Genomic DNA, 72,089 nt, shown 5'->3' with positions numbered 1-72,089 from the left:
GGTCTCTTCCCATATCCGTCAGCAGACAAAGGACTGAGATCGCTCATAGGCACAAAAAACAAAACAATGTGGTGATACACAATTGAGGGTAGATTCACCAGGGCCTGCTGCTCCTTTAAGGCAGACTTTCAAAGTGCTGACGTAGGCACTGCTTAGAGTTTCTGAGGTGGAGCCATGTTTTCAGCAGCCTAGCGGTTAGCTGGTTGCCAGGAGAGATTGTGCTGTATCGGTGTTGTTTTGTGTGGCGAGTAAACGAATTGACTCGACTTGATCTCTCCGTCTCCTCATTCCTGCACTCCCACAACAAAAATGCTTTGATATGCTCCGCCTCCGCATTCAGAGAGCGTGACGAGTGGCTTTCTCTCGTCGCACTTTTTTTTTCTTCCTCTGTCGCCGGTGTGGTTCAGGCCGTCGGAGTTTTTGGAATGAAAACAGAATCACAGTTAAAAGTTCATAAGCTGAGGAACCTTGAACCACAAGAGTTGGCCGAGGAGCTGCTACTTCGGACTTTGAACATTTGCTATTCCGGTGAGTTAACGGTTGTAGATGTTAGCTTAGCATGTTAACCACATTAGCAATGAATGCACACAGATAAAAAACAGTTTTAGACTGTACTTCTATAAAAAAACAAAAAACAGTCGGGATAATTGAAAATGATAACATTTGTTCATGAATATGTGATAATTGTGTTTTTTGTGTGCCTATGAGCCGTATGCAGCTGCTAATCAAGTAAAGTTCTGTGTGTGATCTCAGTCCCTTGTCTGCTGATGGAAATGGGTCAAGACCACATAACACGACTACCCTCCACGTTGAAAGTTGATGCTAAAGGGGTACCCAGAGCGTTGCAAAGTGACGAAGAGGGGTCCTGACCAAGCGTCCATATGTGACGAGTTCGGAGTGAGACTGTGTTGGAACGTCACTGGGTCTAGAACAAAAGTGAGTGAGACTGTGCAGCGTATTGGGGATCGCCTGAATCTACCTGATTCAGAGAAGGAAGAGGCAGCCAGACTTAAGCGGGAAGAGGAGAATAGGAAGGTGGAAATGGAGAGAATTGTGCTGGAAAGAGAAGCTCCAGGTTAAATTAAAAGAGGAGGAGCAAAGGACTGAGCAAGCCTGCCTGACACTAGAAAGAGACAAAGTGCTGTCTCAGGACCCAGCTTTGCGGCAGATCCCAGAAAGCCGCTTTGATCCCACTAGCTGTCTGACCCAAGTTCAGTGCAACCGAAGTGGGTGTTTTATTTGAAGTCTTTGAGGGGATTGCTGAAGAGATGAAATTGCCATGGGACAAGTGAACATTGCTGATTCAGGGGAGTTTGGAAGGGAGAGCTCAGGAAGCATATGCTGCTTTAGATGCCACGCAAAGTAAGGATTATGGTGTGGTAAAGAAAAATGTGCCGTATGAGTCAGTTCCAGAAGTGTATCGCCAGCAGTTCCAGTCCCTAAAAAGGAAAAGTGATTAATCTTTTCTGGAGTTAGCTAAGAAACTGGAGTTGGTGTTTGGCAGGTGGGTGGCCTCTACTGGGACCTCCACTTCTGAAGGCGTCTGTGCACTTGTGCTAATGGAACAGTTTAAAAAGTGTGTGCCCCAGCCCATAGAACTATGTATCTTAATGAGCGGGATGAGAAAGATCTCAGAAAAGCAGCCACATTATGAGCTAGCTCACCGTAGCATGTCTGATAGAGGAATATCTTTCAGACAAGATAGGGAAACTGAACGAGATCCTGGTACGGCAGAGACAAATGCTTCTGGCTTTAAGAAGTTTTCTGACTGACCCCAACGGGTCCAGGTTAAGTCTGAACATATCTCTCCTCCTCCTGAGGCAAGAAGAGTTGAGCGACCTCCTCGAACAGAGGTTTATTGTTTTTATTGTAAAAAAAAACCCGGTCACATGAAGTCTGTTTGCCAGAGGTTGCAGCACAAGGCAGCTAGTAAGTCCGTAGGCTGTGTAGGTGTTTTGCCTCAAGTACTAGAAACTAGTGAGTTTGTGGATCCCTCTGAGGAGGAAGTACTAAAAGATTACACGGGTTTTGTATCTAAAGGTACAGTTGCAGTGTCTGGGGATGGTCCGTAGGTCTCAGTTAAGGTGTTTAGAGGTTCTGGAGCAGCTCATTCACTACTTCTGAAAGGAGTGTTGGATTTACCACCATCCACCGCCACTAGGCTGTTGGTTGTGGTCAAGGAGGTTGGTGACTGTTACATTTCCGCTCCTAAGCATAGAATTTTTGTAAAAACTGAGCTGGTGACTAAGGTAGTGGCTGTGGGAGTTATAGACACTCTCCCAGTGAAAGGTATTACCTTCCTTTTAGGTTATGACCTGACAGGCACTCGGGTGCGCTCAAGTGACCCTGAAGACGCTCCGGCAGAGGTAGTTCAGAGTGAAAGTCTTACCCCTATTGTGCAAGGACAGCCATGTGAAGCACCACAAACTGTAGCCTTAGAGAAAGAGCACCCTGAAGTCGTGTCGTGACCAGGTCTGGGTCACGGTCCCAGGAGCTGTGGGAGGCTCAGGTAGAGGAACCTACTGTCTGACACATTTTTGGCTCAGTTGGCAGGAATGGAGAAAGGAAGTCAGTTTACTCGAGAACCGCTGGTTAAAGCTCACTGTAAGGAGCACTCTATAGTAGCCCTCAGCAAGACAGCTATGTCATTAAAAGAAAGCTAAGAGGTAGCCACAGGGTACTGTTTACATCATGAACACTGGACAGTACTCTCACAGGTGGTGTTACCCAGTAGCTTCAGGAGAGAGGCGATGCGCTTGGCTCATGAGAGCGCTTGGGCCGGCCATCTTGGCATTTGGAAAATGCAAGATAGGGTTATGCACCATTTTTATTGGCCAGCTGTGCATAAGGATGTGATGAATTACTGTAGATCCTGCCACACGTGTCTGCTAGTGGGCAAGCCCAACCAAACTATTCCAGTTGCACCATTGAGTCCTCCTCCGGTCATGGAGGAGCCGTTTTCCAGGGTAATGATTGATTGTGTAGGCCCCCTCCCCAGAACTAAGAAGGGGAATGAGTACCTACTCACAATCATGGATGTGGGTACCCAATTTCCAGAGGCAGTGCCGTTACGCAGCATCAGAACCGGACCTGTAGTGAAGCCCTGTTACAGTTTTTCTCTCGGGTAGGGCTGCCGAAGGAAATCTAGCATGATAGAGGCACCAATTTTTGTTTGACGAGAATGGCTGATTGATAATTGGTCACCGTCAGCGAGCACAAAAAGTTAGGACACTGTATGGCACACACCCAGTGGAAGGAACAGCGTTTTCTACACACCTCTGTCTCTCCACTAAAAACAAGACTTGCAAACACTATCCACACGAACAGGACTGGCCACTCACAGGAGCTGGGATTGCATTCTTCGGACCACTGAGAGTAGATGTCCTTGCGGGGGGTCCCGAACTGGCTCACGGCTGCAGTGATGGTAAGCACAGCTGTCAGTTTACTCACCTCTGTTTTCATATCAGCTCTATGTTCGGTTTTCTCTCTATTTCACATTGTGTTACTGTAGTGGCAAGCTCCGGTTGTGTGCTTGTCGTGGCTGTAGCATAACACAAGTCTCATTTATATAATTCAAAGCATGGTCTCTGCCTTCTGATATGAGCCTCTGAGCCTTTAAGTTGATGTTGCAGTGATGAATACTAACATTTATTGTGACCTAGCTGATGATTTACAGCAACAATAATAAATAGAGAGTGTTGCCAGTTGCTAATGCATTTTTCTACACGTTCCTACACAAGTGTACATACATTTGAATCAGCTGATCTTATCTGCCTTGACTTGGGTCACAGGTCTGGAATAGAGGGACCTGCTTGAGAAATGCAAGATGAAGTATCACTGGTTTCCCAGATGAGTGAATTCTGTCATCCACTGATGTTATCTAAAATTAGTCCGAGAATTGGTTTTGAGTCAGTGTTTTGTTGTTGTCCATTTGTTTATTAATCATTTCTTTATAGTTACCTCATCAACCTCATGCTCTGTGCATAGAAAAGTGATTATATAATTAGCTAAGAAAGACAGAAGGGTTGGAAACATGGACAAGCAATGAGTACCATTTTATAAAGCAGTCCGTGCCAGATTTTCATGGCTGCTCAGACAGGGACCACACACCTACAATGTGAAATTTATGAAGGGAATACAATGTCTAGGAAGTCTTGACTTCTGTGCTTCCTGTGCAGGTCAAGATTTCAGCATGTTTAATTTTCAGTGTGCAATAACCCCCCGCCAAAACAAACCAAAAAAGGAAATGAAAAATGAATTCAGACTCCACCATGTTGCCAGACATCCATGACTCGAGGCCTTTTTGTTACATCTAGGGGCCAAGTGAAACAATAATTCAGGCCGGAAATTTGACTCCATCCCAGGCCGCCCTGTTCACGCAAACCACCAGACTGCTAATTGTGTAGGCTAACCCTATTTGTTGATGTAGCCAGTACCAGTTAAAAATGGGGCCACTATGTTCATTTGGAAGGAAAGTTATCCAGATTAAAAAATACAACATTTTTGGACGCACCAACAAATAGTCCTCTCTGCTTTTCTTCTGGCTGTTCATTTCATCAGGCAACTTGTATGAAATGTTATCGGTAGAGAAGCAGGAAGATGGTTGCTATGTGTGTCGCCAAGATATATGATAATTTGGCATGTGCACCCTCACACCGGGGACACTGCGGCAAGAGTGAGAGTCGCGCCTGATGCCTGGATTCTGAGCAGTCTGTCAATCATTCCTGTTTGCTATATTATCACTGATCAAGTTGACTGTTTATGGTAGGCCAGAACGACCCTCAGGCCACCAGGAAATTTCCCGGTGCTCCCAATGCGCTGTCTGCATGTGGCTACATCTATACATATGCAGTGAATCTCTTAAAAGATTTGTGTTTTGTTTTGTTTTTCCAACAAATGTGTCCATCAGGGAATATCTTGGTTGATTTGAATAATACTCCAGCTGCACGGAGACCCATCCTCTCACTCTTGTGTGTCTGCTTCTTACAACAGGAAGTTGAGCCACCTGAAATCATTAACATGTGCCAAGAGGAGGTGCCAGTCAGATAAGACTGTCAATGAAGAGCAGGAGAGACTAAGAGTGATGGATGGCGGTCCTGTCTAGTCAGAGAACTTGTATGTGGCCCATACTCGGTTAACCTGTGGACACCCCCACATTTAAACTGTTCACATTTACATTCACATTTACAGTTGATAAGCCTGGCAATGTACAGATTCATTTTATTTATTTATTTATCCATTAGTTTATTTGACGGATGATGCACCTTAACATTTATGTATATTTAGCCAAAAGGCTAGTTGCTGGGTTTTTTTTCCACTGACCTCCTTATTTTACATTATTTCATTTTATCAACTCTGTGTGTGTGTGTTATTTACTTATTATGGGTGACGCAGTGGTTAGCGCTGTCGACTCACAGCAAGAAGGTCCTGGGTTCGAACCCCGGGGTTGTCCAACCTTGGGGGTCATTCCAGGTCATCCTCTGTGTACAGTTTGCTTGTTCTCCCCGTGTCTGTGGTGGGTTTTCTTCGGCTGCTCCAGTTTCCTCCACCATCAAAAAAGACATGCATGTTAGGGTTAATACTCCTGTCTGCACCCTTGACTGAGGCATGGCAAGACGAACTGCAGTTGGTCCCCGGGTGCTGCACGGCAGCTGCCCACTGCTCCTAGCTACACAGCTAGGATGGGTTAAGTGCAGAGCTCAATTTCCCTATGGGGATTAATTAAGTATATCAAAAATAAAAAAAATTACTTATTCGGTTCTCTGTGCATCCCCCCCCCCATTTCTTTGAGAGTTTGGGGGATAGGGAGTTGGAACAAGGTGTTGTTTTAGTTTTCTGTTCTAACACACCAAAATAAATGGAAAAAATGCTGTGAAATGCTGATCTGTTCTGCGTCTAATATATGTATATATATGTATATGTATATATATATATATATATATATACACTGCTCAAAAAAATAAAGGGAACACATAAGCAATGCAATGTAGCTCCAAGTCAATCACACTTTTGAGATATCAACCTGTCCAGTTAGGAAGCAACACTGATTTGTGAATCAATTTCACCTGTTGGTAAATTGTCTAATTTCCACCAGGTGGAAATTAGACAATTTGCAAGACAACCCCTATAAAAGGAATGGATTTGCAGGTGGTGGCCACAGACCATTTGCCTGTCCTCATCTTTTCTGGCTGATCTTTGGTTAGTTTTTCATTTTGCTAGTGCCCTCACCACTAGAGGTGGCATGAGGCGGTATCTGCAACCTACAGAAGTTGCTCAGGTAGTGCAGCTCATCCAGGATGGCACATCAATGCGTGCTGTGGCAAGAAGATTTGATGTGTCTCCAAGCACAGTGTCCAGAGCATGGAGGAGGTACCAGGAGACAGGCCAGTACACCAGGAGACGTGGAGGGGGCCGCAGGAGGACAACAACCCCACAGCAGGACTGCTATCTGGTCCTTTGTGCAAGGAGGAACAGGAGGAGCACTGCCGGAGCCCTACAAAACGACCTTCAACAGGCCACTAATGTGCAGGTTTCTGCTCAAACAGTGAGAAACAGAATGCATGAGGATGGTATGAGGGCCCGACGTCCACAATTGGGGCCTGTGCTCACAGCCCAACACCGTGCAGCCCGATTGACCTTTGCCAGAGAACATCTTGGTTGGCAGGTTCGCCATTGGCGCCCTGTGCTCTTCACAGATGAGAGCAGGTTCACACTGAACACATGTGACAGATGTGAGAGAGTCTGGAGACGCTGTGGAGAACGTTCTGCTGCCTGCAACATCCTCCAGCATGACCGGTTTGGCAGTGGGTCAGTGATGGTCTGGGGAGGCATATCCTTGGAGGGCCGCACAGACCTCTACGTGCTAGCCAGAGGTACCATGACTGCCATTAGGTACCGGGATGAGATCCTCAGACCCATTGTCAGACCATATGCTGGTGCAGTGGGCCCTGGGTTCCTGCTCATGCATGACAATGCTCGTCCTCATGTGGTCAGAGTGTGTCAGCAGTTCCTGTATGTCGAGGGCATTGATGCTATGGACTGGCCTGCACGTTCCCCAGACCTGAATCCAATCGAGCACCTCTGGGACATCATGTCTTGTACCATCCGCCAACACGATGTCGCACCACAGACTGTCCAGGAGTTGACCGATGCCCTGGTCCAGGTCTGGGAGGAGATCCCTCAGGAGACCATCCGTCGTCTCATCAGGAGCATGCCCAGACGTTGTAGGGAGTGCATACAGGCACGTGGAGGCCACACACTACTGAGCCTCATTTTGAATCGTCTTGAAGAATTTCCACAGAAGTTGGATCAGCCTATGTTCTCATTTTCCACTTTGATTTTGAGTATGATTCTGAATCCAGACCTTAATGGGCTAATGATTTTGATTTCCATTGATCATTCTTAGGTTATTTTGCTCTAAACACATTCCTCTGTCTAATAAATAAAGATTTTCAGCTGAAATATTTCATTCATCGAGGTCTATATTGTGTTTTTAGGTGTTCCCTTTATTTTTTTGAGCAGTATACATATATACACTACCGTTCAAAAGTTTGGGATCACCCAAACAATTTTGTGTTTTCCATGAAAAGTCACACTTATTCACCACCATATGTTGTGAAATGAATAGAAAATAGAGTCAAGACATTGACAAGGTTAGAAATAATGATTTGTATTTGAAATAAGATTTTTTTTACATCAAACTTTGCTTTCGTCAAAGAATCCTCCATTTGCAGCAATTACAGCATTGCAGACCTTTGGCATTCTAGCTGTTAATTTGTTGAGGTAATCTGGAGAAATTGCACCCCACGCTTCCAGAAGCAGCTCCCACAAGTTGGATTGGTTGGATGGGCACTTCTTTGAGCAGATTGAGTTTCTGGAGCATCACATTTGTGGGGTCAATTAAACGCTCAAAATGGCCAGAAAAAGAGAACTTTCATCTGAAACTCGACAGTCTATTCTTGTTCTTAGAAATGAAGGCTATTCCATGCGAGAAATTGCTAAGAAATTGAAGATTTCCTACACCGGTGTGTACTACTCCCTTCAGAGGACAGCACAAACAGGCTCTAACCAGAGTAGAAAAAGAAGTGGGAGGCCGCGTTGCACAACTGAGCAAGAAGATAAGTACATTAGAGTCTCTAGTTTGAGAAACAGACGCCTCACAGGTCCCCAACTGGCATCTTCATTAAATAGTACCTGTTAGAGCCTGTTTGTGCTGTCCTCTGAAGGGAGTAGTACACACAGGTGTAGGAAATCTTCAATTTCTTAGCAATTTCTCGCATGGAATAGCCTTCATTTCTAAGAACAAGAATAGACTGTCGAGTTTCAGATGAAAGTTCTCTTTTTCTGGCCATTTTGAGCGTTTAATTGACCCCACAAATGTGATGCTCCAGAAACTCAATCTGCTCAAAGAAGTGCCCATCCAACCAATCCAACTTGTGGGAGCTGCTTCTGGAAGCGTGGGGTGCAATTTCTCCAGATTACCTCAACAAATTAACAGCTAGAATGCCAAAGGTCTGCAATGCTGTAATTGCTGCAAATGGAGGATTCTTTGACGAAAGCAAAGTTTGATGTAAAAAAAATCTTATTTCAAATACAAATCATTATTTCTAACCTTGTCAATGTCTTGACTCTATTTTCTATTCATTTCACAACATATGGTGGTGAATAAGTGTGACTTTTCATGGAAAACACGAAATTGTTTGGGTGATCCCAAACTTTTGAACGGTGGTGTATATATATAGCGTTTTTTCCGAAACCGTCAATGGTGTTGTGAGTGCTCAACTAATGAGGAGCGGAATATTGTGTTGAGATATATATATATATGTATATATATATATATATATATATATATATATATATATATATATATATATATATATATATATATGTATATATAGGTGTCTAGAAAAGTGCTATTATATATATACGTGTATATATATAATCCTAGATATGTTTGGCCCTTTGTGATGGCCTGGCGGCCTTTCCAGGGGTCTCCCCGCCTGCCGCCCAAGGACTGGGATAGGCTCCAGCATCCCCACGACCCTGCGAGCAGGATAAGAGGGTCGGATAATGGATGGATGGTGTGATATATATATATGTGTGTGTGTGTGTGTGTGTGTGTGTGTGTGTGTGTGTATGTGTGTGTGTGTGTGTGTGTATATATATATATATATGTATGTGTATATATATATATATATCAATACAGATACAGGAAAAAAAAGTTTTAATAAATTGCACTACAGGCCTGTTTCGTGCGTCGCGCACTCCTCAGCTGCTAATGGGTCACAAAACGCTACCTGGTGCAGCCAGGCTAATGGTAATGTAGTGTATCAGCTTTCTGATATGGGAACTAGGCGACCGCTAGGGGTGGGCTACCACTAGGGGTAATCTGGGTAAACATAATTGGTGAATGAGGTATGTCGTTTCATATCAACCAAATGTTTATCTTCCTCCGTAATAACCATACTTCCTCCATAATGACCATAATAATACTTGTTCTGTAAGTAAAAATGAAACCAATGACGTTGGTTTCGTCCGTACTGCCCCCCTTGAGCCGTGTCCACCACATAAGATCTAGGGGAGGAGCTGGCTTCATGGACAGACCTTTTCAGATTAGCAGCTGATGAGTGCGTGACGCACGAAACAGGCCTGTACTGCAATGTATTAAAACGTTTTTTTCCTGTATCTGTATTGATATTCCGCTCCTCATTAGTTGAGCACTTAGAAAAACACCATTGATGGTTACGGGAAGAAAAAAAACGTGTACGTATATATTATACACACACACACACACACATAGAGAGAGAGAGAGAGAGAGAGATACAGTGCATCCAGAAAGTATTCACAGATCTGGGGAAGGGTACAAAAAAATGTCTACAGCTTTGAAGGTCCCGAAGAGCACAGTGGTCTCTATCATTCATAAACGGAAGAAGTTTGGATCCACCAGGACTCTTCCTAGAGCTGGCCACCCAGCCAAACTGAGCAATCGGGGGAGAAGGGCCTTGGTCAGGGAGGTGACCAAGAACCCGATGGTCACTCTGACAGAGCTCCAGTGTTCCTCTGTGGAGATGGGAAAACCTTCCAGAAGGACAACTATCTCTGCAGCACTCCACCAATCAGGCCTTTATGGTAGAGTGGCCAGACAGAAGCCTCTGCTCAGTAAAAGGCACATGACAGCCCGCTTGGAGTTTGCCAGAAAGCACCTAAAGGACTCTCAGACCATGAGAAACAAGATTCTCTGGTCTGATTGAACTCTTTGGTGTGAAAGCCAAACGTCACGTCTGGAGGAAACCAGGCACCTCTCATCACCTTGCTAATACCATCCCTACAGTGAAGCGTGGTGGTGGCAGCATCATGCTGTGGGAATGTTCTTCAGCGGCAGGAACTGGGAGACTAGTCAGGATCAAGGGAAAGATGAATGGAGCAAAGTACAGAGAGATCCTTGATAAAAACCTGCTCCAGAGAGCACAGTACCTCAGACTGGGGCGAAGGTTTACCTTTCAACACGACAACAACTCTAAGCACAAAGCCAAGACAATGAAGGAGTGGCTTCGGGACAAGTCTGTTAATGTCCTTGAGTGGCCCAGCCAGAGCCCATACTTGAACCCCATTGAACATCTCTGGAAAGGCCTGAAAATAGCTGTGCAGCGACACTCCCCATCTACCCTTACAGAGCTTGAGAGGATCTGCAGAGAAGAATGGGAGAAATACCCCAAATATAGGTGCGCCAAGCTTGTAGCTTCATACCCAAGAAGATTTGAGGCTGTAATCGCTGCCAAGGGTGCCTCAACCAAGTACTGAGTAAAGGGTGTGAATACTTATGTACATGCAATATTTCAGTTTTTTATTTTTAATAAATTTGCAAAAATTTCTACAAAACCTTTTTCACTTTGTCATTATGGGGTATTGTATGTAGATTGATGAGAAAAAAAAGGAATTTAATCCATTTTGGAATAAGGCTGTAACATAACAAAATGTGGGGAAAGTGAAGGGGTGCGAATACTTTCCGGATGCACTGAGATAGATAGATAGATAGATAGATAGATAGATAGATAGATAGATAGATAGATAGATAGATAGATAGATAATACTGGTTTCCAATAAAAAGATAATAAAAAACAGGAAGAAAAAAAAAGAAAAAGGCTAGTTTTCATCTGTACTCCCTGGGCAGGAGGTTAAAAACAGGCATGGACTATGAAAACATCAGTGACATGGGATTCACAAACACACAGTACCAGCACTACTAAATAAAAAATGAAGACAAGACACAAACCATCTACACAAATACACAGAAAGACGGGTAAAGTCAGACTGGCAGTATTTAGTGGTTGCATGATTGGTTGTCAATGAGTCGTGATTTCAGCTGAGTGGAGAATAAGTTTCTGAAGTTCTCTGGTGTATTTTTCCATTCACTGACTGATAATGCTGATCTACTGAACATGAATGGCATGAGACAGACTCTTTAAGTGGCATCCCAACCTGTTTACTTGAGAGGGCTACGGAGAGAAGATTAAATGATGATGTGCCACTATCTTGTTTTTTTTCTTTGGGGAAAAAAATCTGGATATCAACATATCCATTCAACAGCTGAATTTTAGTTTTAAGAAGCAGGACTTGAAATTATAGTTAATGAGCAGCACACCCACGCAAGTTCTGGGGCTCTCTGCGTGTGCTGACTTTAAAATCTATTTTGACATATGGACATCTAGAAAGTAACATGTAGAGACTACCATGAGGACTGATAGATTGTGAAAACAAAAAAGTTCACTTTTGAGTCAATCTGAAGTGAGACAAAATCAATGCAGAAACTGCAGGCGCTTTCCTTTTTTTCTATCCCAAATGAACAATTGACCTTTCGCAAAGTACCGCCCCAGAACGGTGCTTGTCCAATCCTACCTTAGCAACGGTTTCTATGTGAGCGAGGTCCGTCAAGCTTGCAAACGCACAACAAAATGCTGAAACGGTGTGCCTATGGGATCTGCAAATCGGATACTAGATATCTGAAAAGTTTGGAGGGGGTTTAATTTTCTTTCCCTTCCCGAAACCCAGAACGCAAGAAGTGCAATGTCGGCAATGGATTTCGCAATATAGCAGACCCCATGGCCAGCTTAATCCATCCAAAATCAACAAAAAGACCTGTCTGCTCAAAGCTAAGTTTGCAACTAGCTATTATTGATAGCTAATATAGCTAACGTATTATTACTGTTACTTTTACCCACAGATTATTACCATTATAAACATACTATTAACGTATTACTGACTAAGAAAATAACATACCTGATGAACGTAACCAGCTTAGTCTGTGGCCAGAGATACCTAATTTAATGATGGCTAGCCCACTAACATAACTCTGTTATGCTAGTCACAGGTTAACCAGGTTCCACCTTTAATTTCAGAGCATAAAGACCCGCGGGGGAGGGTCAGCTGGGATGGTCTCTGGCCAGTCTGACCTCCCCATATCCGGCCTATTTTAAATGTCTCTCCCCCTCTGTGAGCTCCAGGTGGGACCCGCAGTTCGGAAAAGTCATCCTGCCCGCAAGGGCATCTCGTTTGACTTATTTTGTTGAAAATACCGGTTCTGGTCCGAAGGTTTTAAAAAAAAAATCATGGGGCGGTTCCCCCGGCCCCGGGGCATGTCCCTGACCGCCCTGCGACCCCCAGGAGCCCATACAGAACCCCCGAAAAAGCCTGGATAAAAGAATGCCATGGGGAACCTTGGCCAAAATCAACACTATAATACAGTGATGTTGACAATGGATTATTAAAAATATACCAATAATAGCTGAAATATTTAACTTACCCAACAGTGCAAGAGCACAGTTGGTCCACAATGTGTTTCAGAATTAGTTGATGGGGTTTTTCATTCTTTGATTGTGACTGGTGAGCTTTACCCTCAATTACAGTTGCACCCGGCAGCCCGGAGTCCACGTAAGTCAATTCTACTAGTAAGGGAAACATATGAAAATCTGGGAACTAAATCCTTACCAAGAAATTTCTTCACCAATTTGTTTGTAAAGGTGTGTAATAGCATGGGAAACCTTGTAAAAAACTGTTCAAAGTTGGGGTACCCATAACCGATTTTCAAAAAATCAAAAATGTTTAATTTGGCCTTAAGTAACTTGTGAGGGGTCAAATTAGGGGTTTTTCATGATTCTGAGTTGATTGCAAGCATTAGGTTTTCACCCAAACCACTCCTTGGTGGAAAAACGGCCACGCCCACTTTTACATTTAAATTTTAAGTAGCTTTATTAGTTTATTTCAATATCTTGCATAATACTTAGAGCAAATACTGATCCACTATGTCAAATGCTTCAGGAGTCAATGTCTGAGTCTTCACCAGACTCAACACCATCATGAATACAATTCTTGCATGTAATGCCTTTACAAACTCCACATGCTGAGATGCATTTGACACCATTCTTCTTGCGGCTGCACTGCCGGTTGCTGCAATCTCCATTACAATTACAGCTTGTGAACTGGAGTACCTCCTCAGGAGCCATGGGGTCTAGTGTTGGAACTGGCTCATAACCATGAACACCTAATGTCCATCCATAGTCATTGGGGTCCAAAGACATGCTCTGTAGAAGGATCCAGTCCTGGGTTTGTAGATAGGCAAGGAGAGAATGCTGTGCAGCTGCACCCTCTGTTGGAGATAGAGTCTCTGGTTTGATCAGCCCAGCCGCCGCTTTCTGTGAGAACATGTTGTATCGAATTGCACCCAAAGTAGTACCTGGTGCATGGTAAATGTACTGGAAGATCGCAGTACCAGCCTGAATCACTGCATCCTTAGTAGCTTGTATGTCAAGGAAGATGTCCATGTGTTCATCAATGTCCCCTGCACAAAACCTGCAAAAAATGCACTTTTAGATTTGTTTCAAATGTAGAGTGTAATAGAAATAAAATTCATTATTATTATTATTATTACCTGTCAAATAGAGTTGTTTTCCCATGGCCAGCGATTGCAGAAACCATATCACAACCAGTGAAGGCATGACAAAAGAGCAGGTAGCGTCTCTGTCTTTCAGAGAGAGCTTCTTGGATCCTTCTGACATCATAAGAGCCCTTAGATGTGGTTAAGAAGAGTGGATGGTTGGTGCTTGAGCTATGGTGCACCAGCATTACCAGCACATCTGCGTCTTCTGCCCGCACCTGAAAATAGAACAAGATATTCAAAGCGTGTTGAACTATGCAAAAACAGATAACAATTGTCAAGTTATTCAACAATGTGAATACTCTTCTTTTTAAAGTAATCATAGCTGATGAAAGTAAAATACCTACACAAATGTTACTGACCTCAACAGAGTCATCTGTAGCAGCAGACAATGCCTCTCTCACAATTGAAGCGTCAGCATCATTGTCACATTGCTCCACGGTGATGTGAAGTTTTCGGAATGTTGAAGAGAGGAGGTGGATGAGCTCACTCTTGTTATGAGTGTTGTCCAAGAACTTGCTCTTGGTGTCCAATGTATCATATCCGGTCGAATCTGGAGATCACAGCATGACTTCTTGGTACGCCGGATGTGGTCGTGATCTTTTGGTGATCTGCTATAGTCATCAAAGACCACGTTGATCTTCTGAGAGCGATGGCCAAGACACTGCATGTAGATCAGGTAACTGTTGGCAATCTCCTGCCAAGTCTGACCTTGTTCCCACTTCACCATGTAGAGAACCCATCCGCCATCAACCACCAGAGTGGAGCAGGGTTGGTTAGTGAGGTCAAGCGGATAGTCTTGGAAAAGCCTGCCTGGTTCGCCTTGTTCATTTTCTGATCTTTGTTGCTGAACAGGGACAATGGGAAGGGAGTCAGCTCATACTCTACGCTTGTCTCAACTGTCATATCCCGTTGGGCCAAAATGATGATCGGTTGAACAACTTGAGTGAGTCAAGGTGAATCTTCTTCTCGTTGACTTTGGGAATCTTTCTGAGTGATGACAGGGCTTGTACCTTCAACTTCACCTCCATGGTCGATGTCGCTGACTGTCCATCCAGCTTTATCTGCATCTCCCTCCCTACTTCAGCTGCTCTCTCTGCATTGACTGGGTCATCTCCTGTGCTTGTGAATCCTGTTGAGAAAGACACAAGCAACTCCTTGTCTTGATCGTGGTCGAATGGGTTGTTCTCCTCAAACCATTTGAGGGCAAATTCAATCACTTCAGCATCTCGCTTCATCTGTGTTTTGGAAAGGTCTCTGTGGAGTGGACCACGTTTCTTGACACCTTCCTCCATGCGCTGGTTGACATTGGAGAAGTGGTTGAGAGTGAGCACCCAGCACTTGTGGCCAGAATCACTATTTCTCATCCTCCCTCTGCTCAGTCCACCTTCTGACTTGGCTGCCTTCATTAATGTCTGCTCGATACAGATGTCACACCAGGTGCCAGACCAATCATGGCTCGAGTAACGGACAACGTGGTTCCCATGGGCAGTGAAACTTTCTAAGGTCTCCTTGTAAGCAGCCAAGTTTCGAGTTGCTTCATGAGTTGACAGTACAACTGTGCGCCCTCGGCATATTGGTGATGCCCCGCGGCTGCAAAGATTTCCAGCATCCTGGTAACAATGCAGGACAGGTGCCCATCATGATCTGCAAGCCGTTCAGTTCTGATGAAGATCTTGATGACATCTACCATGTAGTGGTTTTGCACCCAGAGTGCAGGCGTTCTTCCTCCTTCGGCAAGTCTTTTGAAGGTTTCTTCAAACCTCTGTTCAAACACTGCAACTACTGGGTCTGTGTGTCTGGCTCCCATCTTCCCATCAGCTACCTTCTCCATGAAGGTCCTCATTTCACCAAGCTCCTCCTCAGTGAAGGTGTGTTTCATGATGTGCTGATAGATGGCTGCATCGATAAGGAGGTGAGCACGGATTGCCTTGTCAAAACATCCTCCGTCCAGGATGTGGTTGGCTGTCGTAGTCCCTGGATAGATCAGCTGGATCAGCTCTAGTAGCCCAGAATCCTCCATTACATTACCCAAGGATCCAAGGTAGGACTTTAGCAGGTGAAATCCGCCCAACCGTGGAATGACGGGTAGATTTTTTATGATGTCCACAGCCTTGAGCCAGATGGGGAGATCAAACGTCACTATAGTGACTTTGTCTTCAGAGAGCCGCATGCACTCTTTGAGAGTGGTGAAGATGGTGTTGTGGTCATTAGGGTCACCTTTGATGACTGGGAGGAAGTCGATCTGCGTGCTCTGCTTGGTATCATCTGCATGGATACGCTTCATCCAGCCATTCCAGTTTGAGTGTGGGAACTCAGGATCCTGGGCTTTGATCACCCACCCTGCTGCCCAGAGTGTATCGCCAGGAGTGAGGAGTGGCTGGTCTTGTGTCACAGAGGAGAAGAGCTCAGCGATGGGAAGAAATGTGATGGTGTTTATCACTGTCTGTTTCCTGTTGGTGAATGGAAGAATCTTCACTTCAGCTCCCTTCAGGAGCTTAGCTTTGTCGAATGCCTTCAACTTCACCCTGTTGACAGCTGCTGTCGTCTGCAGATCTGCCAAAGGTGGCGCCTGAGAGGTGACTTTGATCCAACCCATTGAATGAAAGGGAGTGTTTCCGCGAATAGAGACAATGTTTAAATCTATATTGTCTCCAACAAAATGAGTGACTGTATTGTTTGTTTCCCCAACCTCCATGGAGATCACCTGGTCGTCACTCCATATTTCACTTTCACTGGCTGTCGTAACTGACAGATCCTCAAGTGCAGCGTCAACCTCAACCTCATCATCTGTCTGATCATCAGTTTCTTCCACAATGGTATCAAGAGTGCCAGAAATATCAGAGATGCCATCTCCGTTCCTGTCATTAAGGAAGCAGTATTTGTAGTTTTGTGTCTCTGAGTATGACTCAGTGTATCCCAGCCAGTGTAACTTGTTGAGCATCCATTTTGACCCAAATCTATGATCCAGTTGTATGGCAAGCCCCATCTGGTATGGCAATACTCCTGACCGAGGCCGGCCGGCCTTTATAAAGTTCTGCCGCCAAAAAGCTACTCTGTCGTCTGTCTTCACTATCGGTCTCAAGAACATCTGAAGGCTCTCAGGAACAAGTGCCAGCTGACTATGGATATCAGTCATACTGTGTGCAGTGGGGTATGACTTTGGATCTAGATCAATTGTGGCAATGTCGTTGCATATGAACTTTAGTGCAGTCTTTATGATCTGAGTCTTCTCATCTCCAAGCTCAAGATTAGCATGATGCTCTCGCAGAATGTTGCTGGTGTTATCTTTGAGGCAGAGCACAGCTGCCCTTCTCTCCTGTGATGTGAAATACAATGTGTCATGGTATTTCTCTTCGAGTTTCTTCTTTAGCCATTTCTTTGAATATGAGAGCGTCTTATCTGGTGACTGGTCAAACTGCTGCAGCTTTTCGTGGACTTGGTCAAGTGTCATCACCCCATGCTCAAGTTCTAAGTCTAACCATTCTTAGAGTTAATTAAAAACAGCCTCTCGCTCCTCATCCATTTTCTTCTGTCCTCTCTTCCTCTGTCCTCTATCTTCAGTCTCGGAGTAATGACTACCTGTTTCAAAAAGAACTTTGCAGCACAAATGATACAGGGTTTCTTCTGCTACCAAGTCGTTTATCCCTTCCAGGTGTCCAATGGCTTCAGTGCCCCAATCGTCCCTGCGACTCCGTGCTGTCTTCAGCAAGCTTATCTTCAGTCTATCTGCAGTCAAATTATCCGGCACTCTATATCTCTTTCTAGCAGTCTCTGGGTTATTTGTGTAGAGATGAGCGGGTTGGTTGCAAAGAATGCATACATTCTTGTACAGAAGTTGAACGGACCGTGAACTTGTAGAACTGCATGCAGTAGATGCACTGAACTCAGAGCAAGTGCGTCTTCTCTTCATCTTTGCTGACTCTTTCTCCGCCTTTGATGCATGAGCTGACTTTGTGGTGACCTCGACAAACTTGTTGTAAAAATAATTTTTACACTTTATGTGGTACCTAAGTCTTCCTACATTTTGAGCCTCCTTCATACGCTCCAAAATCGTAGAATTTTCAACTGCTTCTGCATGTGCCAAAAAAGTAGAGTAGCCTTTAGGAGTTGCCTGTGTGAACCTCTGAGCTGGTGTCTCCAGGCCTTCACAGATGAAGCAATTGAGCATAGGTGGAGGAGTAATGTCTTCATCCATACTGCTACACTATAATGTCCTACAAAGTAAAAAGGGTAGAATATAAGTTATATTATATTACGTATTTAGTAGTAACATAAGTATTTTTGTGACATTAAAGACAACCTCTGTCATGTGCAGGAATAGCTTCTCTCTAATATATTCTATTGAGGAGGAAAATAGGAGATCAGCTTTACAGTAACGTTAACTGCAAAAATCCTCTCTAAGACAATACACCACTGTAACCTGGCAAGATAGCCAATGGGGCAGTCAGCTAGCATTTAAGAACATAAAATAGTCATCAGGTGCAGTTTCGGGTGTGTAATACACACGTGGGAGTTGGCTAACTAACCATGTTACTTACTGTTAGCCAGCTAACAAGTAAGCTAATGACAAATTTAGTGGGAGTTAACGTTAGATAGCTAACCATGTTATTTACTGTTTGCTAACTAATACGTAAGCTAAGGTGACAACTTTTATGTTACGTATGCATATTATCAATGTAGTGACATGAAATATTTCAAGTTCTTAAAAAAAGATGTAGATAATACTTACGTTTCAGAAATAGTTTGTTGTGTCCATCAACGATCAACACAGAAGAAGGTTGCAAATGGCTTCAGCATGTCTGGCACTAGCTAACTCCAAACGTCCTCACTTTGAGTGCCAACCAGCTACAACAACTACCACTAAACAATAATTAGGCCTATTTACCATGGCAAATAATAATAAAAAAACTAATTAAGCAACTTCTTTAATTTACATGTACCCAGCAGTGGGAAGGGGGTGGGGGGTCTTGGGAGGGGGGGGGGCCGCGATGATCAGGAAAAGTGAGTGTGGCTGTTTTTACACCAAGGAGTGGTTTGGGTGAAAAACTAATGCTTGCAATCAACGCAGAATCATGAAAAACCTCTAGTTTGACCCCTCACAAGTTATTTAAGGCCAAATTAAACATTTTTGATTTTTTGAAAATTGGTTACAGGTACCCCAACTTTGAGCAGTTTTTTTACAAGGTTTCCCACGGGAGTTGAATTTCAACATTTTAATACATGCTATTACACACCTTTACAAACACATTGGTGAAGAAATTTCTTGGTAAGGATTTAGTTCCCAGATTGGTCAAATATCTGATAAAATGCCCTTACTATACTTTTAATATTCTGAATGTATCCCTCCTCCATACTGTAACCCCTTCTGCCTTTCACGGGATGATTACAAATACATCACTTATTTTCTCTGGGAGTGCGCTGATTTGTTCCTTCATGTTTTGGGGTTTTCCGGCGAATTCCTGGATGGTTCTGAAAAGCTTGTTGAGCATAGCAACAGTAACTAAGGGGGGGGGACTTTGCGAAAGGTCAATTCATCCATTCACCCATTATCCAGGGATGCAGGGATGCTGGAGCCTATCCCAGCAGTCATTGGGTGGCAGACAGGGAGACACCCTGGACAGGCCACCAGGCCATCACAGGGCCGACACACACACACACACACACACACACACACACACACACACACACACACACACACACACACACACATAGGAACAATTTAGTACGGCCGATTCACCGGACTTATGTACATGTCTTTGGACTGTGGGAGAAAACCGGAGCACCCGGAGGAAACCCACGCAGACATGGGAGAACATGCAAACTCCACACAGAGGACGACCCGGGATGACCCCCCCTCTTCCTCTCCCTCTTCCTCTCCCTCTCCCTCTCCCAAGGTTGGACTACCCCGGGGCTCAAACCCAGGACCTTCTTACTGTGAGGCAACTGCACTAACCACTGCGCCACTGTGCAACCACAAACAATTAATTCTCCATAAAGGTCTGTGCACAGATAAGAGTGAACCCATCTTTGTTTATCTCAACAGTGTTTAATAGAGAGGGGGGGTGAGTGACAGAGATACAGTAAATAAATAATTAAATAAATAGATAAAAAAAGATTAACTAAATATAAAAAAATGAATGAACAAACAAATGGAATGAATGAATGAAGTCCTGCAGAGTTCATATACTAAACTTGTTCACTGCTCTTCAAACAAGGCTGTTTCCTGGCAAACTGATAGTAAAATTGTGTGTTGCCAGCACACGTACACAAGCAGACATACAAAAAACACAAACACACAACACACACACACACGCTCATACAATCTTTATGTTTATTCCTTAAGTGAAATAACTTCCCAGAAAAGGTGTGTGATTCTGTCATACTTCGGCTTTTGTTATTTAATTTGGTGCAGCGGCCTGACTGTGTACATTAGTCTCTCTAGTCACATAATGTATTAATCCATGTCCTTTTCTCTCCGCACTGAGGAAGCACGAAGGATAAAATAATTTGTTCAAAGCAATAATGAGGAAGCAGGAGAGTGTGCCAGTGAGCTGAACGCCTCTCTGAAAACGTTAGTGGCCTGCAGTAACCTAAGGATGCACCAGCAGCTTCTTGCTGAAGAAGAGCAGTGATATTAAATACACAGTCACTTTCCACTGAATTAGCATAATGGAATATGCTAATGTTCTGTGTGTTTACAACAAGTTTGGCGCGGGCGCGCGTCCACGTACCTTTTGGTGACATTTTATGGGTCTCCATGAGGGAAAGGGTCTATTTTAGGTCCTGTGATGGCCTGCGGCCTGTCCAGGGTGTCTCCCTGCCTACCGCCCAATGACTGCTGGGATAGGTTCCAGCATTCCCGCGACCCTGAGAGCAGGATAAGTGGTTTCCATAATGGATGGATGGATGGTATGGTATGGTATCCGCCGTTTCAACTTGACACCGGCTGTCTTCACAGAAAACTCTACTGTGATTGGTGCATTACGGCTTGTGGAAAGTGAGAATAGTTTTTGAATGATTAGAGCGGGGGGGGGGGGTTACGGTAGGTTGTAATCTTTACTCCCACACTGTGTTCGGAGCCAGACATTTTCTAGGGTGTCTGAAAGTCAAAATTGTTCCAGTGCACTGAAATTTCAGCTCCATGAAAAATTCCCAGAATGCACCATAAGAAGCAGTGAGCGTCTTTGCTCACTGTGCTCACTAGCCAGATGTTATGTAACGCCGCATCGGCTACAGCAACTCTTACCGAGCTGACGCGAGATGAGCGATATAGTGCCCCTTTTCGACTACATGGTACCGGCTCAACTCGAGTCGACTCGCCCTTTTTTCGTTTTCTATTACTGGAAAGTACCGGCATTTTGGTAACTTACCACTTTTCTGGTACCACCTTTGTTGAGGTTCCCCACAAAAAAAAACTGGAGCTGGTACCAACATCAATGCAGACCTCTTGATTGGTCAGAGAATCGCGTCACTGCGTCATCAATGCGCGCATGGGATATCGCCAGGTATTTTTTAGATGAGTTTGAGTCGTCAACAGACGGGAGTTACTTGCAAGCCACTATTTCTTCCAGTGATGGCAGCTAAGCTATTAACTAATTAAACAAATAAAATAATTAAATAAAGTTATAATTCATAAATGATATAAATAAAATGATATAAATTTATATAAATGTATATATTTTATTATTATGTAATGTTATGTAATTATGTAATATGTTTTATCATATTTATATAAATTTACATATTTAAAAATGATATGAATAAATAAAATAAGAATAATTAAATAATGTTAATAACTGGTGACAGGCATGGGCACAAGTCCATGAATACTGGGATGGCATCCAGTGCGTTACCTTTGTCCCTGTCCATAGGGTTAGTGGTTGTGTCAGGAAGGGCATCCGATGTAAAATTTTGCCAAATCAGTATGTGGTTTGAAAAGACCGCCATTGGTGCTGTGACCCCACAGGGTACCGATGGAAACTGTAAAATCTGCTGCGGGGACCCCTGAGAAACAGGGAACAAGCCAAAAAACACTATTTCTTATTTCTCTTTGCATGCCTGGTCTTGTAATTTTGCAGGTCGTGATCAAAAACAAGAGGATGAATGTTTGCTTGTCAGGACACAACACGTGGGATACCACAGGGTGAGTGATCCAAGGCATTTTTGTGTTAGCAGCGATTTATGTTTCTTTCATACATGGTTAGACAGAGCTGGAACAGGGGAAAACAGACTGCTACTATAATAAACTACAAAGAAATCCAACCAGAAGGGAGAAAGGGTAATGTCAAATTTAGATAAAATTGTACTTTCATTTCTATGAAAAATGCCATTAGTGAGCAAGTGTCATAGGGAACATATGGTAGATAAAACTCACAAGTGTATCATTGATGCACCCGTATCAAGGGAATTGGACTTGCAGTGGAAAGAAAGTGGCCATGCTTGTTTCGGTCCGATGACATTGGCTTTTAGTGTGTGTGTGTGTGTGTGTGTGTGTGTGTGTGTGTGTGTGTGTGTGTGTGTGTGTGTGTAGCCAGCTGTAAGAATCTGTTGCTTTTCTCCTCTCTGTTTTTGATCACTGCTGTAGCCTATCAATATATTTCTGATGTTTTATGACCATAAGGAAATTAAACCAAACGAAAGTGTGTAATGCATGCAGTTAGATAGAGAAAATATGTAACCTTTGGTTGAATTGTTTAAGAACCTGCCAGTTGCCAAGATCATTTCAGCTGTGTTATTCATTTTAATTGATTACCTCAAACCTCCACTCAACTGAGAAGAGGGTCTTTTCCAAGAAAGAACTGGGAGCTCTTCCCCTTTATCTTGTTTGTGGTGCATTGATCTCTTATCTCAAATTAAAAGGATAAGAAGGTCCATATTCACAAAAACAGAAACAGGTCTTGTTTATCACATAGAGATCGTCAGTCTTTCTTTTACTGAAGAAAGACCTACGTTTAGTTAAGAGAGCTGTGTGCAGCACCATGTACCATGTTGCAGAACATCAACCTACGACTCCCTATGTCAAGATGCTGATTAACCATTTCACACTAACCAATGAGTGATCTGCTGCTTTGTCTAAGCCATTTTGAAAAGAGCTGCAAAAAATCCTGCAAGTAAAGCAGTGAGATCAGGTTTAATTGAATGACTTTATATGTCGCTAGATCTCCAGAGAATCTGCACTCGCTATTCTATTGTTCTCATTTTCTACCATGCAGGATTTTTTTTCTTTCTTTCTTTCTTTTTTAATAATGAAGAAATGATAAACAGCCAATGACTTGTTTTAATGGAATATGGAGGCTGTTATACTGCTACATTATGTACATCTGTGTCACTAGATGATAGTCGAACCAGGAGTTTTCTAGATGAACATACTCCCACACATTAAACATATTCCCACTGCAGTCTTGTGACCATCAATTTCTGATCACATTTCATGTGCAGGATGTTCAACCTAATTTCTCCCACTACCTGGGGCCGGTCTCTGTATTCGATGAACCAATACAATAGCGGTCCCCCCTTATTCTGAAAGTGGTTAATGCTTTGTATCGTTTCCACTTCCCTTTATAGATACAGTGCTGATTGTGTCTCTTATCTTCTTCTGTAGCTTCTGTTTTTCTCATTAATCAGATGATGCATATCTCTGATACATCACGTGACTGGATCACGTGGAGAGAATATATCGCCCTTGAAGTCAACCCAAATGTGCACAGACGCTGCTGACTTATTTTCAATGTGATGAGATGTTAATTAGTAGCGATAGCTGTGAGAGATCAAATAAGTGACAGTCAAATTAAGTAATAAGGACTTCTGTCCCTGCTTGATTGATACAAGTCAAATTCACACGTGCACGTGCGCACACACTCACGTGCACGCACACACATGCAAAGCAAAAGTATACACACACCTGTCAGGAGTGCCTCAAGCACTCAAGATCAATGTCTGACCTGCAGACCAATGAGCCCATGGATCGCTGTTGGAAGATGATGTCACTAAAACCCCCTGGATGGCAAGACGTGTGCATTGAAAGGGCTGCAAAATATGAAAGTTCAATTACACAGACGGGATGGATGGTATTGAGCAACAATGCTAATTACATGAAATCCCAAAAGAGCATCATCCTGCCTGATCAGCTGTGAACATGCCTGCATAAAAATCAACACTTGAAATTGGGAGCAGTTTTTTTTCTTTCTTTTTTTTTTAAATGTGAGGCCTGTGGCTGCAGGGTGAACAGGGTATTCATGGACTCCCTCCCTCTCCTCTTTTCTTCTCTCTTGCCCTTCTCTAATGTCCTCTATCTCTTTTTCCTCTCCCCACATGCTATTCTCTCTACATGCTCCCTTAGACCCGCCCTTTCCCTTATCTTTCCAACACTCCTCTCGCCACCATAAACATTCTCTCTCTCTCTTGCTCTCTCTCTTGCTCTCTCTCTCTCTCTCACTCACTCTCTCTTGCTCTCTCTTGCTCTCTCTCAGACTTAGCGAGCCTCACAGCAACCATGAGGCAGTGGCAAGAAGAACTGTGGCTGCTGTGTGCCCCTCTCAGAACTACACAAACATCAGTGAAGCGCACAAACAATATGGAAAGTGGCACAAACATGTATGCTGGCGCACACACCTGCAGACTCAAAAAAAAAAGTTATCACTTTTCCAAGGTGTCTTAATGGGCAGTGGCAAAAAGCCGGGCATGGTGGTTGTAAATGAAAAGGAAAAAATGATGGACACCTTACGCGTTGTGTTCCGCGGACTGGCATGTTGACATTAGAGGTCTGACCATAGCCAGTCTGACCCATTAAGGCAGTGAGGATATTTTGGAGATGACTGGTGATATATTCAGAAGATGTGTGCACACAAGACATTTTTGAGAAATGATCATTAATAGTGGCACTGATGACCAAGCAGGTAGAGGTGTTCACTGTTCGTTTCACTCAGCTAAAACAGTTCAGGAAATTGTATTGACTTACTGTAATACATGAAATGACAACATCTAAGTTATATCAAGGTATTATAATAACCAAACTCCCAGATGATATCTAGTCTCATATCCCAATATTGGTATTTTATGGATATATTGCTCTGCATGGAGTGCCAAACAGTGAGCAGGTTTACCTTTAAAACAATCACTGCACTGGCTGATTTCACTGATTATCTCCTTCAATAAAACAGGATAGACTAACCAATAAAATCAGCTGGTGTAGTGATTGGTTTGGATCTAGAGTGTAGGTTGGATTTTGACATTGGTGGGGACATAAAAGTGGTCCGCAGGGTCCCCCGCTGGAAGCTGAGGCTTTTTGTATTCATGATCGACTTCTAACCGTAATTTCATGTCATCTAGAGCCTTTATTTATAGATCTGGTAGCCAACACACTCATAAAAGCTATGTAATACAAAACAAATATCTACATTTACTCTTATAATCATGTTGTTACAAGCCTCACCTGCGACCCTGCCTCTCCTCCCCTGCCTGAACTACTAGCTGGCAGGACTGCTTCTGTCACCTGATAAAGTAGCACATCGATGCATGCCATGCCATATGAACAGTGAGACAACATGTGCCTGTTTAAAGCTCTCATTTCAAACACACATTGATGAACCATTGTTATACGGTACATCATCAGCCTCACATTTGTCACAATGCTGAATCTTATGACTAACCTATAACCAAGTCATTATTCGACCTCACCTGTGACCCTGCCTCTCCTCTGTCTGAGCTACTGCACCGTCAGGTTGCGTCTGTTACCTGACAATATAACACGCTGATGCATGCCATATGAACAGTGAGGAAAAACACGTATAGTTTTAGTTGAGTGTTGGGGTGGCAGAGTGGCCCAGTACACTGTTGCCTCACAGCAAAAAGGTCCTGGGTTTGAACCCCAAGCCGTCCGAGGTCCTTTCTGTGTGGAGTTTGCATGTTCTCCCCGTGTCTACGTGGGTTTCCTGCGGGTGCTCCGGTTTCCTCCCACCATCAAAAAGACATGCATATTAGGGTTAATACTGCCGTCTGTACCCCCCTGACCAAGGCAATGGAAAGAAGAACTGGAGCTGGTCCCTGGGCGCTGCAGCTGCCCGCTGCTCCTATACAATAGGATGGGTCAAATGCAGAGAACACATTCATTGCAACCTACAGTTTCATTGTAACCTACAATGGCAAAATAAAGTGGCTTTCTTTCTTTAGAGATGCTCACCATCGAGCTCTCTTCCCAGGTCTAGCTCCTGGAGGGGTCTCCAGTTTTCCCTTTCCGGGTGAGGTGCTGTAGCTCTGCTGGTGTACTTTCATTAGGTTTTTTGGAAATCTCTTTTAGTCTGGCCCCATCTGTGGGACCAATTTGCCTTGGCAGACCCTACCAGGAGCTATTGCCCCTGACAACACAGTTCCCACAGCATCACCGGGACACCCAAACCCCTCCACCACATTAAGGTGGCAATTCTCGGAGGGGTCCAAGATCAACCAAAGATCAACTTCTTTCTTTTGTTTTATATTTTAAAATCAACAATAACAACAAAAACAATAACACCAATTATAAAACACTGGTTCACGAATGTTCAACAACAACGTTTTCAGGAGTTATTCTTTACATACACTGGAAATGGAAAATTTGGGTAATCAGATGCCCTGAAATGAGATCAAAAATATAAATAAAATCTTCCCTACAATAAAACCAAAACCTCCTCTACAACTGAATAAAACCTCTACATCCATTCTTTCTCCATTTGCAGGTATTTGTTTAAAAACAACAGAATGTTAACATTTTTGCCCTTCGGTCTGTTTTTCATTTAGCTCACTAACTCTCCTATCAGAGAAAACTCTTTCTGAGGGGACAGATGGAGCAACAATTCCCAGATATTTTGCTGCAAGTCTGCTTAGGATTGGGGATGTTTTCTCATGCTCTTTCCACCAAAGTAATGGGCCCTCTAAGCAACGATGCATTTCAATGAGTGTATCAGTGCCTGTTGAGCGGTGCTGTTGGGTTGTCAGAAGTTGACTGTCTGGGTGTCTGGGTAGCGTAGTGGTCTATTCCGTTGCCTATCAACTCGGGGGTCTCCGGTTCAAATCCCCGTGTTATTGCCGGCTTAGTCGGCATCCCTATATACACAATTGGTTGTGTCTCCAATCTAATTTTAGTGAAACATTACAGCTACTATGTTTCGATTAAACAAAATAAATCACCTTGAGATCTTTGCTAAGCCATAAACTGTAAAGATAGGCTGAACAGCTGTCCAACACGATTTGAAAAGAAAGAAAGAAAGAAAGAAGGACACCTCTGCCTCCACATGAACAAACAGGTGGGAATAACATAACTATGCTATTAAATGATCAGGGTGTACAACTGCATGTACAGTTTTTGGTCTAGTTCTCAAATATCATTTATGATTTGACGTTGCTTTTCAGCACCAGTACATCAGAGAGCAACCACTAAAGATGGCTTAACTGTCATTTAGTCAGTGCCCTGTTTTGAGAGACTTGTCGGAAATCAGTGCAACAAGAACATACATATGGCTCAACTCCAACTGCCCTTTCCTCTTCGTGCATGCTTTAAATTGCGCTTTGCATGTTAACCATTTACCGAGTTGAATTCTCGAGGAGGCAGACCATTAAGTTAGCAAAATAAAATGACAAAAATCGCGCAAAAAACCAAACAAAAAAGCAACAACCGCTGATTGGACTCAGTCAATCGCCAATTGCCGATATGTGCGTCCAATCGCCATAGCATAGCTTCCACAGCCTTATGCACTGCAGAGACCATATTTGCAGCAGTTTGTGACAGCTGAAACCACTTCCTGAATTATTCCCCATTCTGTGATTCTTTTGACAGCTGTACACTGTCCATAGAAACAACAGGTTTCTAAAAGAAACTCCTGCATTTTCCAGTTGTCAGTGAAATGACAGGACAGAGCCAAATATGCCTCTGTGGACCTTGAAGCCCACATGACTGTTGTGAGAACCACACTGCGCATGTTGTAAAGTTGCCCCTACTTTCTCTTGACAGTCTTTGTACGAGTCTGTAACTGCACCCTCCATCAAGCGCTTGTGGCTTGGAATTTTATAGCACAACTCTCTTGAAAAATGCAATGAAACCTCTGCCCTCAACAATTCAGATTGTATGGAGGTCCTTCATCTCTTCCAGGTGTCTTTGGGAGTCATGTATGAAAAGGAAAAATGATTGTCCTACAAGCTGCACTTTATATGGGCACTATAACTCTCCTACATCATAAAATAGTTTGATTAAGTAGCTACAGGCATTTACTTAACATTTAAAGTGTGTAATTTAATCCAAAATGTATAATTAATCCACTCATACCAAAATTAATTATGCTCCATCAGATAAAAGTGACACCATAGTGATCAAATGATGGCTGACGTAACAGTTATATTCACTGTAGATCATTCCTGAATTTATTAGCAACGTGAGGCTTTTACCTTCAATATGCTAACATTTAAAATAATCGTTTTGGAAACTGTGGGCAATGCATTATATTTTTTTCACAAAAATTGATTATCTGATTAAAGAAATCAGATAAAGGTGTTGATGTGACTTTTTACATAGTCGTATTGACCTTGTACTCCTAGCACACATTGCTGCTTTTCAAGAAATAACTAGTTGTTTACTGCTTTCTTTTGAAATGGTTAAAATATCCTAGTGTTATCGCTGATAACCTGGATAAAGCCTGCCTTGCCGTAAAGCTCCCATAACAGTTTTTCAACTGTTTGAACAGGTTTGAGGTATTGCCACAATACTGTACTGATTTTTGACATTTGTCAGAGCTTGTTTCATTTGTTTACTGTTGTGAAATAGCGCCAGACAATGGTACGTTTTCTTTCTGCCATCACTGACTAGCAGCTAGGGATCGGACTATCGATACCAAAGTATTGATGGGTGTCAACAACTAAGTATCGATACTCCGATCCCTATTTGCCAGTCAGTGATGGCCAAAAGGAAATGTAGCATTGTCTGGAGCTACTCCACAAAAATAGACACAAATGAAACAGACTGTGATATATGTCAATCGGTCTGAACCTGAGGGTTAGATTTTGAGAATCAAACCTTAAACAAAGTCGACACCAGGTACTGTCTTTAACAGGTGATATATAATAGATATATATTTTTACATTGTTTTTTTTTTTAATTGTTGTTTAGGATAGGGACTACTTTTCCTTCCGCCTTCTTGCTCTTCTCCCCATAGTTTATAGGCAGTGGCACGGCACGGCACGCCTTGGGCATAACCATGCATTCTTTGGAGGAGGGAGGTCGTGTCTCCCCCAATACTGTGAAAATGCCAATCTGTCCCCCTACAGATATACAGTAGAAAATGTTAAATATGTTCTCCTTTACAGAAATCCTGTTAACAGATCTGTCTCTTATTTCCAATTTATTTCCATTTGTTAAGGAAAGTATAGGTGTGTGACCCCCCCCACCTGTACACTGTTGCACCCATCTAGCGCACACAACTTGGTTTATCATGTTGTTGTTGCTAATAGCTAATGTACGCTAAAAAAGCTCAGAAACAGCTTTCCTAATGTTCTAATCCACCTCACGTTATTCTGTGCTGTGATGGTAATCTGACGTTTTTGTTTTTTTTTTGGCAGTGGAGGTGAACAAATGGAAGAAGTAACGTTACTGAAAAGGCAGAGAAAGCAGGACACCTGTCGACACCGGCAGCCGGACATACGAGGTTTTTTTTTCAGACAGTAAGTAACGAGATACCTAAATAGGTAAGGTTAGTTTAGTAGATAAGACAATAGCTGAAGTGTCAGGTATCTGTTACGACTGTACATTGTACACTGTTCTTTAACAGCACGACAATGTTAAAGCAAATAGAACTAGTAATAGAAGCAGAATATCCAATGTACCAAATTAAAATGATAATCCAAGTCATTCATTATTCTGGTCAAATGGTATCTGGTCACAATGCAGGCAGCACAGAGAGACAGGGGGAGGGAGAGGCAAGCTGAAAGCAGTGGCCAGACAGGGACATGTGCTGGAAATACAAATGATAAGGTGAGAAATTGGCTTGCGAGACTAAACAGCTTGATAACATTGTTTTTAATGTAGGCCAACATGTCAGCAGCAAGTAATCATCAAGATCAGCCATTTTTCTTCTGGTAAAATATGGTCTGGTCACTGCAATGTGTGACTAATGTGTTTTTCTTGCCTCTTCTCCCATGTATGTGAATGGTGTGATGTAAGTCTCCCCTGTGTGCATGTGTAGTCTGTCCTCCTGTCAGGTCTACATTGTGATGCTGGTCATGTGGCTCAGGTCCTGGGCTGTTCCGGTGGCATCTGAACACTGCTTGGCATCATCCTCATCATATTCTTCATGTGTATTATATTTCCATTATAATTCTGTTATCCTCTTTCAAAGTTGTATTCTGTAAATTGTGTACACACAACATCCATTGCACATCTGACTGTCTTGGGAGAGATATCCCCCCTCTGTTACGCTCCCTGAGGTTTTTTTTCTATTTGGTAGTTTATTTAACAATAACATCGAGGCTTTCAGATATAACTTTTTGATGTATGCATTTACCATTTTCACTCTAAAATTCACAAGTATTTCCTGCTTTTGTGTACACAAGAATACTTTTTAAAGTATCGGTATTGGTATCTGTATACTAGTCTTAGTATTACTTGGTATCGGACTGAAAAGAAAATCAGTGGTACCGGCAGGCAGTGGCAGGCAGCATGAGTCTGCAAGTGGTGCCGTGCCACTGCCTTTCTATAAACTATGAGGAGAGGAATGAGAAGGTGGAAGAAAAAGTAGTGCCTATCCTAATCGACAATTTAAAAAAGTTAAAAAAATTATATATATATATATATATATATATATATATATATATATATATATATATATATATATATATATATATGTGTGTGTGTGTGTGTGTGTGTGTGTGTGTGTGTGTGTGTTATTGTTGTTATTCGTCCGTCGCAGCGACGATGACCATCTAGTCATCCTGTGATGGATGACTGATGACTTGCGCGATGATTAAAGAGAGGAAGAGTTGCGCATCATCAACCTCACTCTCTCGTCCGAGACCATCTACTACCAGTGGCAAGACTAAGCGAGACGACTGGCAATGGAGACGGATGCAGATTTTTCCTCAGGGTTTCTTCCCGAAGCCTTTCTTGTAGACGAGTATACCCGCAAAGCAGCGGAGGTTTTAAATTAGTTTTCCTTCTCCTAGATGAACTGCCTGACAAGGCTAACGAGCTTCACCTACCCGGGTTTGAAATCAGAGTTGTCCTTCTCCTAGATTGGCTGCCAACCAAGACTAACGAGTCCAATCGACCCACCCGGCTATACCGCCGGGAACCCGGTCGCCCCGCAGCAGACTTTGTTAAACCAGGAGGTACCATGAGAAGGTGCTGCTGCGGACACATTTGCGTTGGAGCGGCCATATTTATATGTAACCCATATGACGCATACAGGGCTACTAATACACCCATTTCACGCTGCGGCCATCTTGGATTTAAAAAAAAACCAAGCGGTGGGAACTTAGCCACGCCCCCTTCTTACTTCATTGAAAACACTGTACCATCCTGCAACTCCTATCAAAGAAGGGAAAGAGATAAGTCTATATATGTGTATATGTGTATATATATATATATATATATATATATATACATACACACACACACACACACACACACACACACACACACATATATATATATATATATATATATATATATATACATATTCACTAATCTTTCAATAGTGGATAGCTCTGTTCTGACACATCATCTTGATAACAGGAACATGTGTGGATTTATATTGCTTCCCACATGTATGACATATCCTCATGTGTCCAGTGAGGTTTGGGCGACTCTACCTGATCACGACTACAACGTGAAGCCCCTTTCTGTGGAAGACCAGCTTGACGCAGTAAAGAAACGCATCGCTTTCCTGGAGGACGAAAATAAAAAGCTGAAAAGTGAGCGTTTTGGTCTAGAACGCTTCCAGTGTGCGCCCGATCTGATCAGGTTTTACACTGGTTTTAAGGATTACCACACCCTCAAAGCACTCTTCCTAGCTTTACAGCCTACTGCAGAGTCCATGGTGCGATGGAGTCAAACGCAAAGGAACAGCCATAACCTAGAACACATTTCTGTGTCTGGCTTCCATGCAGAGCATTTATCGCTGATTGATCAGTTTTTCCTGTTCTTGTGCCATGTGAGGCAGGGCTTTTTTGCTCTGGATTTATCTGTACGATTCAATGTGTCGCCGGCCACAGTCAGCAGGAACTGTACGACGTGGGCCACTATTTGCTCTTTATGTTCGGGACCCTCCCAATATGGCCTAGTAGAGCAGCAGTAGACGAGCTAATGCCACCAGTATTCAGGGAATTCTACCCAAACACAAGAGTGATACTAGACTGCACAGAGATCCGCATCGAGACAGCTAGTTTGAGGGTTTTGAACACCATGACATACTCCCATTACAAAAGTAACACTACACTGAAATCCCTAATTGGGATCGCTCCCTCAGGGTCAGTTAGCCAGGTAAGTAATCTATACACAGGATGTATTTCTGATAAGGAGATAACTAAGAGGTCAGGTATTCTGGACCTCTTAGAGTCAGGTGATGAGGTCATGGCCGATAAGGGCCTCCTTATCAAAGACCTGCTCGATGAAATAGATGTAAAACTTGTCATCCCTGCATTTTTAGGCCCAAGTGGGCAGTTTAGCTGTGATGAGCTCACAGACGCACAGAGTATTGCTGGCTTGAGAATACACATCGAACAGTCAATAAGACGCATAAAGGAGAACCACATTTTTGATGGAGTCATACCCCTTTCACTAAGTGGAACAGTCAACCAACTGGGGACTGTGTGTGCTCTCCTAACAAATTTTCAGGGACCACTGTTTTAAACCTTCGTCAAATTCAGCTGACAAGAAAATAGTGCACACAAACCTGAGATAGATTGAAACATATTTAACTTCATTTCAGTACAGTCCCATTTTTTAGCCCACACCTTGAGATGAGCAATCACTATCTTAGTTTAGTAAACAATTGATGATTTGAGTTGGTAGCGAGTTCCAGTTTATTGCTACAACAGAATGACAGTTGACTCAACATATTTTAGTTTAAAATGAACCAACAGTTTTGTTAAAGTTAAATGACAAAGAATGAAAATATGGTAGATGGGACAATCTAATGTATAAATATTGAATGTACAGTATAAAAATGAAATGTATCTTATTTTTTATTTTATTGTGGTTAAACAGCTTCTTTGAATACAGCCCTGTGTGTGTGTCTCTCCTCACTGGCACAGGAGAGGCAGAAAGTACTGGAAGAAGAAAAGATCCAGCTTAGTTTTCATATTGTGGTAAACGACGGTAGGTGCTCGAGGTTGGTTGTCCAAACCATGTTTGCTACTGCTGGCCCCGGCTGCATTGATTTCCAATTGAGTAAGAAGGGGGCGTGGCTAAGTTCCCACCACTTGGTTTTTTTAAAATCCAAGATGGCCGCGGCGTGAAATGGGCGTATAGTCATTGATTTAGAGGTGTAGTGACATGTCGCTCCTTAAGGGGCGCACTATGCAACTCGGTAGGGTAGAGACTGCTACACGCAGTCGTCATTTTATTTTCTCTTTTCTTTTTGTGAACGTCCTGGAAATTGTGCTCTTGAACCGACGACTGAATTTTATTATACATAGCCTCAGAAAGTTAGAGTATTGACATTTTTTATTCTAAAAAGTGTTATGTATAATCAGAATCTCATCTGTGAGCTTACGAGACGAAGGTCTGTCGAGTTTTAAGTATTTGGAACTGCGGTGAGTAAAGCACGTTTTTGTTCTAGCTTATTGCTAACCACTGAAGGGAAAAGATAACGCTGGATCAGATAGCTGTTAAGATACTCTTCATAAAACCAGTCGGGGCTATAAGAATGTCTAATGTTTGAATAGCCCGTACTTTGGTACGTATTGTATTATTGTGTCGTGTTGAATGTTTTAGAAGATAGCTCACGCCAATAGTCAGCTAGTGCTAAGCGCTAGCTTAGTCAGTGAGCATTGGGGAATTATGTAGCATTAAAGATGCGTGGCACTTATCCTGTTGACGTTAAATCCATTCGGTTTAAGTGGTTAGCGCACTTAAATGGTTTGTGTTGAGGCTACACTGTGACTGCACTGATTTTTTGTAACAGAATTATATATATATATATATATATATATATATATATATATATATATATGTGTGTGTGTGTGTGTGTGTGTGTAATGATTAAGTAATGATATTGCAATTCATATACCTGTTAATGGAAAGCATATTGTAAGATGTTCTGAATGAAAATAAATTGAGATCTCATGTTACAAACAGATATAGAATGAAATACTTACTATTCTGCACTATTTGTGTACATCGTTTTTTTTAACTACCAGATAGAATTTGGAAGATTGTGATGGCGAGCCCAGCCCAGTGAGACTGTGGACGATCATAGAAGCGGTGGCCTACTGTAGGATCTGTCTCAGGAAACTCTGACAAGCCTGAATCATTCATCCAGACACCAGATAAGAACCCATACACACTAGCCTATTTCCTCTACCTGGGTAGAAATAATCATCGTTGAAGTATATTCAATACACTCACGGATCAGGAACTGAACTCTTGGACCAACACATACACTCAAGGACAAGGAACTGAATTTTTCTTTCATCTCAAACTGCTAACACTCATTGAGGGTTGGGATTTGAACGAGGTTTTCTTTGGTTTATTATTTTATTTACTTTAAATAGCTCTATTTTGTTTTATTTCAATTCTTTTATGTAAAAGTCAGCGTTGTGTATATTTTGCTCTTGTGAGGCAAAAAAATTGTCAACTGTTCAACTACACATCAACTCCTCTCATGAGTTAGTTAAGGCAAACCCCTCACCGAACCTAGTTAGATGTTAGCGCCTTTACTGCTACCCCTAGTTTGCACTGGAGGCGCTACATACAGTGCATCCGGAAAGTATTCACACCCCTTCACTTTCCGCACATTTTGTTATGTTACAGCCGTATTCCGAAATGGATTAAATTCCTTTTTTTTCTGCACACAATACCTCACAATGACAAAGTGAAAAAGGTTTTGTAGAAATTTTTGCAAATTTATTAAAAATAAAAAACTGGAATATTGCATGTACATAAGTATTCACACCCTTTGCTATGACACTCAAAATTGAGCTTAGGTTCATCCTGTTTCCACTGATCATCCTTGAGATGTTTCTACATCTTGATTGGAGTCCACCCGTAAATTCAATTGATTGGACATGATTTGGAAAGGCACACACCTGTCTATACATGGTCCCACTGTTGACAGTGCATGTCAGAGCAGAAACCAAGCCATGAAGTCAAAGGAATTGTCTGTGGACCTCCAAGACAGGATTGTATTGAGGCACAGATCTGGGGAAGGGTACAAAAAAATGTCTACAGCTTTGAAGGTCCCGAAGAGCACAGTGGTCTCCATCATTCGTAAATGGAAGAAGTTTGGATCTACCAGGACTCTTCCTAGAGCTGGCTGCCCAGCCAAACTGAGCAATCGGGGGAGAAGGGCCTTGGTCAGGGAGGTGACCAAGAACCCAATGGTCACTCTGACAGAGCTCCAGCGTTCCTCTGTGGAGATGGGAGAACCTTCCAGAAGGACAACCATCTCTGCAGCACTCCACCAATCAGGCCTTTATGGTAGAGTGGCCAGACGGAAGCCTCTGCTCAGTAAAAGGCACATACATGACAGCCCGCTTGGAGTTTGCCAGAAAGCACCTAAAGGACTCTCAGACCATGAGAAACAAGATTCTCTGGTCTGATGAAACCAAGATTGAACTCTTTGGCCTGAATGCCAAACGTCACATCTGGAGGAAACCAGGCACCTCTCATCACCTTGCTAATACCATCCCTACAGTGAAGCGTGGTGGTGGCAGCATCATGCTCTGGGGATGTTTTTCAGCGGCAGGAACTGGGAGACTAGTCAGGATCGAGGGAAAGATGAATGGAGCAAAGTACAGAGAGATCCTTGATGAAAACCTGCTCCGGGGCGCTCAGGACCTCAGACTGGCATGAAGGTTTACCTTTCAACACGACAACGACCCTAAGCACAAAGCCAAGACATCGAAGGAGTGGCTTCGGGACAAGTCTGTGAATGTCCTTGAGTGGCCCAGCCAGAGCCCAGACTTGAACCCCATTGAACAATTCTGGAAAGACCTGAAAATAGCTGTGCAGCGACGCTCCCCATCTAACCTTACAGAGCTCGAGATGATCTGCAGAGAAGAATGGGAGAAATACTCCAAATATAGGTGTGCCAAGCTTGTAGCTTCATACCCAAGAAGACTTGAGGCTGTAATCGCTGCCAAGGGTGCCTCAACCAAGTACTGAGTAAAGGGTGTGAATACTTATGTACATGCAATATTTCAGTTTTTTATTTTTAATAAATTTGCAAAAATTTCTACAAAACCTTTTTCACTTTGTCATTATGGCGTATTGTGTGGAGATTGATGAGAAAAAAAGGAATTTAATCCATTGTGGAATAAGGCTGTAACATAACAAAATGTGGGGAAAGTGAAGGGGTGTGAATACTTTCCGGATGCACTGTATATATAATCCTGTCTCATAAAGAATTTACTTGAATCACTGGATTATTTTGCTCCTTATTTGTTGAGCACTTACCCTACCGTTGAGTGTTTCTTTTAACAAAGTCATATATAAAAACGTATATATATATATATGTATATATATGTGTGTGTAAAAGTCCAATCATTAGTTGAAGACAGTACCTTGTATTGAGTTTTTTTTTTTAAAATATCAGGATTGATTCTCAAAACCTAACCTTTAGGATTGGCGTATTGATACTTTGGTATCAATCTGCCCGTCCCTAGGTCTGACGACTGTATATGGTGATAGTAGGATGGTGGAAAGGGAAGAAGGGGGTACGGGGGAAAGAGAGAGAGAAGAAAAGAAGGAGATAGGCGAGAGAGACGACATGACATGACATAATATGACATGATGATCAGTTTTGATGATGACAGCGTCCATAGAAACAGGCGAGCAGCATATAGGTCGCTTGGGGATGTGTGTGTAGCGTCAATGGAGACAGCACCGGAAACGCCACAAGAGACCTTGGGCAAGGAGACTTCTTTCCAAGTCCAGAAACCCTATTTAAATACACATCACAGTGTCTTTGTGTTCGGGGTTGATGAATAATATCACAGGAAAGGGATGCAGTTGGCTGTACTATGAAAACCTATTGCAATGACATTGAAATATCTACATTATGGAAAAAAGAAAACAACGATGTAAGAGTCAAAGATGAGTGGTTCTATGTGTATTGCAAGTAGGTAAGTCTAAGCCACAGTGTGCAACCAGTATGTTGTCACAAAAATCAATGCATGGCCTTTGGTTTCGAATGTGCATGTTTCATTTAGTTTCAGGCTCTCTGGGATATGGGTAGAATATATGTGCTGGGTCAAGTGTCTCTATGGGACTATGTTTTATACACAGATCATTTGGCCCTTTTTTACCCTTTCACCTTTATCCCCCCCCCCAGTTCTCTCTCTCTCTCTCTCTCTCTCTCTCTCTCTCTCTCTCTCTCTCTCTCTCTCTCTCTCTCTCTCTCTCTCTCTCTCTCTCTCTCTCTCTCTCTCTCTCTCTCTCTCACACACACACATGTGTATATGTTCTCTTGTGTGCACGTTGCCATACAAAAAATGGTCTCTTGCTGCCTTTTCTATGTTTGGCTGTGTGTTCCTGCCATGTCAGCGGGGGGGCCTTTGAATCTGTTCCAATAGTTGTTTCCATCATTTTTCTGTCCTGGGTTGGCCCCCTAGCACATTTCAGTTCCCAATTGGATGCAGTTAGAAATATAGTGTAGAATCAGAATCAGAATACTTTATTCATCCCCAAGGGGAAATTGAGAATAACATGTGCTTGCCCCCCCCAACACACACACACGCACACATGCATATGTTAAGGATATGGGCAGAACACCTATAAATCTACTTTTAGACCAGTATTGCTCTTTACCTCCTTCATTGCTGATTAAAATAATTCCTGAGAGCGCCATAAAAATTACTCGTGCCCAGTCAAATGTCATGTGTTCAGATGCTAAAATGTGTGTTGCTCTGTCCATCTCTCACCTGGAGAGTTCTTCCATTCAGATATAATAGGAAGGTTCATTCAGACACGAATAGGAGACACATTCTGTCTCCTATTCGTGAATAATGAAGAGAGAACATTTTTGGTCACAGTGCCTGACGGGGATAATTGCAAGCGTAAATTAAAACATTGTCTCAAATACCATCCTGTAAGAGGTTTAGCCATGACCTTCACTACAATATAAAACATTCAGCTACTGTATTAACGTGCAACTGATTAGATTAAAGCACTCAGTGGTGTGCCTCTACTGATGAGCACAGGGAAAAGTATTTCAGGTGGTGTTAAAGGTGGCAATGAATCAAGGGGCTGTAAGCAAGAATGCCAGACAATTTACTATGATCAGACCTTTAAAATATGTATAAGTAAATCTTAGCCTTGAAAGGTTTAGATTTAGCCAATTTACTTTACGTGAAATGACAAGTTATGGGACCTCTTGGCTTTTGGTTTGTTTACATGGGATGCTGCAATGCACTGTTTAATAAATATGTATCTCGATAAAAAAAGGAGAAAGCTAGTATGAGAAACTGCAAATCTGCATTTCAAAATGAAGTACTTTGATTGTATAAGCAGTGCTCCAGTGGAGGTGCGCTGATATGTTTGCTGTGCAACTGCCAGCTTTCACTAGCTATTTGTTCATTCACTCATTTTACTCAAGCAGTTAGTCAAATGATTGTTTCAGTCATCCATTCATTTAATCAGTGGGTTTCTGCCTTTCTTCGTATTACTTTTTCTTTTATGCATTTTCTATAGTGTTTTGATCTCTTGCCAAAGAGCACTCCAGGAGGAGATGCTTGCATTCACACAGGGGCTTGAATTCAGGCGGGAGTTTTTCGCCAAAGGTTTTCTTTGTGGTCCTAATCAGATTTATTAAACAGATCTTGAAAGAGATTCATTCTATCTCCAGGGGAAAAACTTTCCTTTCACCACCAAATACAATGTTTTTAGTAATTTAGTAGTTTAGCAAACAGTCACTTGGCAGTATTTTGATTTTTTGATTTTTGATTTTGATATACTTCATTAATCCCCATGGGGAATTATGCAGTGGGTAGCCACCGTGCAGCGCCCGGGGACCAACTCCAGTTCGTCTTGCCATGCCGCGGTCAGGGGCACAGACAGGAGTATTAACCCTAACATGCATGTCTTTTTTTTTGATGGTGGGGGAAACCAGAGCACCCAGAGAAAACCCACCGCAGACATGGTGAGAATATGCAACTCCACACAGAGGGCGACCTGGGATGACCCCAAAGGTTGGACAGCCCCGGTGTTTGAACCCAGGACCTTCTTGCTGTGAGGCAACAGCACGAACCACCGGGTCACCGTGCCACCCAAAATGTGATCATTATCAAGGGAAACTGTAAAATGTCTGTTTTGAAGTGAGTTCCTGTCTGTTCGCGGCAACCAACATGGATATGGCAGTGGTACACACCGACTTCCTTTTGAACTCAAGGCCAAAGGGTTAAATGTATATCAGAGCATTTTCAGCTGGTAATTACTCTATTTCCGGCATCTGCTCAGATTATGTGGTGCAGCATTCCCATTCAGGAGGCAATATAAAAGCCTTTAATATATGCAGTTTTACGGTAGTGCTACACATGCCAATGCCAAATGAAGCAGCTTCACCATCTGAGAATCTGCTGAACTGCACAGCTGCAGAAATATCTCTTACAGTAACCTGTCATTACCCCAACTGGGGCCAGGTACAGAGACAGCCTACCAATTGTCCCATTGTGCTCGTTGTCAGACAATCCAAACACAGCTCTCTAGGCTCTCTATAGGCCTTTCTGACATAAATAAATGATCACACTGTGTGGTCGCAGCACAAGTGAAAGAGGAAGAATAAATCAGAATGTTTCTCCTCACTGTTATCTCTTCTCCTCGTTCTTCATCCGCTCTCCTCCTGCCATTCTCGCTTCGGGTTTTTGTACCTTCAAAGGGACTGCCTCTCTTCCATATTACTCCGTATCTGTCTCCAACTACTATACCGCTTCTCTCCCCCAGTCTCTCCTTGCCACAGTTGAAATGCTTAATGACTACATCATACACTCAGTCTGCAGCCCTCACCAGTTCTCAATTATAGTCCAGAGTTGGCTTGATTAAAATAAAGTCTATCATCCTCATAGTCCTCTGGGCACATCAACCCCTACTGCCTTCATTACTGGAATCCCTGACCAGTTTAAGCCTTACTGTCTTTCTTTCTTTCTCCTCCATTTACAATCTCTTTTGTTCACTCTCAAGGATTTCACAGATAAAACCAGGCTGCTCTGAAAACAGTACAAATTATTTCACACTTATTGCTCTTTAACAAGGGAGTACGAAACAAAGGAAACTGAAACGTTTCTCTTTATAAGCGGTCGGCGACGTGATGCTAAAAACAGAACTTTCTGTGATTAGATATGTTAATTGCCAAGATCATTGTCAGTCAAATGAAAAACGATTTTCCGATCAGTGGCACTGATCAATATAAAGTGACCCAGACTATGAGATATACAAAATAGAAATCTTGTGATAGCATTGTGAGTAATTCTGTGGACATATGAATGAGTAAAAGTAAAAGTACTAAGCTCACAGACTGAAAGGTGGTTCGTATTGCTGTGGCAGATTGATGTTGCTTAAAGCTTTAATGTTTTTTTAGTCCATTAAAACAAGTGTGTAGGTGCAAAGAATCAACCAAGCATTTCAGTCAGCCGCTACAGTTAACGAAAATGTAAAAGTGAAGAGACTTCTATGGAAAGATTGAAAATAATGACCCAATTTGGGCATTAGAATGCATGTAGAGTTGTTTGAGTCCACCGAGGACAATTCTGAGTATCACATTGCAGTGGTTAGGAACTTAAAATATCGAAGAGGAATAGCTGAAGTTAGCAATATGTTTCTCCAAAAGATCTTGGAAAATTAAAATGGTTAAACACACACGCACAAAAAAGTAGGACATATAAGTGGACCACATTCTACATAATACTGTCTATAACCTAAACCACCCCAACTGGTTATGCTCCCTTCAAGAGACCTTAGAACCAGGCTGTGTTTAAAGCATGTGTCACACAGTGCAAAGTGAAGCAATTTTTTTCCAAAAATATGTTTATTGGCATTTACAATTTTAGTAAATACAAGTCACATATTATATAATTTAACATAATAAACCCCTCGCCCCCCCCCCCCTGAGATTCCCAGGTCCTCAAGAAATACAGATTAAAGAAATAATGAAATTACACACAACTAAATCGAAGACAAAAAAAAAATCAGCATGGTTCACCTATACACAAAGAATCTCTTGGTTTACAATCAATACTAGTTGGGCCATTCCTGACTCGAGTCAAGAGGCATCTCAGTCTGTTATACTGGTTAAAGTAGTAAGTCAGAAAAGGCATCCACACTTTCTTGAACTTGTCCCTGTTACCCCTGAAGGTAAATTTTATCTTTTCCAACTTGAGGTGAAACATAATATCCCTGATCCATCTGACATGGGATGGGGATCTTGAGCTCTTCCAACTTAAGAGTACTAGGCGCTGAGCTATTATTGTAGTGAAGGCCACTAATTTATACATGTTAGATGGCCAGTCACAGTCTTCCAGTCTCACACCAAGTATGGCAATTAAAGGATGCGGCTCAATAGTTGTTGAGATGGCTTGGACATGTGTGGAGAAGAGATCCTGGATATATTGGGAGAAGGATGCTGAATATGGAGCTGCCAGGGAAGAGGAAAAGAGGAAGGCCAAAGAGGAGGTTTATGGATGTGGTGAGAAAGCACATGCAGGTGGCTGGTGTGACAGAGGAAGATGCAGAGGACAGGAAGAAATAGAAATGGATGATCTGCTGTGGCGCCCCCTAACGGGAGCAGCCAAAGGTAGTAGTAGTCGTAGTCATAAATTTATTATAGATCATTGTGATGGCACCTTGAGACTAGCCTCTGTGGCTAAAAGTGTATCTATTGATGTTGTCAGAGGTATCTCAGGGAAAGGATGGAAACCCTTCTGAACAAAATGCCTAATCTGTAAATAGTGGTAGAAATTGGAGTGGGGTAGGTTACATTTTTCTTCCAATTCATTGAATGAATCAAGTCATTCAATCAGTTCAATCAAAGATTGCCCCAGGGTAGACCCAGAACTCGCTGGAGGGACTACATGTCCAATCTGGCCTGGGAACGTCTTGGGATCCCCCAGGAGGAGCTGGAGGGTGTTGCTGGGGAGAGGGACATCTGGAGTGCCCTACTTTGCTTGCTGCCACTGCGAGCCAACCCTGGAGAAGCGGCTGATGATGTGATGAGATGAGATGATTGAATGAAGCGAATACCCCATCAAAGTATAAATCCTTTATAAATCGAATTACATTCCCATGCCATGCCCGAAAAGCCATATCTAACTTGGCAGGGGTAAAGAAGTGGTTTGACATAATGGGTGTCATTAAGGAGGCTTTTTGCAGACCAAATGTTTTCCTAACTTGAGTCCATATTCTGACTGTATGAACTGTAACCAGATTTTTGTGTGGTGTGCCAATTACCATTGGTAGTGGGGAAGTGAGTGACTAAGCAATGACTAGGAAGATCATGTTATTCTAACTTCACCCATTCAGGGGTGTGCTCAAGTGAGCTGCTTTGAATATGCATGACAACCTTCTGCATATTACTAGCCCAATAGTATTAAAGAAGATTGGGCATAGCCATCCCTTCCAGTGCTTTGGGGCTCTGTCCTTAAAGAGCAGGTAACCAAATTTACAGATGTGCTTCAAAATACTTTATAAATGTGGGAGATGTATTGCTGTTGACATGTTAAAATGTGTTGAAGCATGTATAGAACTGATTTGCGGAGTTAGACCATTTTTGGGCATTTTTCCCATTTTCCTTTCTTGATTATTTGGCCAGCTTCCTTGGTGATGTCACCATCTTCCTTTCGATGCCACGCCCCCAGAGTCTGAAACCAGTGGACGCTGCAGATTTTTACACGTTTTTGAAGCTTTGTTTTATATACTTCGCAACATTTTTAATCATACAGAATTGGCTGGGTGGTTACTGATATGTTTTCCTGGGGTATGGGTTTCCCAAAACACAGATCTGAGCACAGTTACCCGCCACTTTAAGTATCCAGGGCTGTCGGCCATCCCAGATAAAGTTAAAGTGAAGCAAATTTTGACCGTGTAGTTGGATTGCATGCAGTCTTGACTACATGCAATGTAGCAGTTCCATCATGCATGCAATGTTGGCACCATGACTGGTAAAGGGAAAGAGCTGACTGATATGATGGAGAGAATGAAGATAGATATACTAAGAGCTGGCTGAAATAATGGAGGGAAGGGAGATAGCTATACAAGTTATGGTTTTGGAATATGTGCAGCTTCCCCACTTGAAAGGGATTGATGCATCTACCCAAAGGTTTTTAACTGGATTCTGCTCAATGACCAACAAGCTTTTCCCTTTTTCCCCCTTTTATTTTGGCGGTTTTTTCTCTTTTATTCTATATAAACAACATTCAAAACACAACACACATATACCAAACCAATAGGGAAATAAATCATGTCACAAACCCATCGAACTCTACAGAATCAAAGAGGACAAGAATCAAAGATTACCACACAGGTAGACAAAACAGAAAATAGTGAGGTAACCTGTGGGCCTTGGCATGGCTTCCTACACCCCCCCCCACCAAATCAAAGAAATCAAACAAGAAATACACATATACCACACACAGTATGCTGTTTAACCAAAATCCAACATTACCCTCCCTCCTTCCCCAATCACAAGTGCCCCCCTCTACAAATCCACCAACAAACTCTTCTTCTCTAATATAACCATACAACACATTAACATCTTTCCATTATACTCCTAAAAATATTCCACACCTCAGCTTTCCTCTTTGATTTGATCCATCATGCATTTGCCATTAGCCAAAAGTAATGAGGCATAAGCTATAAGTAAGGCTGGGTGTTTGTCACGGAAAATATTGACTAAAGTCACAGAGCAATCACGGCAAAGTTGTAGACAATCATAGAAAACTGAAAAGAAAGAGGCAGAAATCATGGAGTGTTTTAAATAGCTTGAATGTATTCAATTAACCAAGAGATCTCATGCACAGTAGTGGTAAATTATTGAAATAACATGTGCAACTGTAGCAACAGTAACAAGTGGTTGAATTTTTTTTTTTTTTAACAGCGGGCAGTTGCCGCTAGTAACAAATACAACTAAAATGCATTGGTAGACTGTTGCATTTAATAGTTTCGGTCCATCACGGAAAGAAAGAGCATGCCTTTTGGCCTTTAATTTAACAGAACATTGGGATAAACAGATTATGCTCAAATTGCATTACTAAAATAATAAAACGGTTACCGTGTGTTTATTTATTTAAAGTTTGTTTTGATACAACATGTTGTACATTGCGAGGTTTGAGTCTTTTATGGAGCGCCTGTTGTCCCTGACAACGTTACCGTAACGGGAGAAGGAGCGCTCAGCATCAACACTGTTGACAGGGGCCGTCAAACATCTGATTGCAACAACTGACAAGGATGGGAATCTTGATCCCAATGCATTCCAGAATCTGTATACATTGTCGCACTTTGTTTCTCCCAGAATTTGGCAGTATGCATGGTACTCGCGCTGTGCTTGTGTATTGTCCTCAAATAGCAGAATGTCCTAGAACAATTCTTTTTCATCCAGGTTTAGGAATATGGCCTGGTTGGGATTGAATACCCGACATGCACCGAGAAATCTTGAAGCAGGTTGTCTGAAACGGGCCGTGGAATTTAGGTCCATGTAGCCTTGGAGTTTCTCAGCACTCTCTTTCAGTGCTTCCTTTCCTATGGGGTGGTCGCATTCATTAAAACTACCATCAAGCCACACTGCAAGGTCGTGCAATTCATTCGTGATCATATGTGAGCGAATCGCCGGCTCTTCATATTTTCTCAATGTGTGCATGATGCGTGGTGCATACTGTTAAAGCATTGACAGTTGTTCGATGACTTCGCGTGACTGTGACAAACTGATAAGCTCAGCGATTGATGTGCTCTGAGACCGTTGTCTTTCTTCCTCAAAGAAGTAAATGTAGTCATCCAAGTGGTTCATGTGGAATAAGGCTGCTTCAAACCAGCTGTTCCATCGCGTTATTACAGGTGTCGGTGGAATGCACGGAGTTTTCTCATTTTCCTGGAGATACATGCGGAATCTAGCTTTACGCGCAGGACAAGCTGTAAACGCCTGTTTCACAGCCACAACCAGATCGTTGACTTTCTTAAATGTCTTGCGCCATACGTCACCCACCAAGTTTAACAGGTGTGCAACACAGGCGATATGGACAGCGTTTAGAAAGAGGTTTCATTCCTCATTCCCATGCCTTAGTCATATACGCAGCGTTGTCAGATACAACTGCAGTGACTCGATCGAAGGGGACCGCATATTTCGTCAGTGTACCCTGTATGGCCTGGCTTACTGTCTTGAAATTGACACTGTCTAGAACCACGCAATCTAACAGAATTACATCCAATTTCAACTCCTCCTCGCAGTCGGGTTTGCTTAATACAGCCAGTATGTTGAGAACGTATCTGTCCTCGGCATCAGTGGTCTCGTCAGCAACAGTGCTAATTCCGTCACAAACTTTGAATTTGTCTTTGATCTCGTTCACTTGTTTCGCGAATATGCTAGGCAGGTAGGTGCGTCGGAGTTGACAGGCACTTGGAATTACTCCGATGTCGCGGAGATTGCTTTCCAGATAGGACTTCAGGCCAACATTGTCCAGTGTGTGTAAGGGGATATTGGCTGACATGAAAGCTTCTGTAAGTTTAATTACCTCACTCTGTCTATGCAATTGTGCGGTTGTTTTAGCTTGAAACAGCTGTGACACGGTTTTCTGCAGTTTTCGGCTCTTCTCAGTTTCAATGGCCCGATCTGCGGTTTTCTTTTTATGGACGTTTGTCTGCAAATGCTTGTCGCAACTTGCTTTTCGAGTGTAGTCCACCGGGATGTTACACACTGAGCAAAATAACAAACCACCACTGACATGATTAGTTTTTTCTGGGTATTGTAGGGATCGTGCTTTAGCGGAGGTCTTTGCAGTTTTACTCATTTTGAAGTTTTTGATCGGACCGTGACTAACGTTAGCTGTTCATTCATTCGCACTTCTAACGTAACCATGGGAACGTAACATTACACTGTAAACTTCCGCTAATTGGGACAATCTATGGGTCGGAGTGTAGGTCAAAATGTACAATGCTAGGCTATATGCAGTTCAGAAGTGATGGTTAAAATGCTTAGTTCCTATACGGATCAGACTGTAGGCTACGTTAAGATTGACAGTTAGGCTACCATTCAAAACTGTAGAAAAATCACGGAAAGCACTAAAAACTGGGGAAATGGCAAAAAAATGGCGAGAATCACAGAATCCGTGACACCTGCGACTTCCATGACAAACACCCAGCCTTAGCTATAAGCCATAAGCCATGAGGTGAAAAAACCTTTGAAAAAAAAACAAAACAGAAAAGACATTTTTTTATGTAACATGCAATTGCAAATAAATGTAAATGGACAAAAAAAATAAGGGATTTGTAATTATTGCAAGAAAACAAACATTAAGCATCTGTGCCTTGTTTCACTTAGTTATACATTTTCTTACATCAAATGCAAGTAAAGCCAATACCCACTGTTTTTTTTTATCATCTCCATTCCCTGTACGTCTACTTGACAAAAAATCAGATTTGCTAACGGATTTACAGCCAATATACTTAGATTTCAGAAAAACAGACGAACCAGATTGCATCTATGAATATTAAAGCGTTAAACTATCAAACCACACGTAAATGAGCTGCCGACCTCTGTGGCATAAAACGAACGCGAACCCAAACTGGTTTGGCAGCGGCAGTAATCTTCACCAGGGAAACAGTCTGTCAGATTATTACAAGTCAACATTTTACCGGCTGCCTCTCCGGATTTTGTAGATGTATCTGCTCTGCAGTTTTACTGCCAATTACAATACTGTTCGGGAAAACTTCTCAGTGTTTTCTCAGAGCATGGTCTCCCCCTCCCCCTTCAGCGTGGCACTTGTTCACTTCCGGGCCGCTGTCCCCCGTGACGCTGTGCGACACTTCTTATGCTCCAGGGAGTATGTGGGCAGATTGATTCCGTCGGGTTTGTTTTCTCAATATTGTTTGTTGTATAGTTTGACTTGACAGTGCATAAAAAAATCCCTTCACTTGCCTTTTTTAGCTTAGTTACAACCTCGATCTGTCTTTCTCTTTTTCTTTCCTTTCCTCTCTTTTGTAGAGGTGTGGAAATTTCTCGATTCTAAGATGCATCGCAATGCAGACATGGACAATTCTGCATCGATGCAGTGACAGAACATAATCGCACAAATTTATAGCCTTCTAACGTTGATTTTCCGGCCTCGGCTAAGTTACAATTATTTGCGGGAGCAACGTCGCATTGACTTGTGGGCGTACGTCAGGGAGCTATGGCAGAGGGAGGCAGAGAGCAGCCACGTGTGATTAAAAAAACGCGCCAAGAATTTTGAAATCGGACATCTGGGCACATTTTGGGTTTCATGAACTTAAGGGCCTGTGATGGCCTGGCAGCCTGTCCAAGGCGGTCTCCCCGGCTGCCGCACAGTGGCTGCTGGGATAGGCTCCAGCATCCCGCGACCCAAATTCGGATAAGCAGCTTAGATAATGGATGAATGGATGAACTTAAGGGTGGGAAGTATGAAGTGGACAAGACGCACGCTGTGTGTAAAATTTGCCACACAAAAATTAAATACTTTGGTAATACAACGAATTTGAGGAACCACGTTAGCCGTTTTCACACCGAGCTAATGTCTGCAACCATCAAGCATACTGCAAGCCCAGCTAATCAGCCAAGAATTGAGGGGGCGCTGTCAACTTTGCCGTCCAACTCTGAGAGAGGGAAGAGAATCACCTGATTTGTGGCAGCTTTCATAGCTAAGGATCTACGGCCTTATTCGGTGATAGATAACTCCGGGTTTCACCACCTGCTGAAGACCATGGAGCCACAGTATAAGCTCCCATCACAAAGCCACTTTACAGAAACAACTATACCTGAACTCTTCAGCGAAACCAAAGCCCAGGTAATAGAATCAATGAGTAAAGCTAGTCGAGTAGCCATTACATGTGATTCCTGGACTTCTGTCACGACTGAGTCATATGTGACAATAACAGCACGCTATTCTCATCTGGCGGAGCTACTGTCTAATGTCGTGGAAGAATGGCAGTTTATAGATAAGATGTAGTACTGGTGATGGACAATGCATCTAATATGATAGTTGCAGCTCAAGTTAGAAAATTTGCTCAAATAAAATACTTTATTCGTGTGCTGAATCTTGCACCACAGCAGCACTTAAAGCATCCACGGTCTCCAGGCTTCTGGGCAGAATCTGACGGGTATCCACATTTTTCCACTACAGCACCACCGGGAACCACCATCTGCAAGTAAAACAGAAACTTCTTGGCTTTCTTGGCCTGCCAAGTCATAAACAGAAAACTGACATTGCCACCAGGTGGAACAGCACATGACACGGTGGAGAGTTTTTTGGAAGAACAACCTGCGATTTGTGCCACCTTGCTGTCTCCTGAGGTAGGAAGAGGAGCGTCTGACCCCTGCACTCCCAATGAAACAGATGCGTCAAATGCAGAGGATGCTGTGAAGGCATTAAAGCCAATGAAGGATGCCACTACACTGATTTCAGAGGAGAGCAATCCAACTGTTTGTCTCATTGCACCACTAAATGTACAACTCCTCCAGAACATGACAGACACCATTGGAGACTCACCAATGATCAAAGAGATCAAGCAGACCATCAAAGCAGATCTCCTTAAGAGGTACAACAGTCAAGTAGAGAAGAACATCCTTCATGCAGCCTCTGCGCTGGATCCCTGTTTGAAGGGACTGCCTTTCCTCACAGAGGAGGAGAGATTGGAGCTCTACAGAGGCGTGACTACAGAGGCTGCATCCTTCTTGGAGGTAATTTCACCATGTTATCAGAAAGTCTTTATTGCCATATGCATTACATGCACAAGGAATTTTTCTTGGCAAATTTGGCAATTTTGGCAGTTTTTCTTGGCAAAACTTATAAAATTAAAACAAGCTCAAGATGTCATTACAATATTAAGTAGCTACAATGAGTAAAAGTTTTATAAGTCTGAGGAACAGTTATTCTAATAGATGTGAGCTGTTGCATTGACTGAGAAAGTGCTAACTGTTGATTTAATGCTATTCTTTTTTTGTTCAAACACAGAATGGGAGGACAGAAGCGGATGAAGCGCCTGGGGGAACAGGAACTCTGGAAGAAGAAATGCTGCCCGTGGAGGACGATAGGCCTACATGCCCCTCTGCTCACAAAAGAAAGGGCTCATTGCTGCTCATGAGTTTGCTGGGACATGCTTTCACTGAAGGTACAGTACAACCCAAGACCGCCTATGCCAGGACTGAGGAGGAAATGGAGAGATACTGTAAAGCCCCATCTCTGCTTCCCACTGAGGATCCTTTGAACTGGTGGTGTGTCCAGGAGGTCACATTTCCTCTCCTCTCCAGGCTGTCGAAGAGATACTTATGTATCCCAACCACAAGCGTGTCTGTAGAGAGTGTTCTCCACGGCAGGAGATGTGGTCACTGCATAAAGAAGCACTTTCAAACCAGAACATGTGGATCACATAGTGTTCTTAAACAAGAACCTACAAATTCCCAAATGCTGAGCAGTGAGCAGTTTTGTACTTGTCATATTTTACTTCTACTGAAAAGGTCAAAAGGTACATTTATGTTTATGCTGAGATTGAACATTTTCACACAAATATAGGTAGGCTAGGCCTAGACCATTTATTTTGGTTTACAATTTCATGTTTTAATTTAATTTAATGTTTTAATTTAAAGACTTTTATGTTAACATTTTTTGATACTATTTTCTTTTATGAACAAGTACCGCATAAAGATACACTATCTACACTCACCAGCTTGGATCCTAATCTCATCCTTACTGCTGGTTCTGCACTCTCACTGTAATTACACTGTGACAAGCTATGGTAACCATCAAAGCTTCCTCAGGTGAGGTGGTTGATGTAGCCATTTCTGCTATTATTTTCTTGTGCTTCAAAAACTGTTTTTTTCCACTGGCATAGATATTGTGAGCTTGAAATGTGAGAAGAGTCCTACTGTCACCCTCACACCTGACAGTAAATGGAGATATTGCACACTAAACTGAGAGGGTGGTGTAAACCTGTGGAGCGCAGGGATGACTCACAGGTCATTAAAACAGTTCGTGTTGTCCTGCCAAATAGGCTTAGTCTATTTCTGATCTCAGGTTCATGTTTTCATATGTTTCTGGAGTTTTTCTGTAATTCATATGATGCGGCTGTAGCGTCCAGGTAATCCCAGTGACTGCTTATATTATAGACTGTTGTCATCTTGTTGTTTTGAATGCACTTTCTAAATAAAAAAGGAGTTCAGTTTTATCTGACTTGTTTGTATTAATTGATGAGAAAGTAGCTATCCATCCATCCATCCATTATCCAAACTGTTTATACTGCTCTCAGGGTGTCGCGTGCATGCTGCGGCCTATCCCAGCAGTCATTGGGCGGCAGGTGGGGAGACACTCTGGACAGGCCACCAGGCCAACACACACACATACACACACACACACACACACACACACACTAGCTAAAAGAAAATTGAGGATGTGATTCACTGAGATGCATTATGTAATCGAATCGTTGACAGGCGAATCATAATCGAATCGTGAGGCCAGTGAAGATTCACACCTCTACTTTTGTACTCAATCGTTCTCTGTCTCTTTCACTTGTCTGTCTCACAATGTCCCTTATCTTTGTCACTGTGGCCCTGTTCAGACCTATCTTCTTGCAGATACATCCAGATTGTGTCAGAGAGGGATTCAGTTCACACCTGGGAACAACATGTCTCTCCAGCGAGCACATGCGATCCGGTTTTACTTTTCCACTCAATATGAAAATGACAGCAATGTGCAGTACATGTAGTTCCACATGTTTCTCTCACTTCTCCCAGTTCATTTGAGGAGTTACAGTCTATGGACTTGACAAGAGCATAAAAAGTGAATGGACTTGTTAGTGTTAATTAGTATGAAGGAGTGAAATTACTGATAAAAGTGAAAATACTGCCATTTACAAGTTGAAAGCCGAATTAGAACAGCAATAGGAAGGCTACTTTTAGGACATGACAGGTCTGACATGCAAGTTTGGCATTTTGTTTGAAACTGTGGCATAGTAGGCCAATGTATTAACACTTACATGTCTGAGTAGACTTGTTCATTATATTCATTCATTTTTGTATCCCATTTAATCCTGTTCATAGTCACAGGGACTGAATCTGAGTTCAGATTCCTCTATTAGAAAGTTTTCCGTGTGGAAAAAAACCATAAAATTGTGCCTATAGACTCCAAATGTATTATGCATCTAATTACATTCTTGTGCCTACCTATAGTCGTTATGTTATTTGTTTTGATGCTGCACTGCTTGTTGTGGTTAAGCTGGGCAGCTATTTGGACTTTACCAAAGACACCCGAGTTCATTTTTTACTCAAAATGTCATCTTATTTCTCAAAATATCATATCAGAACTCATTTCAAAATGCCAAATCTATTCTTGAAAAGGACAACAGGGGATGAGAATGTATTCACACAGAACTGAACCAGCATTAACTGTAGGATCGTGTCATGGCAGTGGCAGGTGCACAAAATATGAATGATGCACAGTTGTAAGCAGTCAGGAGACACCTGCCTTCAGACGACATTACCGGTGTGGTCACATGTGTCTCTGACTATCTCCAGAAGTAGACTGAATGATTGGATTTTCATGCTTTGGTTCACACCTGCTTTTTTTTTTTCTCTACAGATCGGATCAACCAAGACACATTTTAATGCCAGTTGTGAACGGGGCTTGTGGTGTGAAGAACAACTTCTTGTGATGGAGAACTATATTGGTAGCATATACCCATAAAGAATAGCACTCCACTAAGGGGTGTGTTCGGTATCTGCAAACGAGGCCGGTTTAGTTGGCTTTACCACTGTTACATTCAGGGTGAAATCCCAAATCCCCAGTGGACAATGCACACAAAAATAGTCCCTTATTATTTCATGGACCATTTATTATTTATTGTTTTCATTACCCTCACTATCTCTCACTCTCTCTCTGTCCAAGAAATAAGTTTTTGAATTTATGATATTCATATTAGGCTATTTTGCCAAAAAGGGCTGCAGAGTAGTGCCTAAGTTGTCTGATTTTTCTCCCAATAAATTAATCCTAAAAGTGCTTAATGCAATCTAGCGAATTTAAATTGGAGGCTGTTGTTTACCTATAAGCAACCAAATAGTATTTTCAGACCCCCTGTGGCTGTTGATGTCATCTAGACACAGCAGTTTTGCTTTTTTCCAATTGTGTGTGCGTGTGTGCATGTGTGTGTCTGGGTCGCCACCTTGCTGTGGTGGAGAAGCTTGCGTGTACTAATGATCCCAAGAGCTATGCCATCCGGAACTTGGCTCCTGTTAGGGTCACCCAAGGCGGATTGGGCAAGGGGGAGGTTCCAGATGAAGCGCGATCCAACAAAGACCTCAACAGCGGAACTGGCGGAAGATGTCTCCAGGTCACAACAGCAGTGAAGACATATGAAGGCTGCAACAGAGGGTGGTCCCCAATCGTCTTGGTTCTCCATGCCATTGGACTCTGGCCACCCCCTGCCAAGGATCGTGTGGTGGCTGCAGGCGCATCAGCCACTCCACGTAAAAAGCTGTTACGCACAGGCATCCTCCCATTATGCAGCTCCAGGATCGGCCTCTACACCCACCTGAGGACCCAGAGGGAGGATGGTCATACTCGACCCCAAGTGACCGCCGATGATGATGATGGTGATGATGATGGTGTGTGTGTGTGTGTGTGTTACTGTTCTCAACGGTCAGATAAGAGTCGTGTAACTTCATCAGGAAAAGTGCAGTTTTGACCACTTTCTTTGGGCTGCTAGTGGGGTTCAAATTAGAGGTTGGTTTAGTGTTATTTTGAGGTGTTAGATAATTCCTGTTTATCAGCTGAATGTCCTTGCAAATATAACAGCACAAGAATGCATGTGTCAACCTGTGTGTACATTTATGTGTGTGGAAAAAATGTGTGTTTGTGTGAGAGGGAGAGAGAGATGGACGGCCATCAAAAGAGAAAAGATATGGGCAAAGAAAGGGACAGATATCAACACCAGAGATAGAGCCGTATGGACAAAGACATATGTACAGAGAACATGTGCTGGTACATTTACCTTAGAAAAAAAATCCATTACAGATTACCATCTGCATGGTCTAAATGATGACATTAATCATATACTACTTTCCAACTCAACTTATGTAGCCTACTGTTATCACTTTGAGTCACATTGCCTCTTATACCATGAAGCATATGGTTTAAAAACGGTGATATGTTCCAACTGACTGGCTGCAATTTATATAGTAGCCTAAACATATCATTGACTATTTCTTAAGTGTCTGAAAAACTTATGTTAAAAGTCCTCAATCTTACTTTTCATGCAAGTACAATGGTGTAACTTTGCTGTGGACAGAATAAGCACTTGTAATTGTTTTTTTCCCATCTGTTGCGTGCAATCAGAGGAAAAACTACCATATATGCAGGTAATGCAGCTGCATTTGGACCCATAACAGTTTAGGGCCCACACACATGGATCCCTCTTTATCTTGTCACTGTTGTATCAAAGATCTTGGGTACTGAGACTACAGTATACAGTATGTTCAAAAATGTGCTCATGTGTAACTATGGACATGTGTACTACCACATTGCAAAATCCACACAGAAGCGTTAGCTAGCTGGTGAAGTGTCAAGACTTCGCACAGTGAAAAGCCCGGAGAGTGTACCTATGATGTAAGTAGAACTTTATTATTTATTTGACTAATAATCAGCCTATACACTTGTGTTTTGTGTTTAAGGCCTATTCACAAACATGAATAATGTTGTCAATGTGTGGGTGCACTGTCACCGATTGTTTTCATCTGTTATGGTGCTGCGACACCAGATTTTGTTAAGTAGGCTAGGCTATCATTATCTTGGCCTTGTTATTATGACTCCTCTCCTACAGCATGCCGGTCTCCAAGTAAATATTTAGGAGTCAGCTGTGCAGTGCATTTTGCTGTTGCTGGTCATTTCAAAGCTGCGTCCTTTCAGCCCTTTCACTTCTTTTATTCGCTACTGACATTACGTTAAGTTACGTCTGATTGTGATGGGCAGGCTGGGGCCCGCTTTGACCATCTTGCATTGGGGCCTGGTGCTGCCTCATTATGCCTGTGACATGCATGCTTGTGCTCATGTGTAAACCTCTGAGTTATTTCAATATACATATATATGCTGACTATTGGATAGAGTAATGCTTATCACTCACATCTATAATTAGAAAGGCATGAAATTGCATTATTTATATAGTGGCATGGGACATTTTTTGAGAAAGCCAAAAGATACAAGACCTCTAGTCTATGTCCTCTTTTTTGGGGGGGGGGGGGGTTCTTAATTGACAGGAGTACGTCACCGCTTTAACAGCCAACATAATATAACCCGATGAGCTAGAGTGCCATCATTTTACACAAAATTGTATCATACAGATGCAGGGACTTGCACATGGTAGTTATCTACCTTCCTGCTGTAATAAATATAGGCTATACAATATAGCCCAGTTACTCAGATGTGCAGCACATATTCGATAATGAACATAAGAAGCATTCATTCATAAACTCAATCAGATTATGTTTAAAGTTTTGCGTTCACACCATAAAGTATCAGTAGGCTACATGTATGAAACGCATGACTTACAAACCCCATTGTATGTGCTTGACAAAAACAAATGCTTTCCATACTTATTGTTTAAAACTAGGCCAAATGTTCAAATATCAAGTTGTAACATGACCTAAAGGCTAACAACCAAGTACCAGACCTGCAGAGGATATAAACAATCACCATCTCCTCTAAACAGGTAATCTGGCCCTATGGGTGCTGTCTGTGGTGCTTATTTTCTGTGTAAACAACCGCAATAAAACAACTACTTCAGTGGACTGACACATGCCGCTAAATCCAGTCAAGCAAGGCACAATACATCTAAGCAATAACACCACATCAAAAATTGCACACACCACTAAATGGGCAGTTCCGTCAACAGTAAAGCCACAGAGAGAGAGAGGTGTGTGTTTCACTCACCCTATTTGAAGAGGGAGGCCATTATCCTGTCTTTTATGGTGGCTAAGTGGTCAATAACTTTTGTGGCTTTTTGATTACCGTGCCTCTCAATTGCCCATGACAGGTTGGCTAGGTCGATGAATCCTGTAGTGGCCCAAGGATTGTTTGTTCAGTGAGCATGTATCCTTGTCAAAAAGAAGTCACAGCCAGCAAAATATCAAATTTAGCGCTACCAGCTAGGCTAGCCCCTCTGTGCGGACACAATTTTCTTCATTGAAAGTCCGAATCCTTCCTTTTTTCCCCTCTCTCTCTCTCTCTCAGTACGCAGCTGTTGCCCCCTTGACAAATGTGAAAGGAATCCGTTTTTCGTTTGGCAACTTTATTGTCCCCGGTGCTCTTATTCTCATTCTCGACACTCCAAACAACCGGACTCGTTTTGTGCAACCGATACATTAATAATAAAAACCTGCCCGTCCTTGCCACCCACAGTAGTGTCTTGACCTACCTCTGGTGGAACAGTGCACATCCCTTCTACTGATTCTGAGTGGGAAAAAAAACCCCGAAATAAATAACGACAGGTATAACAATGAAATGAAATGAAATAAAATATTAACGCTAAATATTCTAGCTCGCAACATCCTCCCCACTAAAAAAAATAAAATAAAATAAAATGTTACCAAAAATTTTTTTCTTTTCAATAACCATAACTTGAACATAGCCTCTTATAAGAAACTGGAACACATGAAGGATGAAGACAGGTGAATAAGTCACAACAGTTTCTACGTTGAAGTTACTCTCATTACTTCACTATTGTTCTTTACCAAATATTCCTACTGCATATTATGGTTGAAAGGATACAAAAGTGAAGATCTGGCAACAGGATCACACTGTTCATTGGAGGTCCTCACAACACTGCTTCTCCAGTGTCCACTCAGGAGGTTCTCATCATTTGGTAGGTCAGCTGACCTAGTTGGTTGTAAGTGTAGATACGTGTTGCCCGTCTGACCCTTGATGGTCTCTCCCTCTGCATCCCAGCTTCCATCTGCTTGTCTTCAAATCCTGATGCTGCAGAATGTTCCTCTTCTGAGTCCTCTGTCTTATGTCCCCTATGCTCCTGCTCCTCCTCATGATACTCATCAGATACAGGTGCATGGCCAGGTTCCTTCCTTTGTATTTCTGTCCTAGGATGGAATACCTCTGCTTCTGCATTAAGGCAAGGTCCTGTCCTTCTTTCCATCCACAGACTGTATTCCTCCTTATCAGAACTGTCTGTATCACTCAGGTCAGTAGCCTGTATTGGTTCTCTTGGTGTTTTGTCTTTATTTTTGCTTCTTTTCTCTTTCAGATGTGGATCACTGGTCTTTGGCTGATCAACCATATACGGACAAGGCAGAAGGAGAGTCCGGTGTATCACAGGTGTCCTCCTCTTTCCTTCTAGCGGTTCAGCCACATACAAAGAAAAGAAAGAATGTGGTCTTCCCAATAACTGCACAGCTTTCCTGGCCCCCTTCTCGGTGTCAGGTTCCTTACCAGGACAAGATCGCCACGCTCGAGGACAGAGCTCCATACGCGCTAGTTGTAGTTCCTCTGCCCTGTAGCTGCTAACTTTTTCAGATTTTTCATTGCTATGGCGTAAGCTTCTTGCATAGTCTCTCTCCATTTCTCCACGTATCCAGCATGTGACTGTTTCCCTTTCAGTTCTTTCTGTGGAAACATCAGGTCAATTGGTAGGGCTGTCTCACGTCCAAGCAGGAGGAAAAATGGGAAAAAACCCGTCGACTCATGTACAGTTTAATTATAAGCGTGGAGCACTTTATTAAGGTGTTATTTCCAGTTTGACTTCTCAGTTTCTGTAAGTGTCCGCAACATATTCATCAGTGTTCTATTAAAGTGTTCTACTGGATTTGCTTGAGGGTGGTATGGGGTCATACGCGAGTGCTTGATCCCGCTCTAGTTCTGCAGCTTGTGAAAGACGTTGTTCTCAAACTCTTTTCCTTGGTCATGGTGTATCTTTGATGGGAAACAAAAGCACATAATAAAATCATTGAAGATCTCCCTTGTTGCCATTTTACCAGATTTGTTCTTGGTTGCATATGCCTGGGCATACTTTGTGAAGTGGTTGACAACAACAAATATATACTCTTCACCACCTCTACTTTTCTCCAGGTGCAGGTAGTCAATGGAGATAATTTCAAATGGTGCATTAGTCTCAATACTCCTTGATAGGTGTCCTGATTACTCTGTTTGTTTGCTTTTTAACACAGCAACACACCTTAGTTACATAATGCTCCATTTCCTCCCTCATCTTGGGCAAGAAAAAACTTTGTCTGGCTAGGGCAACCATTCTGTCAGCCCTTACCACGCAAAGTTTGGACCCAAGGCTAAGCAGTGCCGATCTCCATGCAGTTTCAGTGCGGCGGGAAACGGCGTGGCCGGCGCTCAGTAGTGACCATGTGCATCAGCCGAACTGGCAGGCTGCTCTTCATTCAAGTTACCATTTCTCGACGGCGGTTCCTGTGCGACACGGGCGCACAGAGGAGCGTCCTGCCCGCATCGAGAATAGACATTCTATCCTGTGGATATAACCCCCCCCCCCAATGGAAGCCGCTAACAGCAGCCCCATCCGCACTTATGGCACTATACGTGGAGCTGTGTTTCGGAGGGCAGCGATTCGGTTGGGACTTTGTCACGGCAAAAGTGGCCGTCCCCCTCCTCGGCGCGGATTTCCTATGCGCCTATGGGCTGCTGGTGGATTTCAAAAGTCACCGCTTGATCGATGCTGTCACTTTCTGCTTGTATGAGTTGAGTGTACTCTCAGCAGAGCAGACTCCATCAGACTGTCTAGCATGTTCTCCGCCGCAGATGATATTCTCCGGCTTCTCGCCGAGTTCCCAGTCCCCACGCAGCCCACCTTCTCGTCTTCCACCGCCAAGCACGGAGTGGAGCACCACATCGTCACCACTGGCCCACAAGTCTATGCTCGGGCTCGGCGCCTCGACCAGGCCAAGCTCACCACTGCCAGGGAGGAGTTTGAGAATATGGAGCGTCTCTGCATCATTCACCGCTCCAACAGCCCGTGTGCTTCACCCCTCCACATCGTCCCGAAGCCTGGCGGCGGGTGGCGCCCGTGCTGTGATTACCGCCGGCTCAACAATACGACGACACTAGGCCGCTACCCAGTCCCACACATCCAAGATTTTCCCGCCCACTTGGCTGGAAAATTCATATTTTCCAAAGTAGACTTCGTCCGTGGATACCATCAGGTGCCCATCCAACCGCTGGATGTCCCCAAAACGGCGATGATCACCCTATTTGGACCATTCGAGTTCCTGCGCATGCCGTTCGGCCTCAAGAACGCCACGCAGACATTCCAGCGCCTAATGGCTTCGGTACTATGGGACCTGCCTTTTGTTTTCATCTATTTAGATGACATCCTCGTCACCAGCACCTCCAAAGCGGAACACCAGTCCTACCTCCGGACTCTTTTCGAGCGGCTCAGCCAGCATGGGCTGATCGTCAGTCCAGCCAAGTGCCAGTTTGGGCTGACAACCATCGACTTCCTCGGACACCGAGTCACCAAAGACGGGGCGGTACCCCTCCCGTCAAAGGTGGACGCTTTCGTGAACTTACCGTGACCGCTCACAGTCAAGTCCCTACATTAGTTCCTCGGCATGATGAACTTTTACCAACGCTTTATCCCCCGAGCTGCTCAACTCATGCGACCCCTGTATGAGGCCCTGAAAGGCAAGGCCACCAAACAAGCTGTGGACTGGTTTGCGGAGAGAGACAAGGTGTTTGTAGACACTAAGACTGCTCTGGCTGACGCAACAATCCCGGCGTACCCATCAGCCAAGGCTCTGATCGCCATTACCACAGATGCTTCGGACTACGCAGTCGGGGCGGTGCATGAGCAGTGGGTGAACAGTGCTTGGCAGCCGCTCCCTTTCTTCAACAAACAGTTACGCCCCAGTGAACAGAAGTATAGCACCTTTGATCGGGAGCTCCTCGCTCTCTACCTCGCCATTTGACACTTCCGTTCGCTGCTGGAGGCTCACCAGTTCACAGTGTTTGTGGACCATTAACCACTAATGTTCGCCACGGTCAAGGTGGCTGAGCCATGGTTCGCCCACCAGCAACAACAGCTCTCCTACACCTCGGAGTTCACTACGGACGTACAGCATGTTGCTGGCAAAACCAACATCGTCGCCGACTGTCTCTCCCGGGCCATTGCGGGGGCCGGCCACTTGGATCTTAACTATGCCCGCATGGCAGCTGACCAGGCCGCCGACCCGGACGTGCAGGGTTTCAGGACGGCTGTCACAGGGCTGCGGTTAGAGGACGTGTCTTTGACGACGCTGACACCACACTCCTGTGCGATGTCTCCACGGGTCGGCCCCGGCCCATCATTCCCACTGGCTGGAGGCAGTGTGTTTTTGACACTGTCCATGGCCTCTCCCACCCTGGCAAAAAGCCGTCTCAAAGACTAGTGGCAGCTAAGTTCATCTGGCATGGGCTAAAAACAGATGTGAGAGACTGGGCTGACACTTGCGTGGAGTGTCAGCACTCTAAAGTGCACCGCCACACCAGAGCCCCCCTGGCACAGTTGCCGGTGCCCGAAAGGAGTTTCGAACATGTAAATGTGGACCTGGTGGGCCCCCTGCCCCCCACCCACGGTTTTACTTACCTCCTCACCATGATGGACAGGGCCACTTGATGGCCAGAAGCCATCCTACTGTCATCGACGGCGTCCACCGACATAGCCCGGGCGTTCATCAGGATCTGGGTCACCCGGTTCGGCACTCCATCTTACCTCTACCCGGACCGAGGCTCACACTTTGTGTCTGAGCTCTGGAATGCAGTTGCAGAGAGCACAGGGGTGAAGCTCCATTGCACCACCGTGTACCACCTGCAGGCCAATGGGTTGTGCGAGTGGTTTCATCGCTCTATGAAGGCCACTCTTCGGGCCAACCTCAAGGATAGCAGCTGGGTCGACAGGCTCCCGTGGGTCATGCTGGGCCTCAGGACCGCCCTTAAGGCGGACTTCCAGTCCTCGTCCGCTGAACTTGTTTACGGACAGCTGCTGCAGGTCCCAGGGGATTTTGTCCCCAACACCACAGCTTCCTGGTCTGCAGCCCATCAACGGACCACGCTCCTGGATAACACCAGAACTTTTGCATTTCACAACACGGCCTTTAACAGTCTCACATCCCCGCAAATCTGCAGTCAGCAGAATACGTTTTCCTCTGCCATGATGCCCACCGTGGAGTCCTGTCACCTCCCTACGAAGGGCCGTTCCATGTCCTGGAGACCGGGAACAAGCACTTTGTTGTCGAAGTCAGCAACAAGCTAGAGCGCATTTTGGTGAATTGCCTCAAACCAGCTCACCTGGACTGGACTGACCTGTTGGACTTGCCCAGCCCCCACGGCTCTGCTGTGGTGGTGCCCTCCTACCCTGCCCCCACCCCCAACAAGGCTTCTAAGGTTCCTCTATCCCCCGCTCTACCCCCACGCCTCTGCAGGGTCCTTAAGGCCCCTCCTGTAGGCACCTCGGCCTCTGCACCTGTTTGGCGAAGCCGTTGCAGCCGGGCCATCTGCCCCCCTGCACGCTGACTTTTTTTTTATTATTATGGTGAATTCTGGGGGGATGTATGTAGCGGACTGTATGGGCACAATTCACCATAATCGGTTGACGCTCTGTGTTAGGTAGACACGGGCCCTTCAAGAAAGGGTTTCTGGGTTGACAGGGTGGAGCTAGGACTTGGATTGTTGGAGCAGCACCATGTTACTCACATTGTGATTTTGTACGGAAGAATAAATGCCACACGCGTTCATGCAGTTAGTGAGAAATTGTCCATCTCTACTTTTCTGCAATTTCCACACGCTGTGTTCTAGCTCGCAACACAGCTCTAGTTTTGGCGTTGGCCTGCTGTCAGTCTTAATTCTAAATCGCTGCTGCAGTGGTAGTTTGGTGCAGTTGTTTCTTTTTTACTACTACTACTACTACTTTCGGCTGCTCCCGTTAGGGGTCGCCACAGCGGATCATCCGTTTCCATTTCTTCCTGTCTTCTGCGTCTTCCTCTGTCACACCAGCCACCTGCATGTCTTCCCTCACCACATCCATAAACCTCCTCTTTGGCCTTCCTCTTCTCCTCTTCCCTGGCAGCTCCATATTCAGCATCCTTCTCCCAATATACTCAGCATCTCTCCTCCACACATGTCCAAGCCATCTCAATCTTGCCTCTCTTGCTTTGTCTCCAAACCGTCCAACCTGAGCGGTCCCTCTAATATAATCGTTCCTAATCCTGTCCTTCTTCGTTACTCCCAGTGAAAATCTTAGCATCTTCAACTCTGCCACCTCCAGCTCCGCCTCCTGTCTTTTCGTCAGTGCCAATGTCTCCAAACCATATAACATAGCTGGTCTCACAACCATCTTGTAAACTTTCCCTTTAACTCTTGCTGGTACCCTTCTGTCGCAAATCACTCCTGACACTCTTCTCCACCCACTCCAACCTGTCTGCACTCTCTTTTTCACCTCTCTACTGCACTCCCCGTTACTTTGGACAGTTGACCCCAAGTATTTAAACTCAGATGTCTTTGTCACCTCCACTCCTTGCATCCTGACCATTCCACTGTCCTCTCTCTCATTCACGCATAGGTATTCCGTCTTGCTCCTACTGACTTTCATTCCTCTTCTCTCCAGTGCATACCTCCACCTCTCCAGGCTCTCCTCAACCTGCACCCTACTCTCACTACAGATCACAATGTCATCCGCGAACATCATCGTCCATGGAGACTCCTGCCTGATCTTGTCCGTCAACCTGTCCATCACCATTGCAAACAAGAAAGGGCTAAGAGCCGATCCTTGATGTAATCCCACCTCCACCTTGAACCCATCCGTCATTCCAACCGCACACCTCACCATTGTCACACTTCCCTCATACGTGTCCTGCACCACTCCTACATACTTCTCTGCAACTCCTGACTTCCTCATACAATACCACACCTCCTCTCTCGGTACTCTGTCATAAGCTTTCTCTAAATCTACAAAGACACAGTGCAACTCTTTCTGGCCTTCTCTATACTTCTCAATCAACATTCTCAAAGCAAACATCGCATCTGTGGTGCTCTTTCGTGGCATGAAACCATACTGCTGCTCGCTGATCGTCACCTCTCCTCTTAACCTAGCTTCTATTACTCTTTCCCAAATCTTCATGCTGTGGCTGATCAACTTTATACCTCTGTAGTTGTTACAGTTCTGCACATCGCCCTTGTTCTTGAAAATCGGTACCAGTATGCTTCTTCTCCACTCCTCAGGCATCCTCTCACTTTCCAGGATTGTGTTAAACAATCTAGTTAGAAACTCCACTGCCATCTCTCCTAAACATCTCCATGCCTCCACAGGTATGTCATCAGGACCAACTGCCTTTCCATTCTTCATCCTCTTCATAGCTGCCCTCACTTCCTCCTTGCTAATCCGCTGAACTTCCTGATTCACTATCCCTACATCATCCAACCTTCTCTCTCTCTCATTTTCTTCATTCATCAGCCCCTCAAAGTATTCCTTCCACCTTCTTAGCACACTCTCCTCGCTTGTCAGTACATTTCCATCTCTATCCTTGATCGCCCTAACTTGCTGCACATCCTTTGCAGCTTGGTCCCTCTGTCTAGCCAATCGGTACAAGTCCTTTTCTCCTTCCTTAGTGTCTAATCTGTCATACAACTCACCATACGCCTTTTCCTTTGCCTTTGCCACCTCTCTCTTTGCTTTACGCTGCATCTCCTTGTACTCCTGTCTACTTTCTTCATCTCTCTGACTATCCCACTTCTTCTTTGCCAACCTTTTCCTCTGTATAATTTGCTGTACTTCCTCATTCCACCACCAAGTCTCCTTGTCTTCCTTCCTCTGTCCTGATGACACACCAAGTACCTTCCTAGCTGTCTCCCTCACTATTTCTGCAGTGGTTTTCCAGCCATCTGGCAACTCTTCACTACCACCCAGTGCCTGTCTTAACTCCTGCCTGAACTCCACACAACAGTCTTCCTTCTTCAACTTCCACCATTTGATCTTCGGCTGTGTCTTCACTCGCTTCCTCTTCTTGGTCTCCAAAGTCATCCTACAGACCACCATCCGATGCTGCCTGGCTACGCTCTCCCCTGTCACCACCTTGCAGTCTCCAATCCCTTTTAGATGGTGCCTTCTACATAAGATATAGTCCACCTGTGTGCACTTTCCTCCACTCTTGTACGTCACCCTGTGTTCCTCCCTCTTCTTGAAATATGTATTCACCACAGCCATTTCCATCCTTTTCGCAAAATCGACCACCATCTGTCCTTCCACATTTCTCTTCTTGACTCCATACTTTCCCATCACCTCCTCATCACCTCTGTTCCCTTCACCAACATGTCCATTGAAGTCCGCTCCAATCACCACTCTCTCCTCCTTGGGTACCCTCTCCACCATGTCGTCCAACTCATTCCAGAATTCTTCTTTTTCATCCATCTCACACCCAACTTGCGGGGCATATGCGCTGATAACATTCAGCAATAAACCTTCAATTTCCAGCTTCATACTCATCACTCTGTCTGACACTCTCTTCACCTCCAGCACGCTCTTGACATACTCTTCCTTCAGAATTACCCCTACCCCATTTCTCCTCCCATTCACACCATGGTAGAAGAGTTTGAACCCACCTCCGATACTCCTGGCCTTACTCCCCTTCCACCTGGTCTCTTGCACACACAGTATGCCTACCTTTCTTCTTTCCATCATGTCAGCCAGCTCTCTCCCTTTACCAGTCATAGTGCCAACATTCAAAGTTCCAACTCTCACCTCCACATGCCTACCCTTCCTCCTCTCTAGCTGCCTCTGGACATGCTTTCCTCCTCTCCTTCTCCTTCGCCCAACAGTAGCATAGTTTCCACCGACACCCTGCTGGTTAACAGTACCGGTGGCGGTCGTTGGTAACCCGGGCCTCGACCGATCCGGTATGTAAGTCTTATTTATGATCCGCATATTTCATTTGGCAAAGATTTTACGCCGGATGCCCTTCCTGACGCAACCCTCCCCATTTGTCCGGGCTTGGGACCGGCACTAAGGATGCACTGGCTTGTGCATCCTCAGTGGCTGGGTTAGTTGTTTCTTTTTTACTAAAACCCCAAATCTGTGACCTTCATAACTGCAGGCCACTACTTGCTAACGGTGATATTAATAAAAAATAGCTAATAGTTAAATCTCAATTTTTTTCCCCATTTCAATGGCATCGATGACATCCTGTGATTTGAATGGTGTGAGGCCAAAGGGCAGCTGGTTTCCTTTGGCATAGTTGTGACTGATCGGAGTTTGGCAGTGGCATGATGATAACCTCATCTCATTGGTTAATCCATCCATTTTTTAATTTTTTTTTACCAAGGGACGCCAACTGCTCATGTCTGGATGGTAAACCTGGATTTGTGAAACTCTCGCACATGCCCTAAATGTTGGTTTAAGGATCGGGTTAGCTTGAGGTTAAGGTCAGGTAAAAAAAAAAACCGCAAGAGTTTCGCAAATCAAGGGTTACCATCTAGGAACGACCATGCCAACTCCGGCCTGGCCTCCTCGCGGATTTGACATGTCTACGGACCGGATAAGATGACGCTTTACAAAAAATGTCCTCACTCTGATTTTTAATAACTCAAATTGGTCCTCAGATTTGCCATGTAATGGACTGGCGGCCTCGCCCAGAGTCTCCCCGCCTGCCGCCCAATGACTGCTGGGATAGGCTCCAGCATCCCTCGACCCTGCCTAGGATAAGCGGTTTGGATAAGGTACAGGCTAGTTTCCATCGACGCAGAGAACGGTCAACTGAGCATGCGCAAGTACTCGTTGCCTCCGTTGTTTGAGTAGGTTAAGATTAGGATTAGGGCGGGGTTAGGGTTAAAGTTAGCTAATCAGACGCAGAGTATGGGGTGGGTCTTCCTAGAATCCTAGCGCATGGATCTACGCGGGGCGTGTGGAGGCATGGTAGAGGCATTTCGCGCATGCTCAGTTGACCGTTCTCTACTCCATTTCCGTTCTCTGCATCGATGGGAACTAGCCTCTACCGTTTGGATAATGGATGGACGTCTACAGAAGGAGTGCAATACAATGTTTTACCACACCCATTGCCTGACATTCACTACATGTTAATTAACATGCAGAGGGGCGCTGTTTCACTCATTGTAAAATACGCAATGAAAAATGGGGAAAAGGTGGCAGCAAGCCAGCAACAGCACAGAAGAATTACTAAAACTGTTAAACGAAGTGTTTTTATTAAAATGACGGCTACAATCTAAAAAAAAACAAAAAACGGGTGAATCCTGACTTCCCTTAGCCTCCGGGAGAAAACGCCACTGGACGTATAGTCATTGTGTAGAGGCTTGCAAAGACATTTCATGTGATTCAACGGAGAAACTTCAAAACCCTTATGTAGTTATGCTCGGAACAACGGAACATAACAGCTGCCGTGGCTGTCCGTCGCGTTACAGAGAAGCGCCAATAAACGGTGATTTAAATTCTCTACCGACAACAACGGACAAAATCAGACTTCTCCAATTGAAGCGCAGTCTACTGACTCGGCACAAAATCACATATGGCACAGTTGAGGGCCTGGCATGTATAAAAAACACACACGCATATATATATATATATATATATATATATATATATATATATATATATATATATATATATACATACACACACACACGAGCCATACTGATGGAAGTTATGACCATAAGAGCCGACATTAAAAGGAAGCACACATCCCCTAAGCCCATGTTTAAATAGATAGGTATAACCCCGCCCTGAATGCTCCTCACTCCTTCCTTTCCAACCTTTTGCAATTGCAGCATCTTCAGCCTCCGTCAGTCTTGGAGGTAACCTCCTGCGTAAAGCTCCGCACACCGGACTGATCCAGGACAACTGTTTTAGTTGTTTAACAGAAGGGAGGCGAAATAAACTGACCTGAGGTATGCATGAAGGATTGGGAAAACATTTTCTTTCAGGAGAGATAACATATATACATATTATGCGTTTTTAAACGTTTTCCAGTTTGCTCTCTATTCAGCGTTTATTTATTTATTTCTGTCGTTGTGCAACAACCGGGCGCAACATCCTTGCCTCCCGCATCACTTCGAAAACTTGTGAACTGTCACCAATACGCGATAACAACAGGGGACATCGGAAAAGCTAAATGTGGATATTTCTGGATTTAAACATCGGCTGCCCGTGAAAGCAGAAATTAAGTCCAACTTATGGCGTGAAGGTAAGTTATTATAATGTGATGCTCCGAAATTAAACAGAGTGTAGATTCAATCGCACTGGTCAACATTGTCCCAAGATTAGTTATGGTAAAAAATAATAATAATAATAATTCAGTCCACGACCTCTTGCAGCTTACCTTTCTCAATTGGTATTTAAAGTCTGGCCATTTTCATCAAGAGCGTGTGTGTGTGTGTGTGTGTGTGTGTGCGAGCCCTCGCCGTCGCGTACAGCTATGCTTGTTTGAGTGTGTGCGTATATAGCACGCACAGGCACGTTACACGTTATTGCCCATGGCGTATATGCTCTGGGGAGGATTTTTACTTCGCCCAAAGTGTGACATTAAAAGAGGAGAACTGCGTATTGATCAGGGCGGTTCCTCGAAGCATGATATTTATTCAGCTCCTTTTAATCTACCCCAGCAAGTCTCTTATGTAGGCTGTAGTTTATTTCGTGCGGTAGTACGCCGTAAATGGGCGCATGGGTCAAGCTTTCCTCTTTCCTCTATAGCCCACAGCGCTGACTTGGCCATTACTGGTTAATTAGCACCTTCATCAGAGTCAGCGAGTCCCCGACACAGCGCTCCGTGGACAAATGGTAACCGGCTGGTCTATATCATGTAACCCATCCTGTGACCCCCCGAGGCTGTCTTCATGTGGATTCAACGACAAACAATATACGCGCTGGGGGGGGGGGGGGGCTTAATTCTGTGACGCTTGTAGGGAGTCTGCCAATAACACATAATGAACAACATAATGATGGTCACAACTATGCTGTAGCTATGTATTCGAAAAAGGAAATGATAAAGAAATCAATCACAATGAACACGGCTGTCACTGAAGGGGTCAAATACTATGAGAAACAAGACTAGGTGAAAAACTACATGTAACCCAGCTGAACAAATGGGATAAAGTTATAAACAATTGAGCTATTAACTTAAATTCCAAGTTAATGTTTTGATTTGTTACTTTTCTGTTTCACCCATTCCCACTCCTCAGCAAATTAACCGGAAGTTTACGGCGACGTTATAACCGGAAGTTTGCAGTGCACTTTACGAGCGCGAGGGTTTTCGTGACGCAGAAGGAGAATTCCTTCGAGTCGCCATGTTGAGCTACATGAGTTTACAGTCTTGAACTTGAGAAAAAGTAGAGAAACAGTAGAAACTAAGTCAAAACGGGCATCGAAGTCGAGCTGACATCAGATAATAGTCAAATGATTTCTCTGCAGAAGACTGTCGTATTTCAACACTTTATTTTAGCTTAGCAGCAACATGACCATAGTGTAGTGCAACCTAACTTCTTGCCCCATATATCCTAACCTTGTTCCGATTGGTCCGATTCACATAAGGCTTCCTATTGGTCGAAACACATCCATCAATCTATTATGTACTAATGTACAATAATACCACATTTCACCTTTCTAGAGAACAAAGGGGAGACTGCCTTTGTCTCATCAGACCTTAGAGGATTATTCTGACTCTTTCGTTGAAAGGTCTGGCCCTATCTAAACCATGTAAAGAAAAACAGTGTTAACATAGGCATGAGTGATTCTCCAAACTAAACAATTACTGTTTCCTAATTCTCACAGTATTACTCAAAGTGCTCAAAAACAAAACCCGTAAACATGAACATAGGCTTGCCCCCCCCATAAAACAGTACCAATAACATTCACATACCCTTTTCTTTTCCATATCCATATACATTGGTGTTCTTTTTTAACGTTTTTTTTTTAGTTCTCTCTTTTTTTCAGTTCACAAGTTAAGGCTACTGGGTTTAACTATGGCTCTCCCAGACCTAGTTCTGAGAGTGGGAGTCTCTGCAGGTGAGACTTGGGGTGCCACAACAGGTGACATGGGAGCATGCTCAGGGGTTGGCTCTGGTGTTTGCTGCTGTGGTGGAGAACCTCTGTCGTGTGTAGGTGTGTGTAGAGGTATCTGGCGCTGGCGGTTGTGTCTCACCACCTCCTGAGGTTGATCCACCAAGTAGGACCTTGGAGTTGAGTGGTTCTGAAGCACAGATGACCTCGCGTTGGTTACCCATACCCGTTCTCCTGGTGACAGGGCACTGAGAGCGTTGACATGTTGTAGTTTTCAGCATCTGATATCCCCTTCTTCTTTTCCTTCAAAGTGAGAGTGATGCTGTCAGGCAGTGCAGGGTCCAGTTGAGAGGGAAGGGTTGGCACCGTGGTGCGAAGACATCGGCCCATGAGGAGCTGATCCGGGATGTATTCACTCTGGAGGGGTGTGGCTCTATAAGCAAGTAGAGCCAGGTAAGGGTCTCCTGCTTTTTTCAGGAGGTTTTTCTTGGTCTGGACTGCCCGTTCTGCTTCACCGTTACTCTGCGGAAACCCCGGGCTGCTGGTGATGTGCATGAATCCATATGAGGCTGCAAAGGAAGTGAAGGCTTGTCCAGAAAACTGTGGCCCATTATCAGACATCAGGACCTCGAGAATGCCATGGCGGGCAAAAATTGACTTCAGATGAACAATGACATCAGTGGACCTGGTGTGAGATAACTGTGTGATCTCAACATACCTGGAGAAGTAATCGACGATGAGCAGGTAAGGTTTGCTTCCCAGGACAAACAGGTCCACCCCAACTTTTGCCATGGTCTTTCAGGGCGTTCTGATGGCATGAGTGGCTCTTTGTGGCTTTGTCACTCTTGTGCGCATGTCCTGCAGTTGAGCACAATTTCGTTCTCTTGCTGGCTGAGTCCAGGCCACCACACAGACTGACGAGCACGCTCTTTGCACTTTGCCACTCCTTGGTGTCCTTCATGTTTGGCTAGAACATTGTTCCGCATTGCTGATGGTATTATGAACTGTGTGTCTTTCAGCAGTAAGCCGTCTTTCAATGTGAGTGTAGCTCGCTCTGTCCAGTAGCTTTTCAGCACAGGTTCCTGGTTTTCCTGCATTGGCCATCATCCCGTGCACAGCGCCATGACACGTGAGCAGATATTGTCAGCTTTTAGCTGCTCTTTCAGTGTTTCCATCTACGTGGGACTAACAGGTAGACTTCCCACGATGCAGTCCACGTAGATGTTGGTGCTCTCCATCAGCTCCTGTTCCTCTGTAGACTTGTGTGTTTTCACAGGCGAGTGTGACAGTGTTTCTGCTGTCCAAAGGGACTTTCCCGGCACGTGCACAATGGAGTATGTGTAGCGCATCAGCCTCATCCTGAAGCACTGGATTCTCGGTGGCAGTAGATCCAGTGCTTGGGCTCCAAGTAGGCTGAGAAGGGGTTTATGGTCAGTCTCCAGGCAGAACTGTTTTCCTATAAGGAAATCCCAGAACCGTTCGCAGGCCCTCACATGGGCCTGCGAACGGAGCAAAATAATTCTAAAATAAGTTGAGAATTTGGAATTTGAACTAGTGAATAAATTTCAGTACGTAAAATATTTGCACTTAGCAGAGCTTAGTTGATTTTATGATCTGGTGTGATGAGCAACAAAAGAGAAACATAGGAGAGAGATTAGTCATAAAGAAAAGAACAGAGACTATATGCCTGTTTGTAAATGCAGGTCAGGTCTTTTACTGAATGAGAAGATCCGTGAGAACGATCCAGAGATTCCAGTAGATGGCGAGCCAGCCAGGAGCCTGGACCGTGTATGGTCAGTGTTTGAAATTGCAGCCAATTTGTTACATGGATAGTCAGTGGTAGTGTCTATAATGTGAATTCCCGGATATAAAATGTTCATCTGCAATTTTCTGTAGTCGTACTGGAGTAGCATATCACATGACATGGTTAAGGGACAGTCCAGTAAAAAAAAAAAAAAGGTCTGAAGGTCCTGCCACATTTGGCCATCAGGTCTAGTAAATCCCCTCTGTCTTACTTCTCTTTGAGGAAGTCCACCACTCTTTTGAAATCATCCACATAGTACTGTCTCTTCATGTCCATCAGGACGCTGTCTGAGGCCGACAGCACAGGGATGTGGAGGAAGGCCCGGGGGTGACTCAATAATATGTTGGCCATCGCCTAAAAAGACTTCTTCTTTGTTTATTGGCAGATCGCATACCAACTAGGTGCATACCGCCACCTACTGTATCGAAGTGTGTAGATACGCAAGTGTATGCAGGTACAACATTACTGTAGCGCTATCTATCCCTTTTAACTGTCAAGGACAACGCTCCTGAGTTCTCTATACAACTCTGTATCCAATAAACTATTGAAGTATGTTAACTTCGCTTCTTATGTGTTTAAAGTATGTTCTAAAGGCTCTAAATGTCTTAGAGTGTCATCTGGTAACTCCAATTAAAAAGGTTGACTACCCCTTTAAGGTGCTTAAATATGGCATATGACCCCTTTAAGGCAATCTAACATGGTCTAGACACCTCAATGTGTCACCGAGTAACATATTAAAACGGTGGACTAGCCCTTTAAGGTTCTAAAATATGGTGTATTAGACCTTTAAGGTTATATACTATGGTCTACACATCTCTGGGTGTCACTAGGTTACTTCCAGTAAAAAGGTGGACTAGCCCTTTAAGGTTGTAAAAATATGGTGGACGGCCCTTTTCAGGCTAATTCGACATGTCACTTACCATAGCCTAGACACCACAGGAATAAACACACATGAATAAGCATGAATAGCACGTTGCCAATACCCTTGGAGTCTGGCTCCACGGAGAGGAAGTCTATACAGACTAAGTCCATTGGCCCATTGCTCCGGATCTGGTGGAGCGGCGCAGCTCTCTGACAGGGACTCTTCCGTGAGACACACTTCCCGCAGTTTTTGACATACTGCTCTGTCTCTCCTGCCATTCTCGGCCAGTAGAATCTTGCCTTCAGCAGGTCAGTTGTTCTCTCGATGCTTAGATGTCCCATATCATCATGTAAGGACTTTAGCACGACACCTCTGAACACGGCAGGCGACACCAGCTGAGAGGACTCTTCTCCTGATGGTCTCTTGCTAATGCGATGGAGTAGGCTGTCTCTCAGTTGTAGTCTTCCCAGCTCCCTTTTCATCTGGCTCACATCTGGATTTGCTTCCAGATCCTCTGGCCATTGGCCGTGTTTCAGAGCTTGGATCGTCGGTCCTATCACAGGATCCTCTTTCTGCGCGGCTTTAAGCTCGGACCTGGACATCTGTCCTAGCGCACTCACATCCACGCGCGTGGGGAAGGCGTAGAGCTCAGGGACACTTTCAGGACGAGCTCCTAGCTGTTCAGCATATCTCGGAGATGTCTTTGGGGAGCTCAGAACGCTTACTCGTCGACAGATTGACTGCACTCCAGCTTGTGAGATGGTCTCCCAGTCTCTTTGTCTCTCTTCACCCCTCTCATGCGTCGACAGCAGGTCGGCGTCGATGTTGCTTTTCCCAGGTCGGTAGCGGATGTCGAACTCATAGGTAGACAGATCGGCCAGCTACCGATGCCCTGTGGCGTTGAGCTTGGCTGTAGTGAGTACGTACATGAGGGGATTGTTATCAGTTCGTACTGTGAATCTGGCTCCGTAGAGGTAATCATGGAACTTGTTCACCACTGCCCATTTGAGGGACAGGAACTCCAGTTGATGGATGGGATAGTTCTTCTCAGATGCGGACAGCTTCCTGCTGGCAAACGCCACCGGCCTTAACCCCTCTGGGTACTCCTGGTACA

Source organism: Lampris incognitus, chromosome 7 (genome assembly GCF_029633865.1).
Source record: "Lampris incognitus isolate fLamInc1 chromosome 7, fLamInc1.hap2, whole genome shotgun sequence".
In the NCBI taxonomy this organism is placed as follows: domain Eukaryota; kingdom Metazoa; phylum Chordata; class Actinopteri; order Lampriformes; family Lampridae; genus Lampris; species Lampris incognitus.
Note: the sequence above shows the minus strand (reverse complement) of the source record.